Here is a 72,089-nt window from a genome sequence, read left to right on the forward strand (position 1 = left end):
GATTCTGGGGCGGAGGGCAACTTTATGTCTTCTGCCTTCGCCCAACGTCACGCAATACCCTTGGTTATGAATGCTCAACCAGTAACGGTGCGAGTGGTGAATGGGTCGACATTGCCCTCACAGATAACACACCAGACCATCCCTTTTACTCTGTCCATGTCGCCATCTCATGAGGAGATAATTTCTCTGCTCGTCATTCCGGAAGGAATTGATGAGATCCTGTTGGGAATACCTTGGCTACGGTACCACTCTCCTCATATCGAGTGGTCCTCAGGCAGAATTCTGGGTTGGGGTGAATCTTGTGGGGGTAGGTGTCAGAGGGAGTGCGTTCAGGTTGCTACTACTGAGGTATCCGCAGATCTATCCTCTCTCCCCAAGCAGTATTGGTCATATGCAGACGTATTCTCCAAAAAGGCGGCGGAGACCCTTCCGCCCCATCGCCCCTATGACTGTCCTATTGACCTCTTGCCTGGTGCTGAGCCTCCCCGGGGTCGAGTCTATCTGCTATCTCTCCCGGAGACGGAGGCAATGTCACAGTACATACAGGAAAATCTGGCAAGAGGGTTCATCAGGAAGTCAGTGTCACCTGCTGGGGCAGGATTCTTCTTCGTGCAGAAGAAGAGTGGGGAATTGCGTCCATGCATAGACTACAGGGGTCTTAACGCCATCACCGTTAAGAATAAATACCCTTTGCCTTTGATATCTGAACTGTTCGATAGGCTTCGGGGAGCAAGGGTATTTACTAAATTAGATCTGCGGGGTGCTTACAACCTGATTCGCATCCGTGAGGGGGATGAATGGAAGACGGCTTTTAACACCAGGGATGGGCACTATGAATATCTGGTGATGCCCTTTGGGCTCTGTAATGCCCCAGCCGTTTTCCAAGACTTTGTGAACGATATCTTCCGGGATATGCTTTCCACCTCGGTCGTAGTCTATCTGGATGATATTCTCATCTACTCTCCAGATATTGACTCCCACCGGAGAGATGTTTGCAAAGTCTTCGACCTCCTACGGGCAAACTCCCTCTATGCCAAGTTGGAGAAGTGCATGTTTGAGCAGGAGTCCTTACCTTTCCTAGGCTACATCATCTCAGCCCAGGGATTGGCTATGGATCCTGCCAAACTACAGGCTGTGATGGACTGGCAGGAACCTCATTCTCTTAAAGCGGTGCAGCGCTTTATGGGGTTCATCAATTATTATCGCCAGTTCATCCCGCATTTCTCCACTTTGGTAGCTCCCTTGGTTGCCCTCACCAAGAAGGGGGTAAATCCTAAATTGTGGTCTGAGGAGGTCTCCAAGGCCTTTATCTCTATAAAGTCACACTTCGCTAGCGCTCCCATACTTCATTGCCCCGATGTTGATAAGCCATTTATCATGGAGGTGGATGCCTCTTCTGTTGGTGCTGGAGCAGTCCTCTTCCAAAAGGATGCTCAAGGTCGGAAGCATCCTTGCTTCTTTTTCTCCAAGACCTTCGCACCAGCAGAGAGGAATTATTCCATCGGGGACAGGGAGTTGCTAGCCATGAAGTTGGCTTTCTCGGAGTGGAGACATCTCTTGGAGGGAGCACGTTTTCCCTTCCAAGTCTTCACAGATCACAAAAATTTGGTGTATCTGCAGACAGCTCAGCGGTTGAATTCTCGCCAGGCCAGATGGTCCTTGTTCTTCTCCCGGTTTCATTTCACCCTCCATTTCCTTTCTGGGGAGAAGAATATTCGGGCCGATGCTCTCTCTCGCTCCGTTGTGTCATCTGCGGAGGAGGAGGAGGAGCCTCGGCTTATTGTCCCCACCGAGAGTTTGAGAACCGTGGCCCCGGTTTCGCTGGAGTCTGTGCCCCCGGGCAAGACTTTTGTTCCATCTAGTTTGCGGCCGGAGGTTCTCTCTTGGGCGCACTCGTCCAGGGTGGGTGGACATTTTGGTACTAAAAGGACATCTGAGTTACTGGCGAGGACATACTGGTGGCCGCATATGGCTCGTGATGTCGCGGAGTACGTTCGGGCGTGTGTTTCTTGCGCCAGGAACAAGACTCCTCGGCAATGGCCAGCTGGTTTGCTTTACCCCCTGCCCCTGGCTGACAGGCCCTGGGAGATGGTCGGGATGGACTTTGTGGTGGGCTTACCCAAGTCTCGTAATTGCACCATTATCTGGGTGATCACCGACCATTTCTCCAAAATGGTGCATTTGGTGCCTCTTCCACGGCTACCATCTGCACGGGCGTTGGCTGTCTTGTTTATCAAGCATATCTTTCGCTTACACGGTATGCCAGACAAAATTGTTAGTGACCGGGGTCCCCAGTTTGCGTCTCGATTCTGGAGGGAGCTATGTCGTTTACTCAGTATTGAGTTAAATCTCTCTTCGGCATATCATCCCGAGACGAATGGGTTGGTAGAAAGGGCCAACCAGACCTTGGTCACATATCTGCGACATTTTGTTTCTGCCAGACAGGATGACTGGGCATCCTTGCTACCGTGGGCAGAGTTTGCACTTAACAATGCCGTAGCCGACTCCACCGGTCAGACTCCATTCCTCTTAAATTACGGCCAGCATCCGCGTGTTCCTGTGCCCATGCCTGTGTCTTCCGCTGATCCCAGGGTGGCAGACTGGGCTGTGGAGGCACGGTACATTTGGGATCGCACGCAGGATGCCATTCGGGCCTCCAAGGAGAGAATGAGGTCCTCCGCCGATGTTCATCGGCGCCCTGCTCCGACATTTGTCCCTGGCGACTTGGTGTGGCTCTCCGCCCGTAACATCAGGCTGCGAGTTGAGTCCACTATGTTTGCTCCTCGCTACTTGGGTCCCTTCAAGGTTCTCGAACAGGTTAATCCTGTGGTCTACCGCCTGGCTCTTCCTCCACGCTTGAGTATCACCGACACCTTTCATGTGTCCCTCTTGAAACCCGTATACATGTCCCGGTTTTCCGAGTCATCTGCCGGGACATCGGGATCGTCTACGGACGATTACGAGGTGAACGCTATTTTGGGGTGTAAGGTGGTACGCGGCAAAAAGTTCTATCTGGTGGATTGGAAGGGTTATGGTCCAGAGAACAGGTCATGGGAGCCTGCTGAAAACATTCGGGCCCCACAGCTCATTGCTGCCTTCGAACATAGCGAGGCCCAAGGAGGGGGGGGCCCTAGGAGGGAGGGTAATGTTAGGAGTCGAGTTTCCTCTGCTGCACAGGGGGAATCTCGATCCGTCTCCGCTGCGGTCTCCCATTCTCCTCCAGCCGCAGTGGAGCCTGCTCAGCAGGGACGTCGATCCCAGCGTCTCGCTCAGTCTGACTCTGTGAGAAGAGTTACTGCTGCTTCTCCAGCTTCTGCCTTTAAAGCCAATACTGGTCAGCAGCGAGTGGACTTCTCTGGGACTAAGTCCTTGTCTGCGCACACTGAGCATGCCCAGGGCAAGATCTCCCGTTGGAGATCGAGGGTCATGTGCTCAGACTCTGCAGCGCATTCTATTGGTCCTCTTGGCAGGTCTTGGAAGGGCAAAGTTTCTGTGGCCGCTTCCTGTCCTGCAGCTATATAAACTGCGCATGACCGCACGGCCATGCGCTAGTGTACAACTTTATACGTGTGTTTGTTGTGAGTGCAAGTCGTCCTTTAAATACCCCTACCCTACTGTATGATTGTTCGCGTATGGTGTATGGCTGCTATCTAGCGCCCGACTTAACACTCAACGTGTCACACACGTGTCAGCGTCCTCTGCTGTGAACGCCACGCGCCTGTGTGCGCTTCCTGACCCATGTCTGGGTACTTAGTGGTGCCTGCCAGCACGGCACAGTTTGCACTTCGGTGCCTCTATTGTATATACTTTTCACACCCAGTTGTGGTGTAGTGCCAGCAAGGGTCTAATCGGACTACTATCCCTGTTGGGGTCTAGTTCGCTGACCACTTGCTCGCGCTCTATGTGCGGTACCGCGATCCTGTGACGCAACAGGATCGCTTTCTTCACGCTGGGTGAGGTTTAACCCAGCGTGTATACTTATGAGTACCGCCATATCGTCTGTCATGTCCTAGCAGCAGGTTTCACCTGCACGGTGGACCCCGGACTGCGAACGCATCCATTACATCTCTCTTGGTGCGTTCCGCCAGTCCTAACAGGGTGTTAGGTGTCAAGTTCCTGCCGCTGCACAGGGGGAATCTCGAACCATGTCCGCTGCGGTCTCCCATTCTTCTCCAGCCACAGTGGAACCTGCTCAGCGGAGACGTCGGTCCCAGTGCCTGGCTCGGGCAGATACTGCATGTCTGGATACTGCTGCCCTTCCAGGTTCAGCCATTATAACCAGTACTGTTCTGCGGCATGTGGCGCTCATGGGACTAAGTACTGATTTTCTCCGAGCATGCCCAAGGAAGACCTCCCATTGGAGGTTGGGGGTCACACGCTCAAGTCTTGTTGCAGCCCCTATTGGTCCACTAGGAAGGTCCTGGAGAGCTACAACTATAAAAGTTTGCATGGCCGCACGGCCATGCGCTAGTATCATTTGTGTTTCGCTGTTGCCAGTGGATACTCTACCACTCAGTATATATGTGGTGTGAGTCTGTTTAGCTTTGGGGCTGTACACTCAGGCAAGCAGCTAGTGTCAGTGGTGGCAATTAGCCTTGGTTTAGCATCTGGTTCCTTCATGTGTGCGGTTAGCACAGGAGAGTTCCAGAGCAAGCACAACCCTAGTTGGGGTATTAGTTTTTGTGGACAGCGCAAATCTGTGAGTCAACAGAGGTCGCTTACATTTCACATAGGGTGAGGTTTAACCCACGTGTGAGCTCAGTGTCCATCCGCCATTACTTTGCAGCAGGTATCTCTGCACGGCGGACCCCGGGCTGTGAACGCACCTCGTATCAATCTCTATTACTTGGTGCGTTCCGCTAGCCCTAACAGGGGGGAATGGGCACATAGATTGCCCTGCTGGACCAGGCAGCTTAAATGCCACTTAGGTTTAACTATTACTGTCAGAGATTAGCAGCGTTAAAGGGTTTAAAGGGTTTACAGCAGTGATTGAAGCTTAGCTGTAATTGCTGATGCATCTGCAAGGTAGTTTGCTGGCTCAGGTTCTGAGTCTGCTCCATACTCCTGAACTTGATATGGGCGGTATATGTAAAAGGCAAATGTAAAGGCAGAGAATGCTTGTTGCAAAATAGTGAATTAGAAACACAGGGTATGTGACCCAGAAATTTCTGATGTTGCTCTTAATGCTAGATATAAGCTACCACACCTAAATGTTGTCCATTGGTCAGTCAGCTGTAAAAATGTAGAGGAAGCTCATAAACAAAGGACTAGACAGGGTGTTAAGTACCACTAAATATTGATCAGTTACAGTAAAACCTCTACAAAAGATTACACAATTATTTAGACTAGATTGTATATGAGCTGGGATTAGATCATATAATTTGCTCATCTTCTTTTGGCGCAAAAACCTATTAGAAGGTCATACATGTATTCCAATGTAATGTTAAGGTTTTCTCTAAGAAGTTTTACTGTAATTTTAATTGAGATACCTACAAATCTACGTACGAGAAACACTGAAAATATTAAAAAAGTAAAAACAGAAAAATACACCAAGAGCCTAAATCTACCTGGATTTACATTGTCATCAACACTAAAAAAATGGAATGTCTTGTTTTGTTCTACAATTAACAAATCAGCTGTGAAAAACATAAATCCTAAATACAAGTTACCCTATTTTAGCCAATGTGCCACTTCAAGCAGCCATTAAGAGGTTAACAGTTTTTATTTTTTATATCTGCTGGTAACCTTTAAAGAAATAAGCACAGTTCAAATTTAATAGACTTCAAAAAAGTCTTATCACTAGTAATTTAGAAAATTGCAGTTGCCATAGAAATCACAGTGTACTCTTCTGGTCTTCGCCAAAAGCTGAAATCACAAATCTTAAGAAAATTATAAAATACTATTTTTCAAAATAAATATATATATATTTTTTGTCTATTTGTGTATTAGCATTATGTGTTTTTATTTGTTTTCTTTACTTATCATTGCGTATTGTAAATGCTAAAATGTGCCTTCAGTTCTGGCTTATAATTATTTGACACATGAAATACCACCTTATTTATTTTAATAGCTTTATCAATTTTGTATCAATGAACTTTTATATGGTCTTTAGGCTACTCAGGCACATTTGAATATGAAAGACTATTTTACACGCTGCCGCATATTTTCCTTTAAAATTATGCCGTGGCATTAAATGCTCTGTTGGTTCGATGTTTTGTTCTATAAATGCAATTTGTATTGAAATTACATATTATTTGTGTAATATGGAAAATAAGATTTACTCCCCCAATCATTAGTAAAATGGCCAGTATTAAAAAATAGTTTGCAGTACATTATACTGGGTGTCTCTTTGTGATAAATGCTTACAAATTATTAGGCTTTCAATTAATTGTAAATTTATATATTGATTTATATTGACGCTATGCTTGGCACTCTGTACCACGGACACAGGCAGCGTATTGAGATTTGCTGATGAGAAAGGGACAGAATTGTAGCTGCATACTAGGACAGGATAGGGTGAATTGTACTTCCATTATGCTGCAGCCTGCAACTGATACCAAAACCCCTTCTCAGGGCTAATAATATTCTTTTTGTTCTTAATCCTGCAAATTGTTCTGAGCAGGGAAATATCATGCACTATTTTTACTGTGGCAGTTGTGCATCAAAAGCATACAGCCAGACTTGGTTGGATCTCAATAGCAATGCTACATAGATACTGCAGTCTTATACATCTGAGGTGGGCCCTTTCTGCTGGCATTGTAAAACTGCAATTTTTTTGAGCACTGAAATTGTATACGGCATTTCTCGTGCTAGAGTTCAGCCTCAAAATCCACCCAAAAAAGAAATTGCTAAAAAAAAATTGCTATATTTATAATACAGTCTCATAAGTCAATCTGAGGTGTGCACATTTGGCAGACATTGTAATACAGCCTTTTTCTGAGCTGTGCAATTTTTTACGGAATTTAGTGTGCTGCAGTTGGGTCTCAAACCCTCCCGAAAAAGATATTGTTGACATTATCACTATAATGGCCACTATAGACAATATTACTATAATGTCTTTCTAACTTTTGTGTTTGTCTAAGGGTACCGTCACACTATACGATTTACCTACGATCACGACCAGCGATATGACCTGGCCGTGATCGTAGGTAAATCGTAGTGTGGTCGCTGGGGAGCTGTCACACAGACAGCTCTCCAGCGACCAACGATGCCGAGGTCCCTGGGTAACCAGGGTAAACATCGGGTAACTAAGCGCAGGGCCGCGCTTAGTAACCCGATGTTTACCCTGGTTACAAGCGTAAAACTAAAAAAAAACAAACAGCGCATACTTACATTCTGGTGTCCCTTGCCGTCTGCTTCCCGCACTGTGACTGCCGGCCGTAAAGTGAAAGTGAAAGCACAGCCGCTGTGCTCTGCTTTCACTTTACGGCCGGCAGTCACAGTGCGGGAAGCAGACGGCAAGGGACCTGACGGACACCAGAATGTAAGTATGTGCTGTTTTTTTTTTTTTAGTTTTACGCTTGTAACCAGGGTAAACATCGGGTTACTAAGCGCAGCCCTGCGCTTAGTAACCCGATGTTTACCCTGGTTACAAGCGAACGCATCGCTGGATCGCATCGCTAGATCGGTGTCACACACACCGATCTAGCGATGACAGCGGGAGATCCAGCGATGAAAGAAAGTTCTAAATGATCTGCTACGACGTACGATTCTCAGCAGGATCCCTGATCGCTGCTGCGTGTCAGACACAGCGATATCGTAACGATATCACTGGAACGTCACGAATCGTACCGTCGTAGCGATCGAAATGGTATAGTGTGACGGTACCCTAAGGCAATGGATTCCTTTCTTGTTAGATTGTATCATTTGCTTGCTTCCAGTATCTGTTGATGTATGCAATTCCTTAAGCTCACTTTGCATAATTTCTTGGAATTGATTCATGGATTCTGTCCTGATTTGAACCGGAGAGGAACCCGGATTACTGACTTTAAAGGTGTGGGATAAGGTCACAGAGGATTCACTTTGGATGTCAGTTTATTGTAATTCTTGTAAGTTTATTTCAGCTGTTTGCTCTTGAAAATAGAATTGATGGTGTTCATAAGTTTGTTGTACATGGATGTTGGCCCCATCATCAGTGGAATCTTCCGAATAGAACTGTCTATGTCCAGAAGAGTATGAAATAGATTAAATTTTTTTTCCGGAACAAAATTGAGACCTGAGAAAGATTGAAAACATTATGCGTTTGCTGATTTGTTACAGAAATTTCCTGTGGTGAGTTGACATGCTTGGAGTGCTTGGCATGCTTGTATTCAGCTCGTTTAGTGCATTTTTTGCGCATTTTCTAACAGGATCCATTTCTGAACTGAAGCTAATGAGTCACCCGCCAGGGCCGTGGGGTACTCAGTCCTGTGTCCTACCTTCACAGGGGGATGTCACGGTGGCTGCGACCCGGTCCGTGACCCTGGGCGCCCATGTAAAAGGGGAAGGTCTTTAAAGGGAATAAAGTTTATGTTTGTGACGCCACCTGTGGTATTCGGGCAGTGGGCACTGACGTGCTTTAAGGGGTCCTCTGGGATGATGTTATCGCAGCTAAATGGTATAACTTCCCACAGGTGAAGTGTATCCCCAGGTCTCCCTGTGTGTAGATGGAAGATGGTGAATAGCGCAGTAAAGAACGAGGACACAGGTTTGCAGTCTCTTTACCTGGTTTACTGAATACTTCAGCAGCCACAGTCCAGGGCATCAGATCACAGGGCAGGCAGGGTCCGGCCAGTTTGGAAGCGAATCCAGAGTCCCCCATTACCAGGTGGGAATTAAAAGCCTTCCTCAAAGTGCGGTGGTGTTGTAGTCCCTTACTGCCTATGGCTTCACATAAGGTCCTCACAGATGTTCTCTCTCTGTCCCCTATATAGGATAGGACATAACCCGCATGACTGGTGGCTTGAGACGGTTTACAGGGACTCTAGCACGCCCCAGGCTCTATAGGTGTCACCGTGCCTTATGGGTATTAAGGTGGACAGGTAACTTGCAGTTCAGCTGTCCTGCCGGTCTCTGATATAAATCATGGAGTTCCTTACAATCCTCGGTGTCCCGGCTACCGGTTATCTGCGCCTCAGAGGGATGCAGCCTGCTCTTAGCTGGTCTCCCCTGATGTACTTCTCCTTTTGCTTTGCCCTCCTTCACTCTCACTGAACAATGCTCGGCTTTCTGTGTGTCTCTTTCCCGGAGCTGTGGTACTTCAGACCATACGGCCCCTTCAGACGTTCTGACCCTCTAGGTCCATCTGCTCTCTTCTGTCTCTCTGACAATCTCCCTGAAAACTGACTGACTTTCCCTCTAAACCACAATATATAAAGAGGAGTCACCTAGTAAAGAGGATCAAAAGCTCCCCCTTGTGGCCTGGAGTGTGAACATGTTGTGTGTATGGTGGTTACCTGATGAGAGTTATCTTTCATCACTTCCAAACGTAACATCATTCTCCCCGTGAGGAAAGCAATACTACTGTGACAACCAGGACCCAGGAGCGCCACACTAACATGAAGGTTATGAGGGGATTGGTTGTGAGGGGAGTGTTTTTTTAAGATGGATTTTGGGGTTCACAGTGATTTCTCCCACCTGCCTCACTCATAGACTTGATTAAGTGAATAGTCATTATAATCCCTCATGAATTTGTTTTTCTTTCTTGCAGTTATAATGTCCTCTAATTTAGACACATTTGTTTGTATTTGCATCAGATGTTGTGCTGAATTTCTCTATTAGGTTTTAATAGATACGATTTCATTGTTAACCCCTTACCGGCATCGGACGTACTATACCGTCCGATGCCGGCTCCCCTGCTTTGATGCAGGGCTCCGCGGTGAGCCCGCACCAAAGCCGGGACATGTCAGCTGTTTTGAACAGCTGACATGTGCCCGTAATAGGCGCGGGCAGAATCGCGATCTGCCCGCACCTATTAACTAGTTAAATGCCGCTGTCAAACGCAGACAGCGGCATTTAACTACCGCTTCCGGCCGGGCGGCCGGAAATGACGTCATCGCCGACCCCCGTCACATGTCCGGGGGTCGGCGATGCGTCTCCATTGTAGCCATAGAGGTCCTTGAGACCTCTATGGTTACTGATTGCCCGTCGCTGTGAGCGCCACCCTGTGGTCGGCGCTCACAGCACACGTGCAATTCTGCTACATAGCAGCGATCAGCAGATCGCTGCTATGTAGCAGAGCCGATCGGCTTGTGCCTGCTTCTAGCCTCTCATGGAGGCTATTGAAGCATGGCAAAAGTTAAAAAAAAAAGTTTAAAAAAATGTGAAAAAAATAAAAAAAACATAAAAGTTTAAATCACCCCCCTTTCGCCCCAATCAAAATAAATCAATAAAAAAAATATCAAATCTACGCATATTTGGTATCGCCGCGCTCAGAATTGCCCGATCTATCAAATAAAAAAAAGTATTAACCTGATCGCTAAACAGCGTAGCGGGAAAAAAACTCGAAACGCCAGAATTACGTTTTTTTGGTCGCCGCGACATTGCATTAAAATGCAATAACGGGCGATCAAAAGAACGTATCTGCACCGAAATGCTATCATTAAAAACGTCATCTCGGCACGCAAAAAATAAGCCCTCAACCGACCCCAGATCACGAAAAATGGAGACGCTACGAGTATCGGAAAATGGCGCAATTTTTTTTTTTTTTTTTTTAGCAAAGTTTGGAATTTTTTTTCACCACTTAGATAAAAAATAACCTAGTCATGTTTGGTGTCTATGAACTCGTAATGACCTGGAGAATCATAATGGCAGGTCATTTTTAGCATTTAGTGAACCTAGCAAAAAAGCCAAACAAAAAACCAATGTGGGATTGCACTTTTTTTGCAATTTCACCGCACTTGGAATTTTTTTCCCGTTTTCTAGTACACGACATGTTAAAACCAATGATGTCGTTCAAAAGTACAACTCGTCCCGCAAAAAATAAGCCCTCACATGGCCAAATTGACGGAAAAATAAAAAAGTTATGGCTCTGGGAAGGAGGGGAGCGAAAAACGAACACGGAAAAACGAAAAATCCCCTGGTCATGAAGGGGTTAAAGGAGGACAATTTTCTGTTCCTCTTCTTGATAATCAATTGCATCAATTCTGTGGAGCAATTTGACAATAGTTGGTTCCATTTAAAACAAACTTCAAAGACAAAGAAAGGAGACATACCAAAAACGGGGGAACACCCTGAATACATAAAATACGATTATGGAAATAATTTATTGAAGTCCAAACAGCACATACCACAAGAAAAATTGTTACATAAAAACATGAGCATTAAAAACAATGACAATAAAGACAACCCCAAAGAAAAAGGGGAGGTGAAACCCCCTAGCACCCTGAAACATGGGTTTGGTACCAATAATGAAGGTATTACACTATTATAATAAATATATCCAATGTATAATAAGAATTGTAGGACATGATGAAGAATGATAATCGCACTAGTGCGGACTGTAGATGTAATATGCCCACCAAATAGGTTACGTGGAGCAGCCTTACTAACAAAATACAACAAAATTTCAACAAACTTGGGGGAATAAATAGCTGTTGGTATTTTTTCATTCACAAGTCCCTTGGTATCATGTTTTTACTCATATAGCTTTCAAGTGTCTTATGATCCCACCATACCTTGGTTTCCATAATGGAAAGTTTTTCCAGTTTGTCATGATCTGCATACACTCTGTCTGCTATAGATTCAGACGTAGCATCAATGGAGAACACCTGTGCAGCTCTTCATACTCGGTCCTCCGTGGAATTTATAATGTCAGCAGCAAAAGGTTCGCTTTACTGACCCAATTATGCATTCATTTTTACTAGCAACCATAAGGGGATAAGTAGAAATGAGCGATCCTATCAAGGTTCGGTTCAGTTCAGATTCGCCGAATGGCCTGACGTTCATTAAACAGTTCGTAGAATAGTCCGTTGAACATATCCGAGCCAAAAAGCTGCCAAAACAGCTCAACCTAGGGGCAGACACCAGGAAAAGTGGCATCAATTAACCCAGAGTACAAAATAGTATTATTGTGCAGCATGAATACATGGGACAGGGCCTGGACCAGCATTTCTAGCTGAAATATTGATCAGTAACAGGTGGATGAGTGACAAGATGGGCTTAATAAATATATTGATCCCTGACTAATCTTCCTCTTTACTTCCAATTCGTTATCCATTAGAAATAGCATGTTTTAAGCCATAACTCCGAAGGAGTTGATCACAAGAAACTCAGGGTCGTCATTAGCATTATTTAGTGTAGATGCAGAGAAGAAAAACACAGAGCTGATACCTTCTGTGAGCTGATGTCTCTGATTGCCGAGTTAGTCAAGAGATTTCAACTTGAATTTTAAATTCTGATTAGCGGCATGTTTTAAACATTTTCTGGGAAAAATTCAGTAAATCATGAATATTTCATCTTTTTACAGTCTGAGCTTTTTTTTAAAGCGTTCTTTTCTTGGGTTTGCAAATTAGTAACATTTACCCAAATTTACATCTGAAAGTCTACAACTAGATATGTGGAACACTGGCAGGATATACATTCAACACTTCTCTATTAATTAGCATTCCATTTCAATCCAATAAAATAATAAATATCTTGTAATATTCAGGAAGAAGAGTGGTAGATATTTTGGTGATGTAGATGTAGATACAGAAACAGAAGAATGAGCCCAAGTTAAAGGGAGTCTATCAGCAGGTGTTTGCTACCTCATCATGATGTAGGCAAAGAGAAGCTGAATCCAATGATGTATCACTTAAATTACTAGGTGCAGCCGTTCTGATGCAATCAGAGCTTTTAGATTTAGAATGATGCAGAGCTGAGAAAGATAACCTCGACCATACCAGGCTCTCTGTGTACAAAGTCCATAGACAGTGAGGTGCTTAGTTTCTGGACCAACCCAACAATGTTAAACTCTTTAAATCCTTCACAGTCAGTAAACAACATCACTTTGACAAGTGACACATCCCTGAAATCTGTGTCTCAGTCTTTATCTCTTGCTTTTTTCAGTTAACATATCAAAAACCTGCTAACAGATTCCCTTTAAAAAGATTCCCTACATTTCTTAAAAGCCAATGGTACAGTTATCTGCTAACTGGACAGCTATTTTTATTTATAATCTTGTAGTCTGATATGAATATGAAAAAGTCTTGACTAGTGTTGAGCATTACGATACCGCAAGTATCGGGTATCGGCCGATATTTGCGGTATCGGAATTCCGATACCGAGTTCCGATATTTTTGTGATATTGGGAATTGGTATCGGGATTAAGATTCATGTGTAAAATAAAGAATAAAAATAAAAAATATTGATAAACTTACCCTCGGACTCGCCCTGGTTGTCACCGCTGCAACCGCCATGCTTCCGTTCCTAAGAATGAGCACGTTAAGGACCTTCGATGACGTTGCGGCTTGTGATTGGCCGCTCACGCGACCAATCACAAGCCGCGACGTCATCGAAGGTCATTAATGCGCTCATTCCTAAGAATTCCTAAGAATTCCATCGCTGCTTGTGATTGGTCACGTGAGCGGTCACATGACCGCTCAGCGACCAATCACAAGCCATGACATCATTGAAGGTCCTTAACGCGCTGATTTTTAGGAACGGAAGCATGGCGGTTGCAGCGGTGACAACCAGGGCGTGTCCGAGGGTAAGTATATCAATATTTTTTATTTGTATTCTTTATTTTACACATGAATATGGATCCCAGGGCCTGAAGGAGAGTTTCCTCTCCTTCAGACCCTGGGAACCATAGAGGATACCTTCCGATATTTGTGTCCCATTGACTTGTATTGGTATCGGATATCGGTATCGGCGATATCCGATATTTTTCGGATATCGGCCGATACCATCCGATACCGATACTTTCAAATATCGGACGGTATCGCTCAACACTAGTCTTGACCCAAAGTTATTTATTAGCGATGTAATAATTTTCACTCTTCTATGTGTCATACGAAAATATTATGTTGTCAAAAAATCTAAAAAAGATTTTGGGAATAGTCATTACAATATTTCCAGGATTATGGTTTACTTCATCAGAAGCCTTAATCTCTAGATATAAAATATCTGGCATATTGGTCAAATTGATGACTTCACAATGAAATGTAAAAAAAATTAGATTCATGCAAGTGGGACAAAAAGAAATATCAATTTTCATGTATGTTATACTTAAGCTTATTGAAATAATGCTCTATGGATAGATGAGTAAAACTTGGAATTTGATAGAAACATATATTCTAATACAGGATGATTTACTCGCTACTTTACCTGGAAAATTGCTATAACTTCTAAAAGTGATGACTAGTGTTGACTTGTTGAGCGATACCGTCCGATACTTGAAAGTATCGGTATCGGATAGTGTCGGCCGATACCTGAAAAGTATCGGATATCGCCGATACCGATACCCGATACCAATACAAGTCAATGGGACACCAAGTATCGGAAGGTATCCTGATGGTTCCCAGGGTCTGAAGGAGAGGAAACTCTCCTCCAGGCCCTGGCATCCATATTAATGTGTAAAATAAAGAATTAAAATAAAAAATATTGATATAATCACCTCTCCGGAGGCCCCTGGACATCACCGCTGGTAACCGGCAGGCATCTTTGTTTAAAATGAGCGCATTTAGGACCTGAGAATGACGTCGCGGCTTCTGATTGGTCGCGTGCCGCTCATGTGACCGCGACGCGACCAATCAGAAGACGCGACGTCATTCGCAGGTCCTAAATTCCTAGAATGAGGAGTTTAGGGCCTGAGAATGACGACGCGGCTTCTGATTGGTCGCGTGCCGCTCATGTGACCGCCACGCGACCAATCAGAAGCCGCGACGTCATTCTCAGGTCCTAAACTCCTCATTCTAGGAATTCAGAACCTGAGAATGACGTCGCGGCTTCTGATTGGTCGCGTGGCGGTCACATGAGCGGCACGCGACCAATCAGAAGCCGTGACGTCATGGAAGTCCCTAAACGCGCTCATTTTAAACAAAGAAGCCTGCCGGTTACCAGCGGTGATGTCCAGGGGACTCCGGAGAGGTGATTATATCAATATTTTTTATTTTAATTCTTTATTTTACACATTAATATGGATCCGATACCGATTCCCGATATCGCAAAAATACCGGAACTCGGTATCGGAATTCCGATACCGCAAATATCGGCCGATACACGATACTTGCAGAATCGGAATGCTCAACACTAGTGATGACCTATTGTACTGAAATTTAGACTGTACATACTTTATTTCATAAGAAACTGATATATTAAAGCAGGTGTTGAAAGTTTCTATTGTTCACATCCAAGCACGTTGCATATTACATATTGCTGAATGTATTCCTCAGGATGTCTGGGGTCATCATAGCCTGAATTTCTCACTGTATGTTCTCTCGGAGTGCCTGTAATGTTTGTGGATCGTTACTGTACATCCGACCTTTCAAATGGCCCCAAAAGAAGGCGTTAAATCAGGTGATCTTGGTGACTACAGTCCCTTGGAGATTACTCTGTCATCAAAGAAGGCTTCAAAGCACGGTTTGGACTTCGGATTTCGACTTCCAAACTTTTTTAGAAACACACTTTGACACCTCTTTAAGGGCTCAGTTTTACAATAAGTTTACACGCTTCTCTAAACTGTGTATGCACATTGTTAACAAATGAAGAAGTAATTCGGCAGTAGTGCAAGCAGCACACAAAAACTACCAGCGCACAGAAAGACATGCAGCAAATCTAACAGTGGAGATGACTGGTGAGGCGACAAGTCAGCGAGACCACTTGGTGCAAAGATGTTTCTCATCACTGTTGCTGAGGTTAATTGCACTCTCACTTCTTATAAACCAAAGTATGTACATTTCAAATTTAAGCGTGGTCGACCATCAACTTTCTGGGCAAAGCAGAGAGTGAATCACCCTGTACATGTTGCATGGTGCAAGTACAGTAACAAAAAGTGTACCAAAACAGCCAATCATGGCTTGTAAAAAACTATCCTGAGTATTCTTAAAGTTATTATCACTGAATCATTTGTACAGAAACCCTGATGTGGTGATATATGGGCAAACTAACTCTATGGAGCAGGCGCAAGAGCTGAGCGCGCTCCATACTCCACAAGTTTGGAAACCCAAGATTAACTTGGGCAGCACGGTGGTGCAGTGGTTAGCACTGCAACCTTGCAGCGCTGGAGTCCTGGGCTCTAATCCCCCCCAGGACAACATCTGCAAAGAGTTTGTATGTTCTCTCCGTGTTTGCGTGGGTTTCCTCTGGGTTCTCCGGTTTCCTCCCACATTCCAAAGACATACTGATAGGGAATTTAGATTGTGAGCCCCATCAGGGACAGTGATGATAATGTGTGCAAACTGTAAAGCGCTGCTGAATATGTTAGAGCTATATAAAAATAAAGATTATTTATTTATTATTATTAACTGCTGTGATAGAAGGTAGTTTCAATCAACAGTGCAACAGTCATTTCCTTTACCCATTGCTCAAATCTTGATGTGATTGCAAGTTGCTGATGGGACTAATAGCAATTGGGGGTCTACTGGAGGTCCTCGATGTCTGCCATGTTAATACAAATAGAAAGCCCAGCCACGACATTGAAACCCTCCATTTCCTGTAATGCTAATTTAAAAAATTTGAAAATGTGTTTGGTGTCACCTCATGTGTAATTGTAAAAAATAAAAAATATAAATTAATTATCTAATACAGTGAATACTTAAAAATAAGCTATGGTCGTTTGAATATGGCACCTGAAACTAACGGTAAACTTAGTATACTAAGGCAGTGATTTTCAACCGGTGTTCCGCGGTCGGGTGTGCCGCGGGGAACAGGAGTCAGCTGTTCTCTGTGCCGACTGTCAAGCTGACAGCCGGCACAGAGAAGCTGCAGCGCGCCGGCTCCCGGAGATCAATTGTACTCGCAGACATCTACCAGCTGCGAGTACAATTGAGGCTCTGACCGCTGGGTCAGAGCGACGCCAGCAGCGTGATCAAGTCATGTGATCACGCTGCTGGCGTCACTATCCGAGACAGAAGACACTTGGTGGTAAGTGCTCCTGTGGTTGTGGAGCAGAAGACACCGAAGATTCAGCGTGGGGCGGGTTTATGGGGAGTATGTATTCAGTGTTTGGGGGAGTCAGGATTTAATCAGTGTGTTGGGGGGGGGATTTATTAAGTGGGGGGATTTATTAAGTGTGTGTGGGGGTATTTATTAAGTGTGTGGGGGGGGATTTATTAAGTGTGTGTGGGGGGATTTATTCAGTGTGTGGGGGGATTTATTCAGTATGTGGGGGGGATTTATTCAGTGTGTGGGGGGATTTATTCAGTGTGTGGGGGGGATTTATTCAGTGTGTGTGGGGGATTTATTCAGTGTGTGGGGGGGATTTATTAAGTTTGTGGGGGGATTTATTCAGTGTGTGGGGGGATTTATTCAGTATGTGGGGGGGATTTATTCAGTGTGTGGGGGGATTTATTCAGTGTATGGGGGGGATTTATTCAGTGTGTGGGGGGATTTATTCAGTGTGTGGGGGGATTTATTCAGTATGTGGGGGGATTTATTCAGTGTGTGTGGGGGGATTTATTCAGTGTGTGGGGGGGATTTATTCAGTGTGTGGGGGTATTTATTAAGTGTGTGTGGGGGGATTTATTAAGTGTGTGTGGGGATTTATTCAGTGTGTGGGGGGATTTATTCAGTGTGTGTGGGGTATTTATTCAGTGTGTGGGATTTATTCAGTGGTACGTGGGGGGGCTGGAATTTATTTAGCATGTGTGGGGCAGGGTGCATTTATTCTGTGGAAGGGGATGGATTTATTCTATCGGAAGGGGAGTGGATATATTCTGTGGGGGTGAGTGGGGAGATGGGGTGGACACAGTAGCGAGGGGAAAAATGTGTGCTGACAGTACTGGGAGCAACGGTGATGGGATGTGTGAGGACAGTATGGGGAGTCGGGGGAATGTGTGAGTGGGGAATGTGCGAGGAGGAAATATGGAGAGAGCAAAGGGGTATGTTAGCAGGGGGGGATGTACATGAGGAGGCTATTAGAAATGTGTGCAGACAGTATGGGGGGATGAAAGTGTGAGTGGACACAGAATAGATACTGAGTAGTGTGAGGGTAACAGCCAGGAGGAGACAGTATGCCAAGAAGGAGGAGTGTAATGAAGGGGCACAGTAGAGAGACTGGGCTCTCTATGAGGGACACAGTATGAGAAGGCAGTGTGAAGTATAGAAAAGAGAGAGAGGGTAGTGTGGATGGCATGTACCATAAGAGGGATAGTGAGGGTTATATTATGTGCTGGGAATAAAGTGAGGGGCAATTATTTACTCAGGGGCTCAGCCTAGGGCAGATATTTTTATTCCGGAGCATTATAATAACACTGCTATCTTTAAGGGTGTTGTATCGGGATGTGCTGCAGAAGACAGGAGAAGATGGAAGTCTGCAGAAACGAGCTCTGCCGGTGGATGAGAAGAGTCATCATGGCATCTGGACAAGGTGAAGATGAAAAGAAAGAGGCGACTCCACAAACAACGTCATCTATCAGGTACCTGGATGTAAATGTGTTTTTTTTTGTGATACTAATTCTCATTTTTATTTGTAAGGAACATTAAAGGGGATGTCCAAGGTTGTGATGAGTCTGCAGTCATACTATGTGACTGCAGACTTCTGAATTCTCACAGTGCACACTGCTATCATAATTCTCTGATGTTGGTGATTTACATACATGTGGTCACATGCTGACTAGACATGTGTGCCCTCATTCAATGAAAATGAATTGACTGAGGCCGGACACGTCTAGTTAGAATGTGGCCAGAAGTATCCAAATCACATACTTGTGCTGTCATGACCGTCCACTCTGGCCACCGGCAAGGGAGAATCCTAAAAGTGTGCAGTGCTTGCGCTGTGAGAATTCAGAAGCCTGCAGTCACATAGAATGACTGCAGACTTTCATCTCAAACCTGGACGCACCATTTTGTGCCATTTTGGTTGGTGGTGTGCCTCGGGATTTTTTAAGTATAAAAAGTGTGCCGCGGCTCAAAAAAGGTTGAAAATCACTGTACTAAGGTACTTAGGTAAGCAGTAAGACAAATAAAACCTAATGTATATACTCTAGTATAAGCCGACCGAGTATAAGCTGAGACCCCTGTTGTGAATTCTGTTGTCGGGCTCCCTCCTGTGGTCATGAATGGTACTTCGGCTGGTTCTGTCCATGGACTTTCTCTGGTGGCTGTGGGTGTTTCTGAGTTTCCTTCCACAGGTGACGAGGTTAATTCGTTAGCTGGCTCCTCTATTTAACTCCACTTAGATCTTTGCTCCATGCCACCTGTCAATGTTCCAGTATTGGTCTAGTTCACTCCTGGATCGTTCTTGTGACCTGTCTTCCCAGCAGAAGCTAAGTGACTGCTTGTTTTTCTCTGGTTTGCTATTTTTCTGTCCAGCTTGCTATTTGGATTGTTGTCTTGCTTGCTGGAAGCTCTGACACGCAGAGGGAGCGCCTCCGCACCGTGAGTCGGTGCGGAGGGTCTTTTTGCGCCCTCTGCGTGGTCTTTTTGTAGGTTTTTGTGCTGACCGCAAAGCTACCTTTCCTATCCTCAGTCTGTTCAGTAAGTCGGGCCTCACTTTGCTTAATCTATTTCATCTCTGTGTTTGTATTTTCATCTTTACTCACAGTCATTATATGTGGGGGGCTGCCTTTTCCTTTGGGGAATTTCTCTGAGGCAAGGTAGGCTTTATTTTTCTATCTTTAGGGCTAGCTAGTTCCTTAGGCTGTGCCGAGTTGCATAGGGAGCGATAGGAGCAATCCACGGCTATTTCTAGTGTGGTTGATAGGATTAGGGATTGCGGTCAGCAGAGTTCCCACGTCCCAGAGCTCGTCCTATATTATCAGTAACTATCAGGTCATTCCGTGTGCTCTTAACCACCAGGTCCATTATTGTCCTGATCACCAGGTCATAACAGACCCCTAACTTTGCCACAAAAAACTGAGAAAACTTAATGACTCGAGTATAAGCCTAGAGTGGAAAATGCAGCAGCTACCGGTAATTTTCAAAAATAAAAATAGGTACCAATAAAAGTAAAATTAATTGAGATATCAGTAGGTTAAGTGTTTTTGAATATCCATATTGAATCAGGAGCCCCATATAATGCTCCATACAGTTCATGATGGGCCCCATAAGATGCTCCATACAAAATACATCCCATATAATGCTCCATAAAGCTTATGATGGGCCCCATAAGATACTCCATATTAAAATATGCCCCATATAATGCTGCACAAAGGTCAATAAGGGCCCCATAAGATGCTCCATAGAGACATTTGCCCCATATAATGCTGCACAAATGTTGATTATGGCCCCATAAGATGCTCCATAGATATATTTGCCCCATTAAATGCTGCACAAATGTTGATTATGGCCCCATGAGATGCTCGATAGAGATATTTGCCCCACATAATGCTGCACAAATGCTGATTATGGCCCCATAAGATGCTCCATAGAGATGTTTGCCACATATAATGCTGCACAAATGCTGATTATGGCCCCGCTATATGGTGGCACGATTCTAACGCATTGGGTATTCTAGAATATGCATGTAGTTTATTTACGAAGATTTAAGAATAATGCAATGACTACACAGGATTTTCCGTGTAAAATATATACATTATCATTAAATTTAATTTGGTCGCGCCCGCCGGCCGCGGCCAATCAGCGACATTGGTGTGGGATTTAAACACCACTTCACTGATTGGTCACGCCTGGCTGGTTGCAACCAATCAGCGATAGGCACAGTCGGGCCACGAATTGGCGTGGGATTTCAACCACGCTTCGCTGATTGGTTGTGCCCGGCGCATGAACTATGTCACACTGTGACTGACAGAAAGTGTTCATTAAATGTGACTGAACTACGTTGCACTGTGACTGACAGAACTTATTCAGTAAACATGAGTAAACTACGTCGCACTGTGTCAGTGGGGGTCAAATTGCGCGCCAATATCTCTGATTGGTCGCGACCAGCCAAGCACGACCAATCAGCGAAGTGTGGTTCAAATCCCACGCCAATTCACGGTCGGACTGGGCCTGTCGCTGATTGGTCACGGCCGGCCAGGCACAACCAATCAGTGAAGCATGGTTTAAATCCTGTGCCAATTTGCGGCCAAACTGTGCCTGTCGCTGATTGGTCGCGGCCGGCCAGGCAAGACCAATCAGTGAAGTGGTTATTAAATCTCACGCCAATGTCGCTGATTGGTCGTGGCCGGCCGGGCCGAGCGCGACCAATCAGCGAAGCGTGGTTCAAATCCCACGCCAATTCGCGGCCAGACTGCACCTGTCGCTGATAAGTCACAGCCGGCTGGGCACAACCAATCAGCGAAGCATGGTTTAAACCCCACACCAATTCGCAGCCAGACTGCGCCTGTCGCTGATTGGTCGCAGCCGGCCAGGCAAGACCAATCAGTGAAGCGTTGTTTAAATCCCGCGCCAATGTCGCTGATTGTTCGCGGACGGCTGAGCGTGACCAATCAGTAAAGCGGTGTTTAAATCCCATGCCAACTCGCGGCCAGACTGCGCCTGTCGCTGATTGGTTGCGGCCGGCAGGGCTCGACCAATCAGTGAAGCGGTAGGTTAGGGTTAGAGCAGCCCTTCTCGTCTGACAGCACTGCCGCCTACATTCTTGTGAGTGGCACCGGTGTCACCGCTGCCCATTGGCTGCCATGTTGGGGCAGTGGGGGGCGCTAGTCTCGCACAGTGGCTGCTCATCTGCTCGACCCAGTGGCGTAGGAAGGGGGGTGCGGGGTGGGCGGTCCGCCCCGGGCGGCACAATGCGGGGGGCGGCTGGCGCTGCAGGAGGAGAAAGGAAAAAAAAAAAAAAAAGACGCCCCTTTAAATCTTCGGGCGGTGCCGTCCGCCGCCACGACCAGGCTCCCCCCACCCCCGGGCCCCCGCCCCCCCCGCTCTAATACCCACCTCTCCTGGTTCCTGCGGCAGCTGTAGCGTCCTCTGACTCTGCGACGTCTCAGAACAGAGGGCGCAATGACGTCACTACTGTGCGCGCCGCTCAGCCTCTCTGTCCTGAGCGTCGCAGAGCCGGAGAGACGCTGACTGCACCGGACCTGCGCTAGGAACGGGAGAGGTGAGGATTTTACTTTTTTTTTTTTTCTTTATGTCTGACTCTGTCTGGGGGCAATGCTGGACACACTGGGGCAATACTGGAGACCATGGGGCAGATTGCTGGACACACTGGGGCAATACTGGAGACCATGGGGCAGAATGCTGGACACACTGGGGCAATACTGGAGACCATGGGGCAGATTGCTGGACACAATGGGGCAATACTGGAGACCATGGGGCAGATTGCTGGACACACTGGGGCAATACTTGAGACCATGGGGCAGATTGCTGGACACACTGGGGCAATACTGGAGACCATGGGGCAGATTGCTGGACACACTGGGGCAATACTGGAGACCATGGGGCAGATTGCTGGACACACTGGGGCAATACTGGAAACCATGGGGCAGATTGCTGGACACACTGGGGCAATACTGGAGACCATGGGGCAGATTGCTGGACACACTGGGGCAATACTGGAGACCATGGGGCAGAATGCTGGACACACTGGGGCAATACTGGAGACAATGGGGCAGATTGCTGGACACACTGGGGCAATACTGGAGACCATGGGGCATAATGCTGGACACACTGGGGCAATACTGGAGACCATGGGGCAGATTGCTGGACACACTGGGGCAATACTGGAGACCATGGGGCAGATTGCTGGACACACTGGGGCAATACTGGAGACCATGGGGCAGATTGCTGGACACACTGGGGCAATACTGGAGACCATGGGGCAGAATGCTGGACACACTGGGGCAATACTGGAGACCATGGGGCAGAATGCTGGACACACTGGGGCAATACTGGAGACCATGGGGCAGAATGCTGGACACACTGGGGCAATACTGGAGACCATGGGGCAGAATGCTGGACACACTGGGGCAATACTGGAGACCATGGGGCAGAATCCTGGACACACTGGGGCAATACAGGAGACCATGGGGCAGAATGCTGGACACACTGGGGCAATACAGGAGACCATGGGGCAGATTGCTGGACACACTGGGGCAATACTGGAGACCCTGGGGCAGATTTCTGAACACATTGAGGCAATGCTGGAGACCCTGGGGCAGACTTCTGGATACACTGGGGCAATGCTGGACACTGGGGCAGATTGCTGGACACACTGGGGGTAATATGCTGGACACACTGGGGCAATGCTGGACACTGGGGGTAATATGCTGGACACACTGGGGCAGACTGCTGGACACACTGGGGCAATGCTGGACACACTGGGGCAATGCTGGACACTGGGGCAGATTGCTGGACACACTGGGGGCAGTGCTGGACACACTGGGGGCAGTGCTGGACATACTGGGGCAGATTGCTGGACACACTGGGGGTAATATGCTGGACACACTGGGGCAGATTGCTGGACAACATGGGGGTAATATGCTGGACACACTGGGGGCAGGACTTGAGGCATGGGCAGAATGTAGATACGGGGCATGATTGGAGACACGGGGCAGGATTGGATCATGGGGCAGGACGGATACGATGGAGGCTGGTGGGGCAGGATGGGGAGATCATATGGGGTAGAATGGAAACTCATGAGGGCAGGATGCGAGAACATATGGCTGGAGCCAGGAATGAGATAAACGGGGCCAGGGTGGGGAATATTATTACCATAGGGGCTAATTAAGGGATATTATTACTGCAGTGATGTATTTATTTTATTTTTTGACTATACTGTTTTAAATGGGGGGTGGTCCTGTTACTGTGCAGAGTGACACTATATCACCTTTTCTTCTTCATGTGATGTAATGTAGAAGTTGTGAAAAATTAAGTAATGTGTTCTGCAAGCAGAGCTCGAGATAACTGTGTTATTTCCTGCAGAAACGAGTCCTGGCTGGAAGTAATGATGGTGGTCTGTGCTGGATGAAAGATGAAGGACTTCACCTAGAGACGTCACTGGTGAGTCAGTGTTACCTATACACTGACACTATACACTGTATACTATATACAGCGGTCCTGTGTACAATGTCACCAGTGATCACTGTATTATCTATACATTATATACAGAGTTCCTGTGTATAATACCACCAGTGATCTCTGTATTACCTCTACACAGACACTGCATACTAAGTACAGATCTCCTGTGAATACTGGCACTTATGGTGATAGTATTGTGTCTTTTTTTATTACTGATCAGTATTGTAGTATTCAGTCACTATGTGGTGGTAATATGTGGTCTGGAAATGGTGTTGTGGTATTTGTCCCTTGCATGTAGTATTATTCGGTCACTATGTGGCCTGGTCATGGTGTGCTGGTATTAAGTCACAGGTTTGGCATGTGGGGGTGACACCATTAGGCCCAGTTTAAGTTCTACAAAACAGGAAAACCATCTTTGGTAACCTTTGTGTGTATTGAGCCGGGGGGGGGGGAGGCGCCAAACTCGGGAACAGCCCCGGGCGGCAAAAGCTCTAGCTACGCCTCTGGCTCGACCTCTGCTGTCGGCCTCTCTCCGCCATGATCAGAAGGTCAGTATTGCGGCGCTGCTGCCGGGCCTCGCACACAGCAGGAGCAGCTTCTTTCCTCCCGCAGTGCTGCCGCCTACATCACATTATGACTGCGCCTGTCGTTGATTGGTCGTGGGTGGCTGGCATGACCAATCAACGACGTGGGATTTCTGTTACAGACAAACAGACAGAAATGGACCTTAGATATTTGCCCCATATAATGCTGCACAAATTCTGATTATGGCCCCATAAGATGCTCCATAGAGATATTTGTCCCATATGCTGTTGCTGCAATTTAAAAAAAAAATGACATACTCACCTCTCGTCGCTCAGGCCCCCAGCATTGCAATATTCACCTGTCCTCGTTGCACCGCCGAACAGGCAGAGGGCGTTGTGCACACTAAACACGTCTTCGCGCCCTCTGACCTGAGCATCACACCAGAGGATGCGGAAGACTGAGCCCAGTGGTGGAACGAGGACAGGTGAATATCGCGCAATGCTGCTCACCCTCCCCATTATGCTCATCTGCTCTCAGCGCGGTCCCTGGCAGCTTCCCTGATGGTCTTCTCCGGGTGCTGACAGCTTCTTCCAGCGTTGAGTGGTCACTGGTACCGCTCATTACAGTAATGATTATGCGGCTCCACACCTATGGGAGTGGAGTCACGTCCATATTCATTACTGTAATGAGCGGTACCATATGACAGCTCAATGCTGGAAGAAGCTGTCAGCTCCCGGAGACCATTGGAGATGCAGGGACCATGCCAGGAGCAGGTATGTCACAGCTGCCCCCTCCCCCGCCGACCCCCCTGGGACCATGACTTGAGTATAAGCCAAGAGGGGCACATTCAGCCTAAAAAAAAGGGCTGAAAATCTCGGCTTATACTCGAGTATGTACGGTATGTAAATTTGGTATCACCAAACTTATTCATAGAATAAATGTAGCAGATAGTTTTTACCACAAACAAAACCTGAAAAATAACTGCAATTTTTTTTTCAATTTCACCCTATGTGGAATTTTTTATCCCATTTCTCATTACAATGTATGGCAAAAATTAATGGATTTGTTCAAAACTACTACTTGTCCATAAAATAAACTTCCCATATGGTTATGTTGATGGAGAAATAAAAAATAAATGGCTCATGGAAGAAGGGGAAAAAAATGGAAGAATTTATAAAATCCAAAAGTTTTGCCATGTACTAGGAAAATTGTCAGGGATTCTTCAATCATTTCTGCATAGGCTAAAGCATCAACAATGTAACTGCCTTTTTATAAAACTTTTCACAAATTTAGATCAGTAGAAGTCCAGGTGCTGAGATCCACTGATGTCTAAATACAGAGAGCAGAAACGATCAGCCGACCACTGCTCTCCCTCGAGACTGAGAAGAGCTCACTAAGAGGAGGATAGAGCATTGCTCAAATACGCATTATACTCCTTTTTTATGGACAAATGATTGGACATTACCATTGTGATGAGACATAAAATAAACATTTTGGAATTGCCTTGTCAAAATCTAGACTTGAACCAATTAGAGGACACCTTGAATGAGAGCAAATACTTTTTCAAGTACAGTACATGCTAACATTTATAGGATGGAGTTATACTGTAATCTGCCTATGCTCTGCTGAACCATTAGTTAACCAATTTAATGTTCTTGCATATTATCCAGCCTTTGAATAAGCAAAAGTTGTATCAGTCAGGTGGCAATGTTCTATACTATCATCAGTGATCTAATGTCCGCAGCACTTACCTAATTTCAGATTTCAAATGATTATATTTAGAGCAAAAAAATAAAAAAGTCGACAATTTTTAAGAATAAAGCTTTCAAAAATTATAACAGTAAAAAATACTGATATTTCTTCTGCTCAAAGACATGTACAGTGTATAATCTCATTCAGAAATTTCAGAAGTTAATTAAATTGAAAATCATTATACACCGTCCTTTATCTCTAATACATGTGTCATAAAACTGAATTATCTACTTTCTATTGATCTGCATAGGTATAATCTCTAGATATAATTATTTCCCTTTATATATAGTACTGTATTCACTTACTGCTTTTGCGAAGAATTCTGATGAAAGTTGAGATGAATGAAGAATAAGACATGTTTCATCAGAATTTAATGAATAAATCATTCAGATTGTTCCTTTTCCTTCTTCTATCCAAGTCATTAGTGTTTTTCATGAACATGATATATACAAAATATAAAGTAACAGAAGAATAAGAGGGGGACAAGTATTAAAGAAATACAACTGAATGATGAAGCAGAGGAGAAAGAAAAAGAGGAAGAAGAATCTCCAAAAAGTAGAGCAAAAAGAATTGGAAGAGCAAGAAGATAATTAGATCATTGTATTTTTTAATGTTGTCTCTGTTCTTCACAGGTTTGAAGTAGCAACTAGGGTTGAGCGAAACGGATTGGTCAATTTTATAAGGCGCCGACTTTCAGCAAAGTCGGGTTTCATGAAACCCGACCAGATCCCAGTGTGGGATCGGCCATGCGGTACGCGATCTTCGCGCCAAAGTCGCGTTTCATATGACGCATTCAGCACCATTTCTCAGCCAATGAAGGTGGACGCAGAGTGTGGGCAGCGTGATGACATAGGTCTCAGTCCCCACCATCTTAGAGAAGGGCATTACAGTGATTGGCTTGCTTTCTGCAGCGTCACAGGGGCTATAAAGGGGCGTTCCCGCCGACCGCCATGTTACTTCTTCAATCTGAGCATAGGGAGAGGTTGCTGTAGCTTCGTCTGAAGCAGGGATATTGTTAGGGAGGAAAGCTTAACCCCAATTGTGCTGTAGCGATTTCCACTGTCCAACACCACCTTTTCTTTGCAGGGACAGTGGAGGCTAGATTTCTGTGCGTCAGCTCTGTAGCTTATAAGGCTCCCTGATAGCTGCATTGCTGTTTGTACGCCGCTGTGCAAACCAACTGCTTTTTTCAAAGCAATAATCCTGTTGCTCCTTCTTTTCTGCACAGTTCTCTTGTTTCTTTGTCCACACTCTTGTGTGCAGCAGTCCTTTTTATTGCTGGCATACTTGTCCTTTGATCATTGTAGGGAGATTGAAATTCTACTACAGCCCTTGTATTTTTTGATATATCTGCCAACCACTTTCTGCCACTCAAACTGTGTAGTGTAATACAGTGGGCCTGATTTTTTCCTGCATTCTCCCACACATAAAAACGGGAGATTTATATTGCCACTGAGTGCATCCGCGTCAGTCCTGTTTGTGGCATATCTGTCATACACTTTCTGCCACTCAAACTGTGTAGTCCGATACAGTGGGCTGTATATTACAGTAGTGTAATACAGTGGGCCTGATTTTCCCAGCAGTCTCACACACCTATAAAGGGAGATTTAAACTCACAACAAGTTTGCGTACACGTTCTAACTGGTTTTACAGTACCATATAACGTTTGTTAGTTTGGTTACATTTTTCCAAGAATGAGGAAGTCTGGTGGAAGAGGTTGTGGCCGTAGGCGCTCATTGCCAGCTGGTAATGATGGTAGTGGTGGTGGAGCATCAGGTGGTCGTGGGAAAAGCAATATAGCACCTAAGTCTCGAGTTGCTGAGCCAGCGTCATCGTCTGGCTACACAAGGCCTCGAACGCTCCCTTTTCTGGGAGTAGGAAAACCGCTTTTAAAGCCGGAGCAGCAGGAACAAGTTTTGGCTTTCCTTGCTGACTCTGCCTCTAGCTCTTTCGCCTCCTCTTCGGAAAGTGCAAAATTTAAAAGCAGCGCGTCGTCAGTGGATGCTCCCGGACAGGAACAAGTCGCTTCCTTGTGTCCTTCACCCAGAACAACAGAGAAGGATGCGTCAAGCGACACAACAGGTTACTCCATGGAGCTCTTTATACATACCGTGCCTGGGTTAGAAAGGAAAATTGTTAACAGGCCATGCCCATTACAAGATGAATCGGACATGGAGTGCACAGATTCACAGCCACAGCTAGATTATTATGCTGTTCCATTGACTCAGATCACAACATTGCCCTCGCAGTGTACTGAGCCAGAATTTGACCCTGATGAGACTATGGTGCCCCGTCCTGAACGCTATAGCAACGGCTTACACGGTGTCACAGAGGAAGGTGCACAGGACATAGAACAGGAGGTGATAGATGACCCAGTTGTTGACCCCGATTGGCAGCCATTGGGGGAACAGGGTGCCGCTGGCAGTAGCTCTGAAGCGGAGGAAGAGGAGCCGCAGCAGGCATCAACATCGCAACAGCTTTCATTTGCCAGGCCCGTATATGGCCAAAAACGTGTGTCAAAACCAAAAACAGTTGTAGGACAGCGTGGCCATCCGGTTACAGTAGCTCAGTGTGCAATGCCTGAAAAGGTATTCGATAGTAGGAAGAGTGAAGTCTGGCAATTTTTTAACCAAGATCCAAATGATCGGTGCAAAGTGATCTGTAAGAAATGCTCAAGGACCTTTAGCAGAGGTCAGAATGTCAAAAATTTAAATACAAGTTGCATGCGTAGACATTTAACCACCATGCACTTGCAAACCTGGACTAACTACCAAACGTCCCGTAAAGGTGTTGCACCCGCTCACAATGAAGCTAGTCAGCAACGCTACATTCCTTCCCTCACTGTAAGCCCACCGTTTACAACACCACCTGCAGCAAATGTGGAGGTATCGTTGCAAAGCCAAAGCTGTCAGGGAATCACCAGGTTCTTGGTAGGAAGCACTGTATGTAGGCCAACAGCAAGAATACCATCACCAACCCTCTCTCAGTCTGCCATGTCCACCACCACCCCCACTAGTTCCACCATATGCAGCTCTCCAGTCCAGCTCACCCTACAAGAGACTCTCCTTAGGAAAAGGATGTACTCATCCTCTCATCTCGTACACAGAGTTTGAACACCCACATTGCTAGACTAATCTTGCTAGAGATGATGCCCTACCGGTTGGTTGAAAGCGAAGCTTTCAAAGCCCTGATGGCCTACGCAGTACCACGCTATGACCTACCCAGTCGACACTTCTTTGCGAGAAAAGCCATCCCCGCCCTCCACCAGCATGTCAAAGACCGCATCGTCCATGCACTCAGGCAATCAGTCAGTAGAAAGGTGCACCTCACAACAGATGCATGGACCAGTAGGCATGGCCACGAATGTTACATGTCTATCATGGCGCACTGGGTTAATGTGGTGGATGTAGGGTACACAGGAGACAGCCATAGTGGCACAGTTCTGCCTAGCCCACGGTCTAGGAAACAGTTGGCTGTAGGCATTTGCCCCTCCTCCAGAAGCGAAAGCTCGTCTACAGAGCGCAGTCGCACAACCACTCCATCCGCAGCTGCCAGTGTTGCAACCGTCCCATTATGGAACAGTTTGTGGGAAGTGTCAGCAGGCTGTGTTGGAAATGAAGTGTTTGGGCGACAACAGACACACTGCGGAATTTCTGTCCGACTACTTGCAGCAAGAAACTAAGTCATGGCTGGGCAGTGTACATCTTGAGGCAGGCAAGGTAGTCAGTGATAACGGAAGGAATTTTATGGCTGCCATAGCCCTTTCACAACTGAAACACATTCCTTGCCTGGCTCACACCTTGAACCTGGTGATGCAGTGCATCCTGAAAAGTTATCCGGGGTTACCCGCCCTGCTCCTGAAGGTGCGAAGACTTTGCTCGCACATCCGCCGTTCGCCCGTACACTCCAGCCGTATGCAGAACCATCAGCGAAATTTGAATCTTCCCCAGCACCGCCTAATAATCGACGTTGCAACAAGGTGGAACTCCACACTGCACATGCTTCAGAGGCTGTGCGAACAGAGGCGTGCTGTTATGTCTTTGTGGGAAGATACACATACACGGGCAGGCAGTTGGATGGCAGACATGGAGTTGTCAGGTGTGCAGTGGTCGAAGCTACAAGATCTGTGTCAAGTCCTTCAGTATTTTTAGGAATGCACACGCCTGGTTAGTGCAGACGACGCCATAATAAGCATGAGCATCCTCCTAATGCGTCTGCTGATGCAAAGTTTGATGCACATAAAGGAGTAGGCGTCTGCAGCCGAGGACGAGGGTAGCCTTGATGACAGTCAGCCACTGTCTGCACAGGGAAGTCTCCTGGGCGAGGTGGCGGACGAAGAGGAGGAGGACGAGGAGGATGATGGGGATGAATATTTATGGGAGGAGGAAGCTTCTCAGGGGGCAATAGAAACTGGTGGCGTTGCAAGGTCAGGTACAGGGTTTTTGAGGGAGACAAGTGATGTTGATTTGCCAGAAAGTGCTCCTCAACCCAGCACAAGCATTGAATTGACACCTGGAACATTGGCCCACATGGTGGATTATGCCTTGCGTATCCTAAAAAGGGACCCCCGCATTATCAAAATGATGACCAATGACGATTACTGGTTGGCCTGCCTCCTGGATCCATGTTATAATGGGAAATTGCAAAATATCATGCCACATGTTTAGTCTGTGCAGTTAAATCCTTCAATGACACTGCCAATATCAATTTGTTGACATGTATGATGCTAGTAAAAATATTCAGGGGCCCTGTCCTACATTTACACCACTTAATACTTTGCGCCAAATACCACTGTCTGCAAGTCAGCAGAGGAGCCCACCCCTGTACCTAGGTATGCCACCTGTTTATTTGTGAAATTTTTTTTTTTTGCCAGATATTAACCTCACTTTATTATTTTGGCATACTAACTAACTCAGACACTCCTTCCAATTGTCCTCCGCTGACCACACCAATGCTGCCTGTGTACCCCTGTAACCTATTAAAACCTGCATCGAGCCTACTTTTTTTATTTTAGGCCTACTAATTCTGTCTGCGGTCCCTCCTTGCAATCGTCCTCCGCTGACCACACCAATGCTGCCCGTGTAACATAGTAACATAGTTAGTAAGGCCGAAAAAAGACATTTGTCCATCCAGTTCAGCCTATATTCCATCATAATAAATCCCCAGATCTACGTCCTTCTACAGAACCTAATTGTATGATACAATATTGTTCTGCTCCAGGAAGACATCCAGGCCTCTCTTGAACCCCTCGACTGAGTTCGCCATCACCACCTCCTCAGGCAAGCAATTCCAGATTCTCACTGCCCTAACAGTAAAGAATCCTCTTCTATGTTGGTGGAAAAACCTTCTCTCCTCCAGACGCAAAGAATGCCCCCTTGTGCCCGTCACCTTCCTTGGTATAAACAGATCCTCAGCGAGATATTTGTATTGTCCCCTTATATACTTATACATGGTTATTAGATCGCCCCTCAGTCGTCTTTTTTCTAGACTAAATAATCCTAATTTCGCTAATCTATCTGGGTATTGTAGTTCTCCCATCCCCTTTATTAATTTTGTTGCCCTCCTTTGTACTCTCTCTAGTTCCTTTATATCCTTCCTGAGCACCGGTGCCCAAAACTGGACACAGTACTCCATGTGCGGTCTAACTAGGGATTTGTACAGAGGCAGTATAATGCTCTCATCATGTGTATCCAGACCTCTTTTAATGCACCCCATGATCCTGTTTGCCTTGGCAGCTGCTGCCTGGCACTGGCTGCTCCAGGTAAGTTTATCATTAACTAGGATCCCCAAGTCCTTCTCCCTGTCAGATTTACCCAGTGGTTTCCCATTCAGTGTGTAATGGTGAAATTGATTCCTTCTTCCCATGTGTATAACCTTACATTTATCATTGTTAAACCTCATCTGCCACCTTTCAGCCCAAGTTTCCAACTTATCCAGATCCATCTGTAGCAGAATACTATCTTCTCTTGTATTAACTGTTTTACATAGTTTTGTATCATCTGCAAATATCGATATTTTACTGTGTAAACCTTCTATCAGATCATTAATAAATATGTTGAAGAGAACAGGTCCCAATACTGACCCCTGCGGTACCCCACTGGTCACAGCGACCCAGTTAGAGACTATACCATTTATAACCACCCTCTGCTTTCTATCACTAAGCCAGTTACTAACCCATTTACACACAATTTCCCCCAGACCAAGCATTCTCATTTTGTGTACCAACCTCTTGTGCGGCACGGTATCAAACGCTTTGGAAAAATCGAGATATACCACGTCCAATGACTCACCGTGGTCCAACCTATAGCTTACCTCTTCATAAAAACTGATTAGATTGGTTTGACAGGAGCGATTTCTCATAAACCCATGCTGATATGGAGTTAAACAGTTATTCTCATTGAGATAATCCAGAATAACATCCCTCAGAAACCCTTCAAATATTTTACCAACAATAGAGGTTAGACTTACTGGCCTATAATTTCCAGGTTCACTTTTAGAGCCCTTTTTGAATATTGGCACCACATTTGCTATGCGCCAATCCTGCGGAACAGACCCTGTCGCTATAGAGTCCCTAAAAATAAGAAATAATGGTTTATCTATTACATTACTTAGTTCTCTTAGTACTCGTGGGTGTATGCCATCCGGACCCGGAGATTTATCTATTTTAATCTTATTTAGCCGGTTTCGCACCTCTTCTTGGGTTAGATTGGTGACCCTTAATATAGGGTTTTCATTGTTTCTTGGGATTTCACCTAGCATTTCATTTTCCACCGTGAATACCGTGGAGAAGAAGGTGTTTAATATGTTAGCTTTTTCCTCGTCATCTACAACCATTCTTTCCTCACTATTTTTTAAGGGGCCTACATTTTCAGTTTTTATTCTTTTACTATTGATATAGTTGAAGAACAGTTTGGGATTAGTTTTACTCTCCTTAGCAATGTGCTTCTCTGTTTCCTTTTTGGCAGCTTTAATTAGTTTTTTAGATAAAGTATTTTTCTCCCTATAGTTTTTTAGAGCTTCAATGGTGCCATCCTGCTTTAGTAGTGCAAATGCTTTCTTTTTACTGTTAATTGCCTGTCTTACTTCTTTGTTTAGCCACATTGGGTTTTTCCTATTTCTAGTCCTTTTATTCCCACAAGGTATAAACCGCTTACACTGCCTATTTAGGATGTTCTTAAACATTTCCCATTTATTATCTGTATTCTTATTTCTGAGGATATTGTCCCAGTCTACAAGATTAAGGGCATCTCTAAGCTGGTCAAACTTTGCCTTCCTAAAGTTCAGTGTTTTTGTGACTCCCTGACAAGTCCCCCTAGTGAAAGACAGGTGAAACTGTACAATATTGTGGTCGCTATTTCCTAGATGCCCGACCACCTGCAGATTTGTTATTCTGTCAGGTCTATTAGATAGTATTAGGTCTAAAAGTGCTGCTCCTCTGGTTGGATTCTGCACCAATTGTGAAAGATAATTTTTCTTGGTTATTAGCAGAAACCTGTTGCCTTTATGGGTTTCACAGGTTTCTGTTTCCCAGTTAATATCCGGGTAGTTAAAGTCCCCCATAACCAGGACCTCATTATGGGTTGCAGCTTCATCTATCTGCTTTAGAAGTAGACTTTCCATGGTTTCTGTTATATTTGGGGGTTTGTAACAGACCCCAATGAGAATTTTGTTACCATTTTTCCCTCCATGAATTTCGACCCATATGGACTCGACATCCTCATTTCCTTCGCTAATATCCTCCCTTAAAGTGGACTTTAGACAAGACTTTACATAGAGACAAACCCCTCCTCCTCTCCGATTTTTACGATCCTTTCTAAACAGACTGTAACCCTGTAAGTTAACTGCCCAGTCATAGCTTTCATCTAACCATGTCTCGGTTATTCCCACTATGTCAAAGTTATCTGTAGATATTTCTGCTTCTTGTTCTTCCATCTTGTTTGTCAGGCTTCTGGCGTTTGCGAGCATGCAGTTTAGAGGATTTTGTTTTGTTCCAATCTCCTCGCTGTGGATTGTTTTAGAAATGTTCTTACCTCCCTTCTGAGTATGTTTTCCTGGATCTTCTTTGTTCGAGTCTAATGTTTTTCTTCCCGTCCCCTCTTCTTCTAGTTTAACGCCCTCCTGATGAGTGTAGCGAGTCTTCTGGCGAATGTGTGTTTCCCAGATTTGTTGAGGTGTAGTCCGTCTCTGGCGAGGAGTCCATCGTACAAGTAATTCACACCGTGGTCCAGGAATCCGAATCCTTGTTGTCTGCACCATCGTCTTAGCCAGTTGTTTGCATCAAAGATCCTGTTCCATCTCCTGGTGCCATGCCCGTCTACTGGAAGGATAGAAGAAAAAACTACCTGTGCATCCAGTTCCTTTACTTTCTTCCCCAACTCTTCAAAGTCTTTGCAGATTGTCGGTAGGTCCTTCCTTGCCGTGTCATTGGTGCCAACATGTATCAGAAGAAATGGGTGGACGTCCTTGGAGTTGAAGAGCTTTGGTATCCTATCGGTCACATCCTTGATCATCGCACCTGGAAGGCAGCATACTTCTCTTGCAGTTATGTCCGGTCTGCAGATGGCTGCTTCTGTGCCTCTCAGTAGTGAGTCTCCCACCACCACCACTCTTCGTTGCTTCTTGGCTGTACTTTTTGCTGTCACTTGTTGCTGTGTGCCCTTTTCTTTTTTGCTTGCTGGTATTGCTTCATCCTTAGGTGTGCCATCTTCATCCTCTACAAAGATTTGATATCGGTTCTTCAGTTGTGTGGTTGGTGATTTCTCCATGGTCATCTTGCTTCTTTTGGTCACATGCTTCCACTCATCTGCTTTTGGAGGTTCTCTGACACTTTTTTCACCTTCTGTGACCAGTAGAGATGCTTCTGTTCTGTCTAGAAAGTCTTCATTCTCTTTGATGAGTTTCAAAGTTGCTATTCTTTCTTCCAGACCCCGCACCTTTTCTTCTAAAAGGGCCACTAGTCTACACTTCTGACAGGTGAAATTTAATTCTTCTTCTGGTCGATCTGTGAACATGTAGCACATGCTGCAGCTCACCATGTAGGTTGTCACATCTGCCATGTTGCTCCTAGATCCTGCTGACTTGCTGTGTGTTTTCCTTCTTGTGTAATCTACTCAGCCAAGCTCTCTTGCAATAATGTCCTACAGGCAAAAATTCTGTACCCAACGATCTTCTTACTTAGGGAGACTCTTCGCTTTTCCCAGAAGGCACCTTGAACATGCAAATTATCCTCCTCAAGCTTGATTCCCTGGTTTGGTGATTCTTTCCAAGCAGCTGGTCCCGGCTGTACCCAACGATCTTCTAGCTTAGGGAGACTCTTCGCTTTTCCCAGAAGGCACCTGGAATATGCAAATTAGCCTCCTCAAGCTTGAATCCCTGGTTTGGTGATTCTTTCCAAGCAGCTGGTCCCGGCTGTACCCAACGAACTTCTAGCTTAGGGAGACTCTTCGCTTTTCCCAGAAGGCACCTGGAATATGCAAATTAGCCTCCTCAAGCTTGAATCCCTGGTTTGGTGATTCTTTCCAAGCAGCTGGTCCCGGCTGTACCCAACGATCTTATAGCCTAGCGAGACTCTTCGCTTTTCCCAGAAGGCACCTGGAATATGCAAATTAGCCTCCTCAAGCTTGAATCCCTGGTGTACCCTGTAACCTTTTTTAACCTGCATTGAGCCAACTTTTTAGTTTAAGGCCTACTACCTGTGTCTGTCTGCGCCACTCAATACAGCTGATATTTTTAATCTGAAACTGCATTTGGGCTACTAGTTTGGTTGGGGCCTACTATCGGTGTCTGCCGCTCCTAGGTGTTCTCCTGGTTTAATTTCCTGAGCTTCTATCTTCCGGCTTTCGGCTTATATTTTTAATATTAAACTGCATTTGGCCTACTAGTTTGGTTGGGGCCTACTAACGGTGTCTGCCGCTCCTAGGTGTTCTCCTAGTTTACTTTCCTGAGCTTCAATCTTCAGGCTTTCGGCCTATATTTTTAATATTAAACTGCATTTGGCCTACTAGTTTGGTTGGGGCCTACTAACGGTGTCTGCCGCTCCTTGCTGTTGTCCTCCAAGGAAAAAAGCTGAGCGTCAATCTTCAGGCTTTCGGCCTATATCAGATATTTAACTGCATTTGGCCTACTAGTTTGGTTGGGGCCTACTAACGGTGTCTGCAGCTCCTAGGTGTTCTCCTGGCTTATTTTCCTGAGCTTCTATCTTCAGGCTTTCAGCCTATATTTTTAATATTAAACTGCATTTGGATTACTAGTTTGGTTGGGGCCTACTAACGGTGTCTGCCGCTCCTAGGTGTTCTCCTTGTTTAATTTCCTGAGCTTCTATCTTCAGGCTTTCAGCCTATATTTTTAATATTAAACTGCATTTGGCCTACTAGTTTGGTTGGGGCCTACTAACGGTATCTGCCGCTCCTAGGTGTTCTCCTGGTTTACTTTCCTGAGCTTCAATCTTCAGGCTTTCGGCCTATATTTTTAATATTAAACTGCATTTGGCCTACTAGTTTGGTTGGGTGTTGTGAATTCTGTGGCAGAGCTCCCTCTTGTGGTCACAAGTGGTACTTCGGCTGATTCTCTCTGTGATCTTCCGTTGGTGGAGAAAAGTGGTACTGCGGCTTCTGAGTTTCCTTCCTCAGGTGATATGGTGAAGTCGTTAGGTGCTACCCTATTTAACTCCACCTGGTGCTTGGATCCTTGCTTCCAGTCAATGTTCTAGTGTTGGACCTGTTTCCTCCTGGAGTGTTCCTGTGGCCTGCTGATCTGCATAGCTAAGTTCCTCTTTGCTATTTGTTTGCTGTTTTTTCTCTTCCAGCTTGTCAATTTGTTTTTTCTGCTAGCTGGAAGCTCTGGGACGCAGAGGGTGTACCTCCGTGCCGTTAGTTCGGTACGGAGGGTCTTTTTGCCCCCTTTGCGTGGATTTTGTAGGGTTTTGTGTTGACCGCAAAGTTGCCTTTTCTATCCTCGCTCTGTTCAGGAAGTTGGGCCTCACTTTGCTAAATCTATTTAATCTCTACGTTTGTCTTTTCATTTTAACTCACAGTCATTATATGTGGGGGCTGCCTTTTCCTTTGGGGTATTTCTCTGAGGCAAGGTAGGCTTATTTTCCATCTTCAGGCTAGCTAGTTTCTCAGGCCGTGCCGAGTTGCATAGGCAGCGTTAGGCGCAATCCACGGCTGCCTCTAGTTGTGTTGGAGAGGATTAGGGATTGCGGTCAACAGAGTTCCCACGTCTCAGAGCTCGTTCTTATATACTGTATGTGCACTGACCTCTATGTCCATTGTGGTACTGAATTACCAGCCATAACAGTACTGGAAGCCACTTGTACTAATGATTCTCAATAGAGGGAAAAAAGAAGTTCTGAGACCATTTTTTTTTCTTTGCACTGTGTTTTTTTTTTTTTTTCCCCTAGACATTTGGGTGGTTCAGGACACAGGTGTAGCAATGGACATTAAAGGTCTGTCATCATGTCTGGATCAGCTCACTGCAAGAGTACAAAGTATTCAAGACTTTGTGGTTCAGAATTCTATGTTAGAACCGAAAATTCCTATTCCTGATTTGTTTTTTGGAGATAGAACCAAATTTCTGACTTTCAAAAATAATTGCAAACTATTTCTGGCTTTGAAACCTCGTTCCTCTGGTGACCCAGGTGAACAAGTTAGGATCGTTATTTCTTTTTTGCGTGGCGACCCTCAGGACTGGGCATTTTCTCTTGCGTCAGGAGATCCTGCATTAAGTAATATCGATGCATTTTTCCTGGCGCTCGGATTGCTGTACGATGAGCCTAATTCCGTGGATCAGGCAGAGAAGAATTTGCTGGCTCTGTGTCAGGGTCAGGATGAAATAGAGGTATACTGTCAGAAATTTGGAAAGTGGTCCGTACTCACTCAGTGGAATGAAGGTGCGCTCGCAGCTATTTTCAGAAAAGGTCTCTCTGAAGCCCTTAAGGATACATGGTGGGATTTCCTATGCCTGCTGGTCTGAATGAGTCTATGTCTTTGGCCATTCAGATCGGTCGACGCTTGCGCGAGCGTAAATCTGTGCACCATTTGGCGGTAGTACCTGAGCTTAGACCTGAGCCTATGCAGTGCGATAGGACTTTGACCAGAGTTGAACGGCAAGAACACAGACGTCTGAATGGGCTGTGTTTCTACTGTGGTGATTCCACTCATGCTATCTCTGATTGTCCTAAGCGCACTAAGCGGTTCGCTAGGTCTGCCACCATTGGTACGGTACAGTCAAAATTTCTTCTGTCCGTTACCTTGATCTGCTCTTTGTCATCGTATTCTGTCATGGCATTTGTGGACTCAGGCGCTGCTTTGAATTTGATGGACTTGGAGTATGCTAGGCGTTGTGGGTTTGTCTTGGAGCCCTTGCAGTGTCCTATTCCATTGAGAGGAGTTGATGCTACGCCTTTGGCCAAGAATAAGCCTCAGTACTGGACCCAGCTGACCATGTGCATGGCTCCTGCACATCAGGAGGTTATTCGCTTTCTGGTGTTGCATAATCTGCATGATGTGGTCGTGTTGGGGTTGCCATGGCTACAAGTCCATAATCCAGTATTAGATTGGAAATCCATGTCTGTGTCCAGCTGGGGTTGTCAGGGGGTACATGGTGATGTCCCATTTCTGACTATTTCGTCATCCACCCCTTCCGAGGTTCCTGAGTTTTTGTCTGATTACCGGGATCTATTTGATGAGCCCAAGTCCGATACCCTACCTCCACATAGGGATTGTGATTGTGCTATCGATTTGATTCCTGGTAGTAAATTCCCAAAAGGTCGACTGTTTAATTTATCTGTGCCTGAGCACGCCGCTATGCGGAGTTATGTGAAGGAGTCTTTGGAGAAGGGGCATATTCGCCCGTCATCGTCGCAATTGGGAGCAGGGTTCTTTTTTGTAGCCAAGAAGGATGGTTCACTGAGACGTTGTATAGATTACCGCCTTCTGAATAAGATCACAGTTAAATTTCAGTACCCCTTGCCATTGTTTTCTGATTTGTTTGCTCGGATTAAGGGGGCTAGTTGGTTCACCAAGATAGATCTTCGTGGTGCGTATAATCTTGTGCGTATTAAGCGAGGCGATGAGTGGAAAACTGCATTTAATACGCCCGAGGGCCATTTTGAGTATCTAGTAATGCCATTCGGACTTGCCAATGCTCCATCAGTGTTTCAGTCCTTTATGCATGACATCTTCCGAGAGTACCTGGATAAATTCCTGATTGTGTACTTAGATGACATTTTGATCTTCTCGGATGATTGGGAGTCTCATGTGAAGCAAGTCAGAACGGTGTTTCAGGTCCTGCGTGCTAATTCTTTGTTTGTAAAGGGATCAAAGTGTCTCTTTGGTGTTCAGAAGGTTTCATTTTTGGGGTTCATTTTTTCCCCTTCTACTATCGAGATGGACCCTGTTAAGGTCCAAGCCATCCATAATTGGACTCAGCCGACATCTCTGAAAAGTCTGCAAAAGTTCCTGGGCTTTGCTAATTTTTATCGTCGCTTCATCTGCAATTTTTCTAGTATTGCTAAACCATTGACCGATTTGACCAAGAAAGGTGCTGATGTGGTCAATTGGTCTTCTGCTGCTGTGGAAGCTTTTCAAGAGTTGAAGCGTCGTTTTTCTTCTGCCCCTGTGTTGTGTCAACCAGATGTTTCGCTTCCGTTCCAGGTCGAGGTTGATGCTTCTGAGACTGGAGCAGGGGCTGTTTTGTCGCAGAGAAGTTCTAATTGCTCGGTGATGAAACCATGTGCCTTCTTTTCCAGGAAGTTTTCGCCTGCTGAGCGAAATTATGATGTGGGCAATCGAGAGTTGCTGGCCATGAAGTGGGCATTCGAGGAGTGGCGTCATTGGCTTGAAGGAGCTAAGCATCGTGTGGTGGTCTTGACTGATCATAAGAACTTGACTTATCTCGAGTCCGCCAAGCGGTTGAATCCTAGACAAGCTTGTTGGTCGTTGTTTTTTGCCCGTTTTGACTTTGTTATTTCATACCTTCCGGGCTCTAAAAATGTGAAGGCGGATGCTCTGTCTAGGAGTTTTGTGCCCGACTCTCCGGGTGTATCTGAGCCGGCGGGTATCCTCAAAGAGGGAGTAATTGTGTCTGCCATCTCCCCTGATTTGCGGCGGGTGCTGCAGAAATTTCAGGCTAATAAACCTGATCGTTGCCCAGCGGAGAGACTGTTTGTCCCTGATAGGTGGACGAATAAAGTCATCTCTGAGGTTCATTGTTCGGTGTTGGCTGGTCATCCTGGAATCTTTGGTACCAGAGAGTTTGTGGCTAGATCCTTTTGGTGGCCATCTCTGTCGCGGGATGTGCGTACTTTTGTGCAGTCCTGTGGGATTTGTGCTCGGGCTAAGCCCTGCTGTTATCGTGCCAGTGGGTTGCTTTTGCCCTTGCCGGTCCCGAAGAGGCCTTGGACACATATCTCTATGGATTTTATTTCAGATCTTCCTGTCTCTCAAAAGATGTCAGTCATTTGGGTGGTCTGTGATCGCTTCTCTAAGATGGTCCATTTGGTACCTTTGTCTAAATTGCCTTCATCCTCTGATTTGGTGCCATTGTTTTTCCAGCATGTGGTTCGTTTACATGGCATTCCAGAGAATATCGTTTCTGACAGAGGTTCCCAGTTTGTTTCGAGGTTTTGGCGAGCCTTTTGTGGTAGGATGGGCATTGACTTGTCTTTTTCCTCGGCTTTCCATCCTCAGACTAATGGCCAGACCGAACGAACCAATCAGACCTTGGAGACATATCTGAGATGCTTTGTTTCTGCTGATCAGGATGACTGGGTGTCCTTTTTGCCTTTGGCTGAGTTCGCCCTTAATAATCGGGCCAGCTCGGCTACCTTGGTTTCACCGTTTTTCTGCAACTCTGGGTTCCATCCTCGTTTCTCTTCAGGGCAGGTTGAGTCTTCGGACTGTCCTGGTGTGGATACTGTGGTGGACAGGTTGCAGCAGATTTGGACTCATGTAGTGGACAATTTGACCTTGTCCCAGGAGAAGGCTCAACGTTTCGCTAATCGCAGACCCTGTGTGGGTCCCCGACTTCGGGTTGGGGACTTGGTTTGGTTATCTTCTCGTCATATTCCTATGAAGGTCTCCTCTCCTAAGTTTAAACCTCGATTTATTGGTCCGTATAGGATTTCTGAGTTCCTTAATCCTGTGTCTTTTCGTCTGACACTTCCAGATTCTTTTTCCATACATAACGTATTCCATAGGTCATTGTTGCGGAGATACGTGGCACCCGTGGTTCCATCTGTTGATCCTCCTGCCCCGGTTTTGGTGGAGGGGGAGTTGGAGTATATTGTGGAGAAGATTTTGGATTCTCGTGTTTCTACACGGAAACTCCAGTATCTGGTTAAGTGGAAGGGTTATGCTCAGAAAGATAATTCCTGGGTCTTTGCCTCTGATGTCCATGCTCCCGATCTTGTTCGTGCCTTTCATATGGCTCATCCTGGTCGTCCTGGGAGCTCTGGTGAGGGTTCGGTGACCCCTCCTCAAGGGGGGGGTACTGTTGTGAATTCTGTGGCAGAGCTCCCTCTTGTGGTCACAAGTGGTACTTCGGCTGATTCTCTCTGTGATCTTCCGTTGGTGGAGAAAAGTGGTACTGCGGCTTCTGAGTTTCCTTCCTCAGGTGATATGGTGAAGTCGTTAGGTGCTACCCTATTTAACTCCACCTGGTGCTTGGATCCTTGCTTCCAGTCAATGTTCTAGTGTTGGACCTGTTTCCTCCTGGAGTGTTCCTGTGGCCTGCTGATCTGCATAGCTAAGTTCCTCTTTGCTATTTGTTTGCTGTTTTTTCTATTCCAGCTTGTCAATTTGTTTTTTTCTGCTAGCTGGAAGCTCTGGGACGCAGAGGGTGTACCTCCGTGCCGTTAGTTCGGTACGGAGGGTCTTTTTGCCCCCTTTACGTGGATTTTGTAGGGTTTTGTGTTGACCGCAAAGTTGCCTTTTCTATCCTCGCTCTGTTCAGGAAGTTGGGCCTCACTTTGCTAAATCTATTTCATCTCTACGTTTGTCTTTTCATTTTAACTCACAGTCATTATATGTGGGGGCTGCCTTTTCCTTTGGGGTATTTCTCTGAGGCAAGGTAGGCTTATTTTCCATCTTCAGGCTAGCTAGTTTCTCAGGCCGTGCCGAGTTGCATAGGCAGCGTTAGGCGCAATCCACGGCTGCCTCTAGTTGTGTTGGAGAGGATTAGGGATTGCGGTCAACAGAGTTCCCACGTCTCAGAGCTCGTTCTTATTTTTTGGGTTATTGCCAGGTCACTGTATGTGCACTGACCTCTATGTCCATTGTGGTACTGAATTACCAGCCATAACAGTTGGGGCCTACTAACGGTGTCTGCCGCTCCTTGGTGTTCTCCTGGTTTGTTTTCCTGAGCTTCGATCTTCAGGCTTTCGGCCTATTTTAACAAATTGTTAACTGCATTTGGCCTACTAGTTTGGTTGGGCCTACTAACGGTGTATGCCGCTCATTGCTGTTCTCCTCCACTGAACAAAGCAGTGCCGCCTGTTTACTACTGTTACCAATTTTGAACTGCATTTAGCCTACTTAGTAGTTAGTAAAACACACTAATGTCAACAGGGTAAAGAAATGTGTAAAAATTACCAAAGATAAAAATGATTAATAGTCCATATAAATGTATACCCTGAGAACACCCAGTGTGCCAGTGGTGTAGTGAAACACTACTTTATTTAGAAGGAGGCATGCTCACACATAGAAAAAAACTGAACAAAGCAGTGACGCCTGTTTACTACTGTTACCAATTTTGAACTGCATTTAGCCTACTTACAGATTTGGGCCTACTCACTGTGTCAGCCTCTCATTACAGTTGTCCTCCACTGAACAAAGCAATGCTGCCTGGTTAGTCCTGTTACCAATTTTGAACTGCATTTAGCCCACTTTATTATTTGGGCCTACACCTGTGTTTCCTCCTCACCCTGCCCATTGCCCAGCCAGTGCTAGATGAGTCTGCTGGTACATTGACCCAGACCACTACATTCCCCTTGCATGCTACACAGCCAGAATCTGACCCTGCTGAAAGTCAGGTTCCCCTTCCCGCATACTATACCACCTTACACGGGGACAAAGAGGAAAGTGCAGATGCAAGTGCAGGTTCCTTCATCAGGTGGGGGGCATACTCGTTGGTGATGTCACTGGCACAGGGCCCCTCATAGTACGCAAAAGTGTCGCTGCCGGTGGGAGGCGCCCCCGCCGTGCAAACACACCGCCGTACTTTGAGGGGCCCTGTGCCAGTGCCAATGCAAACGAGTGGGCCCCCCCTGCTTGCTCAGGATCACAGCACTTGCAAAGTTGAAATTCTTACCTCTCCCTGCTCCACTGCCGTGACGTAGTCCACGTTTCCTGGGCCCACTAAAAACTTGAACCAGCCCTACCCCCCACAACTTTGACCAAATGACCCCCAATTTCCAATGCCTAACTATTATTATAAGGTAAATTAAGATTGACAAGCTTCAGTAACAAGAATGGATGTTTTTGCCATTAAAATGGGCACTGTATGTGTTTTCCTGGCCTCCACTCACTGCTGACTATGCTTCCCCATTGACTTGCATTGGGTTTCGTGTTTCGGTCGATCCCCGACTTTTCGCGATAATCGGCCGATGTCACTCGACCCGACTTTTGAGAAAGTCGGGTTCGGCGAAACCTGACTCAATCCTAAAAAAGTAAAAGTCGCTCAACCCTAGTAGCAACTCATTTTTTTTATCTAACCTCAATCACCAAGTCTTAGTAAATTCATAGATAGTCCATTTGAAATGTAATAAAAAAATGATCTTCTGAGTGTCATGCCTGAGGATTTAATCCGGCAGTCTTGTATTTGTCTGCAGGTGCCTCTATCCGCTGAGCCACTGGAGATCCAGTTGCTGTGTGAAAGCTGATTACCCTTTATCTTTTCGTCCACTCCTTTCTTACAGCAGGTATTTTCCATTTGATATTTGACCTATCCTATTACTTTGCAGGGGCTTCTGTTTAAACCTCACTGCTTCTTCTGTACCCTCCTGGTGATAGCTTACAACTACCCAGTTTGGTGGTGAAGGTGTAATCATTATTTATGTCAGTTAGTTGCTTTTAGCTCTACAAGTTATCAGCAAGGTTTTTGTTGTGTGTGTGTATTTCCTTATCCTTTCCCATTTGGTTGGTTGCTCCTACTATCCTGTTGTTTTCCACTTTGTTGTTTCATGTGCATTTTTGTATGATTGAAGTTTCCTTTCATCTCTTGTCTGTCTGGTTTGTGCTATTGTTTCATGTCAGACCCATATCTTCCTGGGTGAGGGAGGGAATAGTTTCAGTGTGCATTCAGAAGCATAGTAACATTGGACACCCAAGCCTCTCTATCTTCAAGAGTACCCCTGGGATAGGGATTGTGAGAGTCACAGCTCCATGGAAAGTTGCAGGCCCTCCTCTCCCTTACTTCATACCGGCAAATCGTGACATTATCACCAGCCCACTTCATTCGTTGCGTACTGAAAGGCCATCATGAACATAGTGGACGCACTTACTGCACAGTGACTGTCATAGTCTTTGGAGGGGGTGACATCAAACAGTATCAACAGCATCTGCTAACCACCGAAATGCAAGTTTTGCTAAATCTAAAAATCTAAAAGCAGCCAATTTTGCCAGCCAGGTATGTGATATTATGGTTTATAGTCCCTCCCCGTTGTCTCTGGGTGAGACCATATCCCTGGCTGTATGTTTAGACAGACGTTTTAAGGATACGAAAAGATTTGAGGATGTTTTTGTGACTTTATCCTTTTTTACTACTGAGACTGAAGAATCAATGCAGATTGGGGCCTGTAGAGCTTCCATGGAGGGAGGGAAATTAGAAACTCCTGCTCATTTTTGTCTGTACTGCGATTCAACAGGTCATGTGATGATGATTCAGTGTCTCAGATACAATGAAGAGTTTCTTAAGTCTAAAGGTACCGTCACACTCAGTGACACTGCAGTGATATAGACAACGAGCCGATCGCTGGAGCGTCGCTGTTTAGGTCGCTGTAGAGACGTCAAACACGGCAACACCAGAACGATGCAGGAGCGATCCAGTGACGTAACGGCGACTCACTTATCGTTCTCGCTGGTTGTTAGCTCCATGTAAAAACATTGCTGGCACCATTGCTTGTGCTGTCAAACATGACGAATCACGCCGACCTGACGACCAAATAAAGTTCTGGACTTCTAGCTATGACCAGCGATGTCACAGCGGGATCCTGATCGCTGCTGCGTGTCAAACACAATGAGATCACTATCCAGGACATTGCAACGTCACGGATCACTGTCGTTCTCGTTCTAAAGTTGCTCAGTGTGAAGGTACCTTAAGGAGAGTGAAGAAAAAGAGTCATTAGTTTGTTAGACCACTATTTCTGGAGGTTTGAGGCTGTCTCACATGCAGACTACAGGTTGTTTTTTTACAGGTGTCTTTGGCTACCAATTGTGGAGTCATAGTTAACTGGATTTGTTGACTGAGGTTCCGCCTTAGATGTTATTGACAGTGAATTTGCTGGCAAGTGGGGGTATACGAGTGCAGCTCTTGGTCATCCTGTTCAAGTAGCTGCAATTGATAGTTCACCCCTTATCCAGATTCATGTTACTTCTATGGTTGAGAATGTATGTATGAATGTAGGTGTGCTTCACACAGAAAAAAATCATATATAGAAAAGAAATACCAAAAAAAATTTGATAAATACCAATTAGTTAATACTACCAATAAATATATACCCCCAAAAATATTTACTAAATACATGAATCAATCAATTCAATCATATTATTTTATTAATATAAAAGGTGATATGACACAATAATACAATTAAAAATTAGTATTTTATTAAAATAACAAATAAATAAGTTCAGTATGTGGGGGTGGGGCACGTCAGGCTAATTGGTAAAAAAAAATAATGAAAATAAAAAAATATGTAAAAAATATATGTAACATAGTAAAGTATATAAAATAGTATATAATATAATCAAATTCAAAAAAATATAATATACATATCACATGACTGGAATGAGTAGGGAAATTAATAAATAACAAAATCTTCTCAGTATTTCATATGCAATGGCAATAATGTAGATGGAAATATATATTAGCAGCCATATACAATATTTAATAAAAATCAAACCATATAGAGTGCAATAATAAATATATAACCAAAACAAAACACATAACACTGTGCAAAAAAATTATTATTATTGATACTGTGCCAAAAAATATATACGGTATATAACGTGCAATTGCAATAATGTGATAAAAAAATATTTTAACAACCAAATACATACAGTGATGAAATCCAATCTAAAAAGTGCAATAGTGCTATTAAAAACCAAAAGTAATGACCAAAAATAAACAGAAATGATCAATTAATACTGTGCGCATATATATATATATATATATACACGAGTATATATATATATATATATATATATATATATATATATATAATGTGTGTGTGTAACAAAGAGATTTTGTATATACAGTTAGGTCCATATATATTTGGACAGAGACAACATTTTTCTAATTTTGGTTATAGACATTACCACAATGAATTTTAAACAAAACAATTCAGATGCAGTTGAAGTTCAGACTTTCACCTTTCATTTGAGGGTATCCACATTAAAATTGGACGAAGGGTTTAGAAGTTTCAGCTCCTTAACATGTGCCACCCTGGTTAAAAAGGGACCAAAAGTAATTGGACAATTGACTCCAAGGCTATTTCATGGGCAGGTGTGGGCAATCCCTTTGTTATGTCATTCTCAATTAAGCAGATAAAAGGCCTGGAGTTGATTTGAGGTGTGGTGCTTGCATTTGGAATGTTTTGCTGTGGAGTCAACATGCGGTCAAAGGAGCTCTCCATGCAGGTGAAACGAGCCATCCTGGGCGCCCATGGAATACAACAGAGGTGGATGATCGCACAATAATCTCCGTAGTGAAGAGAAACCCCTTTATAACAGCCAACCAAGTGAACAACACTCTCCAGGAGGTAGGCATATCAATATCCAAATCTACCATAAAGAGAAGACTGCATGAAAGTAAATACAGAGGGTTCACTGCACGGTACAAGCCACTCATAAGCATCAAGAATAAAAAGACTAGACTGGACTTTGCTAAAAAACATCAAAAAAAGCCAGCACAGTTCTGGAAGAACATTCTTTGGACAGATGAAACCAAGATCAACCTCTACCAGAATGATGGAAAGAGGAAAGTATGGCGAAGGCGTGGTACAGCTCATGATCCAAAGCGTGCCCCATCATCTGTAAAACACGGCGGAGGCAGTGTGATGGCTTGGGCATGCATGGCTGCCAGTGGCCCTGGGTCACTAGTGTTTATTGATGATGTGACACAGGACAGAAGCAGCCTAATTAATTCTGAGGTATTCAGAGCCATACTGTGTGCTCAGATCCAGCCAAATGCAGCCAAACTGATTGGTTGTCGTTTCATACTACAGATGGACAATGACCAAAAACATAAAGCCAAAGCAACCCAGGAGTTTATTAAAGCAAAGAAGTGGAATATTCTTGAATGGCCAAGTCAGTCACCTGATCTGAACCCAATTGAGCATGCATTTCACTTGTTAAAGACTAAACTTCAGACAGAAAGGCCCACAAACAAACAGCAACTGAAAACCACCGCAGTGAAGGCCTGGCAGAGCATCAAAAAGGAGGAAACACAGCGTCTGGTGATGTCCATGAGCTCAAGACTTCAGGCAGTCATTGACAACAAAGGGTTTTCAAACAAGCACTAAAAATGAACATTTTATTTAAAATTATTTAATCTGTCCAATTACTTTTGGTCCCTTTAAAAACAGGGTGACGCATATTAAGGAGATGAAACTCCTAAACTCTTCATCCAATTTTAATGTGGATACCCTCAAATGAAAGCTGAAAGTCTGAACTTCAACTGCATCTCAATTGTTTTGTTTAAAATTCATTGTGGTAATGTCTATAACCAAAATTAGAAAAATGTTGTCTCTGTCCAAATATATATGGACCTAACTATATATATATATATATATATATATATATATATATATATATATTGGTTTTAAATTAAATCCATGCAATGGCCACTAAATATATTAAATAAAATACTAGGAAATAATAAATGGATATACATTAATTTCAAAGTGCACAGTTTTGGGAAAATCAATAATAAAATATGGCTTGAAAATAGGCATCTTTATACTGAAACCATATGAGTGCCAAGAGGAAGAGAAAAATAAATCAATTAGAAATAATTAAATAAACCAGTCATGTGTACCAACCAAAATGACGTGTCACAGCCCCCGCACACACCACTCCAATGCTCGTTTCGCAACCGCTTCGACAGGAAGTTATGAATGTAGGTGTGCTTCACACAGAATCTAGTTCATTTATGGTTCTACCTTCCTTGTGTTGGGCATGCTTTGGTTGCTTAAACACAATCTTACTATCAATTGAGAGAATTGCAAAGTTAAGTCTTGGAGGAATAACTGTTTTTCAATTATTTATCTAAATCCCTGTCATCTTTGAGATCTCTTCCTCTTTCCAATTCGGTGACTGAGGGTGAAGTTCCTTCCTCACATAGGTCTTTTGATGGTGCTCAAATGCACCCCGCCAAGGTACAGGCCGTCCTGGATTGGGTGCAACCAACTAACCGTAGAGCCTTACAGAGGTTCTTAGGAGTTATCATTTTCTATCGTAAGATCATTAAGGAGTTTTCGATTATAGTCAAACCTCTTACTGATATGACCAAGAAAGGAACTGATTTTTTCTCTTGGTCTGTGGAGGCATTGGATGCTTTTGCTACCCTCAAAACAGCTTTTTCAAAAGCCCTTATCCTCAGTCAACCCCATGTTGATTTTTCGGTGACATATCTCCTGGATACTAAGAATGATGGGGAGAAGAATAGTTAGGGGGAGCAGGTGATGGACTTCAGATGTGTCAGACGTCAATGGCAACATCACATATTGCTGGAGTTGATATAAAAGATTTGTATGTGGGATGCCTATGTGGGGTTTCTGTCAGAGGCATCAGCGGTTTGGGATTTCTTCGGGTCCAGTGGCCCCTCATAGATGGGGGTTAATATCATGTCTCAGTATTCGATCCAGTAGTCTTGTAATTGTCTGCCGGCATCACTATCCACTGAGTAATTGGAGATCCAGTCTCTGTCAGAGTGCTAATTACTTTGTCTTTTCGTCCAGTTCTTTCTTAGAGCCGGTGTTTTCCATTTGCTATTTGGCCTATCCTATCACTCTGCAGTGGCTTCTATTTAAACCTCACTGATTCCTCTGTCCCCTGCTGGTGATAGCTGACAACTGCCTAATTTGGTGGGGAAGGAGTAGTCCTCTGTGTCAGTTAGTTGGTGTTAACTCTAGGAGTTATCAGTGTGGTTTTGGTTGTGTGTGTGTATTTCCATATCCCTTTTCCCATTTGGTTGGTTGCTCCTGCTACTTACTACTACCTACTACTTCATGTGCATTTTTGTATGATTGCAGTTTCCTTTGATCCCATGTCTGCCTGTCTGGTTTGTGCTATCCATTTCACATCAGTCACATACCTCCATGGGTGGGGGAGGGAATAGTTTCAGTGTGCCTTTTTGGAAACTAAGGAAGCTTGGCCAAGACTGTACTAAAATATCTGCAGCAATAGTGACCAATTGCTGCCAGTCCTCCTTTCTACTACTAATAGTCACAAGTAACATTTATTAGGCCTGCAGATTGCTTTACCTAAAATCTACCCAAAGACTAATGTAACAAGCGGTTGGACAGGCTCCTTTTTCCTATGGCTGAATTTCTCATTGAACTCCTTTGACATCATCTCTCTAGGACTTTTATGACTAGTTTTAGCAGAAATCAGTTGCTTGGGTTCAGCATTGTCTCCTCTGCTACTTTTTACTTCCATATTAGAATCAGCATTAATTCCAAGCTCAATCTACTTTATTAGGTGGTGTCAACCCTAATCTCTCAGCAGGGAAGTTTCCGTCTCCTCATAACTATTATTATCAGTACTATTCACACCTGGCCTCGGCAATCAAAGTAATGCGTCTTTTCAAGCATGTCACCAGTTTGTATTTACTTCTCTGTTACATAACTGCTATGAGCCATTGCCCTGCTGGAAAATACTACACAGCAGTTACAGTATTTGTTACACTGCCAATTTTGCACGTTTTCCCACCTACAAAGCATGGAGAGGTCTGTAAATTTTATCGTAGGTACACTTTAACTGTGAGAGACATAATCTTTTAAAAAAATGCAGAAAATCACTTTGTATGATTTGTACATAATTAATTTGCATTTTATTGCATGAAATAAGTATTTGATACAATGTAAAACAGAACTTAATATTTAGCACAGAAACCTTTGTTTGCAATTATAGAGGTCAGACGTTTCCTATAGTTCTTGACCAAGTTTGCACAATCTACAACATGGTTGTTTGGCCCACTCATCCATACATATCTCCAGATCTTTCTGGTTTCTGGGCTGACACTGGGCAACATTGAGTTTCAGCTCCCTCTTTATGATTGGTGGTAAAATCATCACAGACAGACATTTATTTAAATAATTTAAAAAATCTGCGTGGGGACCCCTCTATTCTTCATAACCAACCTTGCTGAAGCTGACAGCTGAGGGTTGCAGCCCTCAACTATGAATTTTGCCTGGCTGGTTAGCAAAAGTACAGGTGAAACCACGCTGATTTTTAAATTTTAATTATTTATTTATAGCATAGGCACCAACTGATGAATACTTCCATCAGCTGCAGCCTGCTCTCGTTGTTATTACAGCAGCAGGTGTTCACTGATAGGAGCAGTAGTCCCATCGTCTGACACCAGTGACAGTAAACTTTATACCTTCGATCACAGCAGCACACTCACGCTGTCTTTTTACAGCATGGGAACCGCGGCTGACTGACCGACAGTGATGATTTTACCACCCTTCAGAAGCTATGTTTGCCACGCTGTCGTGCACATGACAGCGTGGCAAACACTGGATGTTTAGGTCCCTCATTCCAGTGAATGGGGTTCTGGTTCACGTCAAAGTACTGTTCTGGTACTCGAACCCAAACTTTTTGTAACAGTTCGGACGAACCAGCAGGACCTGAATATCCAGGTGTCCGCCCATCTCTACTAGTGACCCCATCACAGCATGAGTCTCCAAATGTAATCCCCACATAGTCTCCATAGAGTATAATGGCCAAAAACATATTCCAAACAGTATAGTGGGACCCAAATAGTTCTCCATACAGTATAACGGGGCCCTGCATTGCCTTCCATACAGTATAATGGGCCCCACAAAGTGCTCCATACACTATAATGGCCTCACAAAAGGTGGTCCATACAGTATAATGACCCCACACAAATTTCTGCATACAGTATAATGGCCACAAAAAAGTGCTCCTCACAGTATGATGGCCCCACATAGTGCTCCATACAGTATAATGTGCCTCATGAAACTTGTATGTAGCCTCTAGTCGGCCACACCCACTGGAAGGACAAGTCACTAGTCAGGACACAGCCTCGCTCCATACAAGTGTATGGAGCGAGGCCACACCCACTAATCAAGCTCTGTTCAGGAGTATGTATAACTCATACATACCTTACTGTCCCGGCTCAGAAACCAGAGAATCCATGCAGCATACAATGCATGTGCTGGGGGTATTCATAAGTCTGCAGTCACACAAAGTGACTGCAGACTTATCAATTTGGACAAGACAGCCCCTTTAAACCATAAACACACACATATACAGGTGCTTCTTACAAAATTAGTTGTTAGTGCCCACTGAGATGTTTCACCTCCACCCCCTGTGCTGAGCCCCTTGCTAAACCTCTGTTTAGGTGCTTTCAATGGTACTACTTTGCATTTGTTTTGTGGTTTGCTTCTCTAAAGGTACCGTCACATTAAGCGACGTTGCAGCGATATAGACAACGAGCCGATCGCTGCAGCGTCGCTGTTAGGTCGCTAGGAGACGTCAAACACCGGCAACAGCTGAACGATGCAGGAGCGATCCAGTGACGTACTTATCGTTCTCGCTGGTTGTTCGCTCCATGGAAAACCATTGCAGGCATCGTTGCTTTTGCTGTCAAACATGACGATACACGCGGACCTGACGACTAGTGTTGAGCATTCCGATACCGCAAGTATCGGGTATCGGCCGATACTTGCGGTATCGGAATTCCGATACCGAGATCCGATACTTTTGTGGTATCGGGTATCGGTATCGGATACATAGAGATGTGTAAAATAAAGAATTAAAATAAAAAATATTGATATATTTACCTCTCCGGCGGCCCCTGGACTCAGCGCGGGTAACCGGCAGGCTTCGTTGTTCAAAATCAGCGCTTTTAGGACCTGAGAATCACGTCCCGGCTTCTGATTGGTCGCGGGCCGCCCATGTGACCGCCACGCGACCAATCACAAGCCGCTACGTCTTTGAAAGTCATTACCGCGCTCATTTTTAAAAAATGAGCGCGTTAAGGACCTGCAAATGACGTCACGGCTTGTGATTGGTCGCGTGGCGGTCACATGGGCGGCCCGCGACCAATCAGAAGCCGGGACGTGATTCTCAGGTCCTAAAAGCGCTGATTTTGAACAAAGAAGCCTGCCGGTTACCCGCGCTGAGTTCAGGGGCCGCCGGAGAGGTAAATATATCAATATTTTTTATTTTAATTCTTTATTTTACACATCCCTATGGATCCCAGGGCCTGAAGGAGAGTTTCCTCTCCTTCAGACCCTGGGAACCATGAGAATACCTTCCGATACTTGATGTCCCATTGACTTGTATTGGTATCGGATATCGGTATCGGCGATATCCGATATTTTTCGGGTATCGGCCGATACTATCCGATACCGATACTTTCAAGTATCGGACGGTATCGCTCAACACTACTGACGACCAAATAAAGTTCCGGACTTCTAGCTACGACCAGCGATGGCACAGCGGGATCCAGATCGCTGCTGCGTGTCAAACACAACGGGATCGTTATCCAGGACGCTGCAACGTCACGGATCGTTGTCGTTCTCGTTGGTAAGTTGCTTAGTGTGAAGGTACCTTTAGAGTGATTGCACCTCGGTGCAGTGATCAATGAGATGTTATCAACGTTTAATAGCTTCTTATGGTAAAGATAAGTAACTACCAATAAGGCCTTTACCAGCTGTCAGTTTCAGAGTGGAAAAAACCTATTTTGTTTTGCTTCAAACATGCTGCTTGATTTTCATGGCAGATTTCTCCCACTTCAATGCTTTGTAGCACAATAGGGTGAAAATGGCAACAAAATCTACAAGTAACACATGCGGCTTTCAGTGCTCATTTTTTGCTCATTTGAGACCATATCCATAGTGAAAATTTTCTGCAACGTGTGAACATAACCTTAAAGTTTTACATGTGTATCTAAAATATTGTGTAAAACCGTATTTGCCTATCAGAAAAGTTCCCTAAAACAAAATGTGTTTTTTTTTCAAAGGAAAACAGTTTTCAGGGAACTTACAGCATAAAAATATTGCATCGTTTTTAGAACTTACAAAAAAATACTTTTGTATGCCGAGACCAGATTATTGTTGTAGATGTAATAAAAGTGCATTGATTAAAAGAAATTGGCTCTATTGCTCATAATAGAATCTCATTGATTGAAAAGCATTGCCTGTAATGGTTTCCTTCAAGGTAGCATCTGTTATGCATTAACCTTTCAGCCTGCAGAATCATCAGGATAGGGATTTCTTGCTCAAACTACTGGTCAGATGACCCATCCATGACATTTAATAAATTGTACCTTCTGCACACAGATTCAGAATTTCACATAAATAGAAAAATGCATTATAAAAAAAAAATCTGCAATAGCGCTAGATATACTGTAACACAACAATGTTTTAGCGATGTACGTGAAAATATCATAAAAAGCAGTTTATGAAAGGATGGCCTTTCCACGTGAACAGTGTTGCCACTTTTCTGTTTTTAATCTGGCAATGCTGATTATTATGTAGCATTGTGTGACAGCATAGCATTAAATGCAAATATGACTTGATATACTGCAGTAACGGGCTAACAATTAAAAAATTAAATAATGAAAATAGTCAAGTGGCATTACATTTATTTCTAAAATAATAGAAATGGAGTCTTTTCTGGAAGAGGAATCATATATCATTTACCCCTTCAGGCAATTTTTATTTCTTTTATTCCCCCCCTCTTCTTCCAAAAGATATAACTTTTTTATTTTTCCATCTACGTAATAATTTGAAGACTTGTTTATTGTATGGCAAATTGTACTTTTGATATACACCATTCATTTTGCCACACAATGTACTAAAAACATGAAAAAATTATCCCAAATGTGGGATAATTTCGTTATTGTTTTTTATTATTATTATTTGTTTTTACATCGGTCAGTTAAGAATTCTCTGGCACCATGATAGTAAAATAATGTAGATACCAAATTTTTCTGAAAAACTAAAAATTAGAAAATTGTCAAATGAAAAAAATAAAAAAAAACAAAATTGGTCTGTTAAAGCAATTTTTCAAGAACCAAAAAGTGTTTTATTTTTCTGTCAAATGTAGCTGAGTGTTTGTTTTTTCTTTGGCGAGTTGTTGTTTTTATTGATACCAATTTTGGGAGCATATGAGATATCGAACAATTTTGATTGCTATTTTTTAGGTAGGTTTAACGGCCTTGACTAACTGGTTCATGAAACTGTTATATACATACTATATATACTCCAACAAGATAAGGAACTCTCCAAGAAAATGTAGTAAAAAATATACCTCATTTCTCAACTCTATGGCCGCCCCACTGTTCCCTACCCACTGTCCAGTCCTCCACTCCTCTCTTGCAACACAACTTTGAATCAATGTTCATGCTAGGCTGGCCTTGAGTGAACAACAGGCACGAGATGACAGAAGTGCAGCGATGGCCAGAAAAGTGAGCAGTGAGGTAGGTATGCTTTTTTATTTCTTTTTAATCTCTCTGGCTGCTCCCTGCCAAGTGTCAGTTCCTCCGTACCCCCATAGCACTGTATTTCTGACCTGGTGTTAGCTTTAGGCTCGAGCTTTGGGAGCCTCTTGCCGCGAGCAGGAGCTTACTAGCGGATAGAAGGACAGGACAGCAGGCAGTGAGCGGAGCGAGTTGAGCGGTAAAGTTAGAGTATTTTTTTAATTTTATATCCTGTGTTTATAGTGCTACGGGTTGGAGAGACCCTTGAACATAATAGGGGACATTAAATTGTGGAGAATAACTTCTCTACAAATAGAATTTCCCAGTAAAATCCAAGTGAACAAGCGAATTTGAAAGTGTCTCATATGCTCATCTCTACTTACAAGGTATCAACCTCCATATGGTGACACTAGAAAGATAATTTTCCTTCATTCTGGATGAGAGCTAATTTCCATGTTTTTTTTCCAAGGATCATTGCCCTTTAACAAATTCAGTCTCGGTAAGAAAAGCAAGTTTCTGTCCAAAGGAACCTAAGAGGTAGACAAGTAAACAGAGTCATTTTGAACACTGTGAATGTGTTGCGAAATTGCCAATAAAAGAACGGATGTACAGTTGTGCAGGGCCAAAGATCAAGAGCAAAAGCATATAATGTCAGACACATTCAGAACTGACTTTAACATCGTACAAACTGCACACTTTACCAAAAAAAAAAAAAAAATCATTCATAAGGGGATAAAATAAAATGATGAAATTCTAGCAGAAAAAGTAAAACTACAACTTTGTAATGGTTTATATGGAAACCAAATTCCAATTTACTGTGTAGTATCAAGAATTAATACATTCTCTGTGATGGAACTAAGATAAGTGAAGAAGTGTCCAATAGAAAATGCAGCTTGGCTAAGTCATTTAGGTGAATATCATTGCGAGCTGCAGAACGGTCATCATAGCTGGATGAATATTATCCAAAATAGCCACAAGGCACCAGCATCTTCTCCATTTACATAGCGGTAGAAAGTGTAGTAAATTAGCATATTTAGTGGTTACAAATGCCATCATGTTAAAAGGGTGACTCGGGGACAATAATATCAAACAGATCATGTGTCAAATATGATAGAGACATAAATTTGTTTACACATGAAAATAATTATTTACGCAAAATGCGAGTTAGTGTACTTTAACCATTTTCTTACATAGATTACTCTTTTTAATTTAATGTACTCTGTAAATCTGTATTTAAAATCTGATAGTCGTAAAAAAAAATTTTGCATTTTGATTTTTTTGTATACATATACTGTATACAGTGAAGAAAATAATTATTTGATCACTTGCTGATTTTGTAAGCTTGCTGTCACAATCCATTTTTGGATTTGTGGCAGATCTGGTTTCCCTCAGATTAAAACTTTTTTACTTTCAGGTCATCGGGGGTTAATGCAGTTTCCCCGGAGGCCTGCTGGTGTAATTGCATTGCTGCTGAGTCAGCTGATGTGGGTGGCGTCCACTCCCATCATCATTCAAGAGGTCACCTGATGCATCAACTGACTGTCGGTGCTAGAGTTCATTCTGCAGCGACCAAGCTGGGAAAAGGAGCTTCCTGGGAGCAGTTGTTAGTTCAGCTAAGTCTGTTTTTTCATTCCTGCTGTGCTTTGCAGCAGTGAGTTAAGTGTTGTTTTTCCTTTACCTTGTCTGTCATACCTTCCCTTTGTGTTGTTTTAGCGCAGCGGTGGGACCAGTGTCCTCACTTGCCAATTCCCTACTTAGGTGCAGGGCAAGCAAGGGCTAAGGTATCCTGCTTGGCAGCCGGTTGAAAAAACCCGTATAGCGACGTCAGGTGTTATGAAAGGTAATTCAGTACCACAATGGATATAGAGGTCAGCGCACATACAGTGACCTGGCAATAACCCAAAAAACAAGAACGAGCTCTGAGACGTGGGAACTCTGTTGACCGCAATCCCTAATCCTCTCCAACCACACTAAAGGCAGCCGTGGATTGCGCCTAACGCTGCCTATGCAACTCGGCACGGCCTGAGAAACTAGCTAGCCTGAAGATAGAAAATAAGCCTACCTTGCCTCAGAGAAATACCCCAAAGGAAAAGGCAGCCCCCACATATAATGACTGTGAGTTAAGATGAAAAGACAAACGTAGAGATGAAATAGATTTAGCAAAGTGAGGCCCAACTTTCTGAACAGAGCGAGGATAGGAAAGGTAACTTTGCGGTCAACACAAAACCCTACAAAAACCACGCAAAGGGGGCAAAAAGACCCTCCGTACCGAACTAACGGCACGGAGGTACACCCTCTGTGTCCCAGAGCTTCCAGCAAGCAGAAAAAAACAAATTGACAAGCTGGACAGAAAAAAACAGCAAACAAATAGCAAAGAGGAACCTAGCTATGCAGAGCAGCAGGCCACAGGAACGATCCAGGAGGAAACAGGTCCAATACTAGAACATAGACTGGAGGCCAGGATCAAAGCACTAGGTGGAGTTAAATAGAGAAGCACCTAACGACTTCACCACATTACCTGAGGAAGGAAACTCAGAAGCCGCAGCTCACAGAGAGAACCAGCCGAAGTACCACTTGTGACCACAGGAGGGAGCTCTGCCACAGAATTCACAACAGTCAGGTGTCCATCTCCCCGTTCCCTATCGCAGGGCCCACCATTGTAATTGTGTCCCCAGTGTTCCCTTGCTTGTTGAGCTGTTGGTGACCGACCTACGGTTAGGTCTTGTCACACCGCTTCGGTCACATCGTGACATTAACACACATTTTTTCTGGTGATCCATGGCTCAAATGCAGGCCTTTGCCCAACTGCTCCAGACTATCACCACTGAGCTTAAGGAGCTGTGGAGCACCCTACCAGGGCCGTGGGGTGCTCGGTACTGATGTCACAGTGGCTGCGACCTGCTCCGTGGCCCTAAGCGCCCAATTAAAGGGAAAGGTCTTTAAGGGGATTTGTGAATAAAGTCTGTTGTTAGTGACGCCACCTGTGGTGTTCAGTCAGTGGGGACCGACGCTGCTTAACCCCTTTACCTCCAAGGGTGGTTTGTACGTTAATGACCAGGCCAATTTTTACAATTCTGACCACTGTCCCTTTATGAGGTTATAACTATGGAACGCTTTAACGGATCCCAGTGACTCTGAAAATGTTTTCTCATGACATATTGTCCTTCATGATAGTGGTAAAATTTCTTTGATATTACCTGCACCTATTTGTGAAAAAAACAGAAATTTTGCAAAAATTTTGCAAATTTTGGCAATTTTCCAACTTTGAATTTTTATGCGACTAAATCACAGAAATATGTCACATAAAATCCTTAATAAGTAACATTTCCCACATGTCTACTTTACATCAGAACAATTTTGGAACCATATTTTTTTTTTGATAGTGAGTTATAAGGGTTAAAAGTTGACCAGCAATTTCTCATTTTTACAACACCATTTTTTTTAGGGACCATATCTCATTTGAAGTCATTTTGAGGGGTCTATATGATAGAAAATAACCAAGTGTGACACCATTCTAAAAACTGGACATCTCAAGGTGCTCAAAACCCCATTCAAGAAGTTTATTAACCCTTCAGGTGTTACACAGGAATTTTTGGAATGTTTAAATAAAAATGAACATTTAACTTTTTTTCACAAAAAATTTATTCAGCTCCCATTTGTTTTATTTTACCAAGAGTAACAGGAGAAAATGGATGCCAAAAGTTGTTGTACAATTTGTCCTGAGTATGCTGATACCCCAAATGTGGGGGTAAACCACTATTTGGGCTAAAGGGAAAGCTTGGAAGGGAAGGAGCGCTGTTTGACTTTTCAATGCAAAATTGACAGGAATTGAGATGGGACGCCATGTTGCGTTTGGAGAGCTACTGATGTGCCTAAACATTAAAATCCCCCACAATTGACACCATTTTGGAAAGTAGACCCACTAAGGAACTTAACTAGATGTGTGGTGAGCACTTTGACCCACCAAGTGCTTCACAGAAGTTTATAATGCAGAGCCGTAAAAATAAAAAATCATATTTTTTCACAAAAATGATATTTTCGCCCCCAATGTTTTATTTTCCCAAGAATAAGAGAAGAAATTGGACCCCAAACGTTATTGTACAATTTGTTCTGAGTATGCTGCTACCCCATATGTGGGGGTAAACCACTGTTTGGGCGCATGGCAGAGCTCGGAAGGGAAGGAGCGCCATTTGACTTTTCAATGCAAAATTGACTGGAATTGAGATGGGACACCATGTTGCGTTTGGAGAGCCCCTGATTTGCCTAAACATTAAAACCCCCCACAAGTGACACCATTTTGGAAAGTAGACCCCCCTAAGGAACTCATCTAGATGTGTTGTAAGAGCTTTGAACCCCCAAGTGTTTCACTACAGTTTATAACGTAGAGCCATGAAAATAAAAATTCTTTTTTCTCCCACAAAAATTATCTTTAGCCCCCAGTTTTGTATTTTTCCAATGATAACAGTTGAAATTGGACATCAAATGTTGTTGTCCAATTTGTCCTGAGTATGCTGATATCCCATATGTGGGGGGAACCACCGTTTGAGTGCATGCGAGAGCTCGGAAGGGAAGGAGCGCCATTTGGAATGCAGACTTAGATAGAATGGTCTGCAGGTGTCACGTTGCATTTGCAGAGCCCCTAATGTACCTAAACAGTAAGAACCCCCCACAAGTGACCCCATATTGGAAACTAGACCCCCCAAGGAACTTATCTAGATGTGTTGTGAGAAGTTTGAACCCACAAGTGTTTCACTACAGTTTATAATGCAGAGACGTGAAAATAAAAAATCGTTTTGTACCACAAAAATTAATTTTTAGCCCCCAGTTTTGTATTTTCCCAAGGGTAACAGGAGAAATTGGACCCCAAAAGTTGTTGTCCAATTTATCCAGAGTACGCTGATACCCCATATGTTGGGGTAAACCCCTGTTTGGGCGCACAGGAGAGCCCGGAAGGGAATGAGCACTGTTATACTTTTTCAATGCAGAATTGGCTGGAATTGAGATCGGATGCCATGTCGCATTTGGAGAGCCCTAGCCCTAACCCTAGCCCTAATGGGAAAATGGAAATAAATACATTTTTTTTATTTTTCCCTAACTAAGGGGGTGATGAAGGGGGGTTTGATTTACTATTTATAGCAGGTTTTTTAGCGGATTGTTATGATTGGCAGCCGTCACACACTAAAAGACACTTTTTATTTCAAAAAATATTTTTTGCGTTACCACATTTTGAGAGCTATAATTTTTCCATATTTTGGTCCACAGAGTCATGTGAGGTCTTGCTTTTTTGCGGGACGAGTTGACGTTTTTATTGGTAACATTTTCGGGCACGTGACATTTTTTGATCACTTTTTATTCCGATTTTTGTGAGGCAGTATGACCAAAAACCAGCTATTCATGAATTTCTTTTGGGGGAGGCGTTTATACCGTTCCACGTTTGGTAAAATGGATAAAGCAGTTTTATTCTTCGGGTCAGTACGATTACAGCGATATCTCATTTATATAATTTTTTTATGTTTTGGCGCTTTTATACGATAAAAACTATTTTATAGAAAAAATAATTATTTTTGCATCGCTTTATTCTGAGGACTATAACTCTTTCATTTTTTCGCTATATGCTGTATGGTGGCTCGTTTTTTGCGGGACAAGATGCCATTTTCAGCGTTATCATGGTTTTTTATATCCGTGTTTTTGATCACATGTTATTCTGCTTTTTGTTCGGCAGTATGATAATAAAGCGTTGTTTTTTGCCTCGTTTTTTTTTTTTTTACGGTTTTCACTGAAGGGGTTAACTAGTGGGACAGTTTTATAGGTCGGGTCATTATGGACGCGGCGATACTAATTATGTGTACTTTTATTGTTTTTTTTATTTAGATAAAGGACTGTATTTATTGGAACAATATTATTTTTTATTATTATTATTTATTTAGGAATTATTTTTTTTTACACATGTAAATTTTTTTTAACTTTTTTTCTTTTCCCCAGGGGGGACATCACAGTAAAGTGACAGATCGCTGATCCTCTGAGCAGGCTTTGGTAAGCCACCTCCCTGCAGGACCCAGATGCATCCCCGCAGCAATTTTGGATCCGGGCCTGCAGGGAGGAGGAGGTAAGAGACCCTCGCAGCAACGTGATCACATCACATTGCACCGAGGGTCTCAGGGAAGCACGCATGGAGCCCCCTCCCTGAGCGATGCTTCCCTATACCGCTGGAACACTGCAATAATGTTTGTTCGCAGTGTGCCAGGGGTTAATGTGCCGGGAGCGGTCCGTGACCGCTCCTGGCACATAGTGCCGGATGTCAGCTGCGATAGTCAGCTGACACCTGGCCGCGATCGGCCACGCTCCCCCCGTGAGCGCGGCCGATCGCGCTGGACATACTATTCCATCCTTGGGAAGTAGGGCCCACCCCACATGGACGGAATAGTACATCCAATGGTAGAAAGGGGTTAAAGGGGTCCTCTGGGGTGATGGTATTCAGCAAGATGGTGACGCTTCCCACAGGTGAAGCGAGGTACCCAAGGCTTCCCAAGTGTAGGGCACCGATGGTGTGGTGGATGGTATAGCAAAGAACGAGGACACAGGTTTGTAGTCTTTACCTGGTTTACTGATGGTAGTAGTAGTCCTCAGTCCAGGGTACCAAGTGCAGGGTAGCTGTGGTCTGGCGGGCTTGGAGGCAATAGGAGATCCCACTCCCAGGTGACGTCCGTAAGCCTTTCCCACTTGCGTTATTTAGTTGATTAGGTCCCTGCTGCTTGAAGCTTATTGCAAGTCCCCTCTCTCCTGTCCTAAGACAGATGTCTGTAGGATAGGCAGTTCGAACCTGTTTATAGGGTCTCTATCATGACCCAGGCTCTCAGGTTACAGCTTCACCTCAGACTTGATGCAGGCAATTGACATACAGTCCTATGCCCTCCGGTTCTGCCATGCGTCCTGGAGAACAACACGAACTCGGGCTCCCGGTACCCGGCTTCTGCGCTCTGGCTCCTAGGATGTCCTTCTGCTGTTCCTCTCCTGAGCCTCTTCCTTCTCTGTGCTTCTTCCCTCTAAGTTCCTCCACAATTCAACTCCCCTTCATATTCTCCCTCTTTCCAGGGGTAGCAGCTCCCTCGTGGCTGCTCGGCCCTTACGTCTGCACCAGACGTCCTTCTACTCTCCTCTCCTCTCTCAGACTGACTGGCTCCTCCTCCAGACCAGGAAACATAAAGTGTAAGGAAGCTCCCCTGAATCTGGATCCTGAGCTCCCCCTCCTGGCCTAGATTCAGATGTGTTGAATGTGAGTGCCTTACCTGATAGAGAGAATCTCCCTTGCCTCCAAGTGAGACATCACCCTCCTGGAAAGGAAGGCAACATCACTGCAACAACAGGTTACCTGGGGTGTTGCAGCTGCATGGTGAGGTGGTGCATAAGCTGCAGCAGTTGTTGGGGTTCTGGGACTCGGCTCAGGTACAAGCTCAATTAGAATTCAAGATATCTCTCCCTGATAGGTACTCTGGAGGGAGAGCTACATTTTTGGTTTTTAAGGAGGCCTGCAAGTTATATTTCAGGCTCCGCCCTCATTCATCAGGGAGTCTGGAACAACGGGTGGGAATCATCGTTTCTGTTATTAAGGGTGATCCCCAATCCTGGGTTCTCTTCCTGCAGGCTGGTTCTCCATCTCTATGGTCAGTGGATACGTTTTTTGTGGCTCTGGCGCTGGTAAATGGTGATCCAGATGGTGTTTCCCTGGCGGAATCCTGACTCCGTAAGATCAAGCAGGGGGGTCGGCCAGCTGAGGAGCACTGCTCGGAGTTCAGGAGGTGGGCCACTGACACTCAGTGGAATGACCTTGCCCTTAGGAGCTATTTTTTGCAGGGTCTGTCTCAAAGGTTGCAGGATACTCTTGTGCAGTACGCCACCCCCAGGTCATTGGAGGCAGGCCACCATGTCCCTTGCAATCTGGATGGAAAGATGCTTGAGGGAGAGGCATACACCAAATGTTCCCCTCCATAGTCCTTGCTAGGGAGGAGGACACACCTAAGCAGGCGGACGAACCCATGCAGGTGGGAGGAGTCGGTTCCCAAAATGGGTTGCCTGCGGATCGCCATGGAGTGGGGGCATGTTTTTACTGTGGGCAAACCGGTCATTTTATCAGTCATCTAAGGACTGCTGCCCGGGTACTACAATCTCTGCTGCTTTTCTACAACTTACCCCTTCTTCTCCAGTGGGTGCAGCAGAGGTGCTGCCAGGGAGTGGGGGCAAGACTCTACCCTAACTGCATGCTAACCCGGTGAGTCAGAGACCTCTTAGGAGGAGGGGTCAGAGGAGGGTGGTAGTTCCCTCTGTGGATAGTGGGGGTGTGAGTTTGGTGACACAGGGGGATGCCTCTGTTGTCAGTTCTGCAAAGAGTTCACCATCTTGTGGCAGAGGCATGCATGAAAATAAACGTTCAGGTCTGGAACTGTGTGTAAATAAATATGTATGGGTGCCCACCAAAAACATCAGGTGGAAGTGTGATACTGGAATCTGGAGTTCGAGGGTAATCAGGCCATATTGGTTGTCAGCCATTCTCAACCCGGGGACTTACCAGCTTGAGTTACCCCCAGTAGTGCCTGTACACAACTCATTCCACAGGTCGGCGCTCTGGAGATTTGTGCCGTCTACATTGTTATCTCCATCGTACTGCGTTTGCCATAAACCTGAGGGTCAGGTCACTGCCGAGGTGAACTCTGGTGAATCGAGACATCCGCACTGTAGGTTGTTTATTGGTGAGGTCCAGTGTTGAGGGTCCAGAGGCCCCTCATTGAAAGTGGGGTACTGTCACGATCAATTTCTGGATTTGTGGCAGATCTGGCTTTCCTTATATTAAAATTTTTTTCCTTTCAGGTCATCGGGGGTTAATGCAGTTTCCTCCGGGGGCCTTCTGGTGTAATTGCATTGCTGCTGGGTCAGCTGATGTGGGTGGCGTTCACTCCCACCATCCTTCAAGAGGTCACCTGATGCATTAACTGACTGTCGGTGTTAGAGTTCATTCTGCATCGAACAAGCTGGGAAAAGGAGCTTGCAGGGAGCAAGTGTTCGTTTAGCTGCATCTGGTGTTTCATTTCTGCTGTGCTTTGCAGCAGTGAGTTAAGTGTTGTTTTTCCTTTACTGTGTCTGTCATACCTTCCCTTTGTGTTGTTTTAGTGCAGCGTTGGGAACTGTGTATGCACTTGCCAATTCCCTACTTAGGGATAGGTGCAGGGCAAGCGAGGGCTAAGGTATCCTGCTCAGCGACAGGTTGAAAAAACCTGTATAGGAACGTCAGGGAGATCAGGGTACATCCTTATGAAAGTCCAGGAGGTGTCCATCTCCCCGTTCCCTATCGCAGGGCCCACCGTTGTAATTGTGTTCCCGGTGTTCCCTTGTTTGTTGAGCTGTACGGTTAGGTCATGTCACACCGCTTCGGTCATATCGTGACACTTGCCCACTGACAAAGACATGAACAGTCTATCATTTTAAGGGTAGGTTAATTTTAACATTGAGAGGTAGAATATCAAAAATAAAATCCAGAAAATCACATTGTATAAATTATATAAATTTTGCATTTTGCAGTGAGAAATAAGTAATTGATCCCCTTACCAATCATTAAGAGTTCTGGCTCCTACAGACCAGTTAGATGCTCCTAATCAACTCACTGCAAAATGCAAATACATTTATATAATTTATACAATGTGATTTTCTTGATTTTATTTTTGATATTCTATCTCTCAATGTTAAACTTAACCTACCCTTAAAATAATAGACTGTTCACGTCTCTGTCAGTGGGCAAACTTACAAAATCAGCAAGGAATCAAATAATTATTTCCTGCACTGTACTGTATATATATATATATATATATATATATATATATATATATATATATATATATATATATATAAATATATATATATATATATATATATATATATATATATATATATAGATATATGAACAACTAGAGGACATGGAGTATAATGAACACCAATCAATTAGAAAGATAAAAAACAATCCTTTTATTGGTACATCTTAAAATCTATAACACAAGCCCAATCATAGGGCAAAATACAAAGAGGAAAAGATCCAAGGAACCTGCTAGTACAGCAGGTTATCGGGACCGATAATATAACATATACTGTATGTAGATAAGTATGGCAAATCCTAGACCAAAAAAGGGGGGAGGGAAAAGAGAATGATCCTAAATGCTCCAACATCCGGGTTCTATACAAAAGACTCCTGCAGACGCTGCCATAAACAATAGGATCCCAAAACCACCCCTATAGATCCCAATGGAGTGCCATCACTCACCCATGATAATCGGTATTCAAGGTCCTCCTGCTGACCCCTCTCAGCCCAGATATTCTGTTATATTTGTTTTGATTTCTGTTCTATATATAGATATATGTATATACACTGCTCGAAAAAATAAAGGGAACACTAAAATCCCACATCCTATATATCACTGAATTAAATATTCCAGTTGCAAATCTGTATTCATTACATAGTGGAATGAGTTGAGAAGAATAAAACATAAAAATGATCAATCTAATTCAAAACTAATATCCCATGGAGGTCTGAATTTGGAATGATACTCAAAATCAAAGTGGAAAATCAAATTACAGGCTGATCCAACTTCAGTGGAAATGCCTCAAGACAAGGAAATGATGCTCAGTAGTGTGTGTGGCCACCAAGTGCCTGTATGACCTCCCTACAATGCCTGAGCATGATCCTGATGAGGCGTCGAATGGTCTCCTGAGGAATCTCCTCCTGGGCAGTCTGTGGTGCAATGTGATGTTGGTGGATGGTGCGAGACATGATGTCCCAGATGTGTTCAATCAGATTCAGGTCTGGGGAATGGGCATGCAACTCCTGTTGTGAATTCTGTTGTCAAGCTCCCTCCTGTGGTCATGAATGGTACTTCGGCTGGTTCTGTCCATGGGCTTCCTCTGGTGGTGGTGAGTGGGGCTGCGGCTTCTGAGGTTCCTTCCACAGGTGACGAGGTTAATTCGTTAGCTGGCTGCTCTATTTAACTCCACCTAGATCATTGCTCCATGCCACGTGTCAATGTTCCAGTATTGGTCTAGTTCACTCCTGAATCGTTCTTGTGACCTGTCTTCCCAGCAGAAGCTAAGTTCCTGCTTGTTTTTCTCTGGTTTGCTATTTTTCTGTCCAGATTGCTATTTTGATTGTTGTCTTGCTTGCTGGAAGCTCTGGGACGCAGAGGGAGCGCCTCCGCACCGTGAGTCGGTGTGGAGGGTCTTTTTGCGCCCTCTGCGTGGTCTTTTTGTAGTTTTTTGTGCTGACCGCAAAGCTACCTTTCCTATCCTCTGTCTGTTCAGTAAGTCGGGCCTCACTTTGCTAAATCGATTTCATCTCTGTGTTTGTAATTTTCATCTTTACTCACAGTCATTATATGTGGGGGGCTGCCTTTTCCTTTGGGGAATTTCTCTGAGGCAAGGTAGGCTTTATTTTTCTATCTTTAGGGCTAGCTAGTTCCTTAGGCTGTGACGAGGCGCCTAGGGAGCGTCAGGAGCGCTCCACGGCTATTTCTAGTGTGTGTGATAGGTTTAGGGATTGCGGTCAGCAGAGTTCCCACGTCTCAGAGCTCGTCCTATATTATCAGTAACTATCAGGTCATTCCGTGTGCTCTTAACCACCAGGTCCATTATTGTCCTGACCACCAGGTCATAACAGTACAGGTGGCCCAAAGTACTAATGCATCTCAATAGAGGGATAAGAGAAGTTCTGAGACCATTTTTTTTTCTTTGCAGTGTGTTTTGTCTCTCTTTTCCCCTTTACCTCTGGGTGGTTCAGGATACAGGTGTAGATATGGACATTCAAGGTCTGTCCTCTTGTATGGATAATCTCACTGCAAGGGTACAAAACATTCAAGATTTTGTGGTTCAGAATCCAATGTTAGAGCCTAGGATTCCTATTCCTGATTTGTTTTTTGGGGATAGATCTAAGTTTCTGAATTTCAAAAATAATTGTAAATTGTTTCTTGCTTTGAAACCTCGCTCCTCAGGTGACCCTGTTCAACAAGTGAAAATCATTATTTCTTTGTTGCGTGGTGACCCTCAAGACTGGGCATTTTCCCTTGCGCCAGGAGATCCGGCATTGCGTGATGTTGATGCGTTTTTTCTGGCGCTTGGATTGCTTTATGATGAACCTAATTCAGTGGATCAGGCAGAGAAAATCTTGCAGGCTCTGTGTCAGGGTCAGGATGAGGTAGAGATATATTGTCAGAAATTTAGGAAGTGGTCTGTACTCACTCAGTGGAATGAATGTGACCTGGCAGCAATTTTCAGAAAGGGTCTCTCTGAAGCCCTTAAGGATGTCATGGTGGGATTTCCCATGTCTGCTGGTCTGAATGAGTCTATGTCTTTGGCCATTCAGATCGATCGATGCTTACGTGAGCGTAAAGCTGTGCACCATTTGGCGGTATTATCTGAGCATAGACCAGAGCCTATGCAATGTGATAGGACTTTGACCAAAGCTGAACGGCAAGAACACAGACGTCGGAATGGGCTGTGTTTTTACTGTGGTGATTCCACTCATGCTATCTCCGATTGTCCTAAGTGCACTAAGCGTTTCGCTAGGTCTGCCACCATTGGTACGGTACAGTCGAAATTTCTTTTGTCCGTTACTCTGATCTGCTCTTTGTCATCCTATTCTGTTATGGCATTTGTGGATTCAGGCGCTGCCCTGAATTTGATGGACTTGGAGTTTGCTAGGCGCTGTGGTTTTTTCTTGGAGCCCTTGCAGTATCCTATTCCATTGAGAGGAATTGATGCTACGCCTTTGGCCAAGAATAAGCCTCAGTACTGGACCCAATTGAACACGTGCATGGCTCCTGCACATCAGGAAGATATTCGCTTTTTGGTGTTGCATAATCTGCATGATGTGGTCGTTTTGGCGTTGCCATGGCTACAGGTCCATAATCCAGTATTGGATTGGAAATCTATGTCTGTGTCCAGCTGGGGTTGTCAGGGAGTACATGGTGATGTTCCATTTTTGTCTATTTCGTCATCCACCCCTTCTGAAGTCCCAGAGTTTTTGTCGGATTACCGAGATGTATTTGATGAGCCCAAATTCAGTGCCCTACCTCCTCATAGGGATTGCGATTGTGCTATCAATTTAATTCCTGGTAGTAAGTTTCCTAAGGGCTGACTGTTCAATTTATCTGTGCCAGAGCACGCCGCTATGCGGAGTTATGTAAAGGAATCCTTGGAGAAGGGTCATATTCGCCCGTCGTCGTCACCATTGGGAGCAGGGTTCTTTTTTGTGGCCAAGAAGGATGGTTCTTTGAGACCTTGTATTGATTACCGCCTTCTTAATAAGATCACAGTCAAATTTCAGTACCCTTTGCCGCTGCTGTCTGATTTATTTGCTCAGATTAAGGGGGCTAGTTGGTTCACCAAGATAGATCTTCGTGGTGCGTATAATCTTGTGCGTATTAAACAGGGCGATGAATGGAAAACAGCATTTAATACGCCCGAGGGCCATTTTGAGTACCTGGTTATGCCATTCGGGCTTTCCAATGCTCCATCAGTATTTCAGTCCTTTATGCATGACATCTTCCGAGAGTACCTGGATAAATTCCTGATTGTATATTTGGATGATATTTTGGTCTTCTCGGATGATTGGGAGTCTCACGTGAAGCAGGTCAGAATGGTGTTCCAGGTCCTTCGTGCAAGTTCTTTGTTTGTGAAGGGGTCAAAGTGTCTCTTTGGAGTTCAGAAGGTTTCATTTTTGGGTTTCATTTTTTCCCCTTCTACTATCGAGATGGACCCTGTTAAAGTTCAGGCCATTTATGATTGGACTCAGCCGACATCTGTGAAGAGTCTGCAAAAGTTCCTGGGCTTTGCTAATTTTTATCGTCGCTTCATCAGTAATTTTTCTAGTGTTGCTAAACCGTTGACTGATTTGACCAAGAAGGGTGCTGATGTGGTCAATTGCTCTTCTGCGGCTGTGGAAGCTTTTCAGGAGTTGAAGCGTCGTTTTTCTTCTGCACCTGTGTTGTGCCAGCCAGATGTTTCGCTTCCGTTTCAGGTCGAGGTTGATGCTTCTGAGATTGGAGCAGGGGCTGTTTTGTCGCAAAGAAGTTCTGATGGCTCAGTGATGAAACCATGTGCCTTCTTTTCTAGAAAGTTTTCGCCTGCTTAGCGCAATTATGATGTTGGCAATTGAGAGTTGTTGGCCATGAAGTGGGCATTCGAGGAGTGGCGTCATTAGCTTGAAGGAGCCAAGCATCGCGTGGTGGTCTTGACGGATCACAAGAATTTGACTTATCTCGAGTCTGCCAAACGGTTGAATCCTAGACAGGCTCGTTGGTCGCTATTTTTCTCCCGTTTTGATTTTGTGGTTTCGTACCTTCCAGGCTCTAAGAATGTGAAGGCTGATGCCCTGTCAAGGAGTTTTGTGCCCGACTCTCCGGGTGTTCCTGAGCCGGCGGGTATTCTCAAAGAGGGGGTAATTTTGTCTGCCATCTCCCCTGATTTGCGGCGGGTGCTGCAAAAATTTCAGGCTGATAGACCTGACCGTTGCCCAGCAGAGAAACTGTTTGTCCCTGATAAATGGACTAGTAGAGTTATCTCTGAGGTTCATTGTTCGGTGTTGGCTGGTCATCCGGGAATCTTTGGTACCAGAGATTTGGTGGCTAGATCCTTTTGGTGGCCGTCTTTGTCGCGGGATGTGCGTTCTTTTGTGCAGTCCTGTGGGACTTGTGCTCGGGCTAAGCCCTGCTGTTCTCGTGCCAGTGGGTTGCTTTTGCCCTTGCCGGTCCCGAAGAGGCCCTGGACGCATATCTCTATGGATTTTATTTCGGATCTCCCTGTCTCTCAAAAGATGTCGGTCATTTGGGTGGTTTGTGATCGTTTCTCTAAGATGGTCCATTTGGTACCCTTGTCTAAATTGCCTTCCTCCTCTGATTTGGTGCCATTGTTTTTCCAGCATGTGGTTCGTTTACATGGCATTCCGGAGAACATCGTTTCGGACAGAGGTTCCCAGTTTGTTTCGAGGTTTTGGCGAGCCTTTTGTGCTAGGATGGGCATTGATTTGTCTTTTTCCTCGGCTTTCCATCCTCAGACAAATGGCCAAACCGAACAAACTAATCAGACTTTGGAAACATATCTGAGATGCTTTGTTTCTGCTGATCAGGATGATTGGGTGTCCTTTTTGCCTTTGGCTGAGTTCGCCCTTAATAATCGGGCCAGCTCGGCTACTTTGGTTTCGCCTTTTTTCTGCAATTCTGGTTTCCATCCTCGTTTCTCTTCAGGGCAGGTTGAGTCTTCGGACTGTCCTGGTGTAGATACTGTGGTGGATAGGTTGCAGCAGATTTGGACTCATGTGGTGGACAATTTGACATTGTCCCAGGAGAAGGCTCAACGTTTTGCTAACCGCCGGCGCTGTGTGGGTCCCCGACTTCGTGTTGGGGATTTGGTTTGGTTGTCGTCTCGTTATGTTCCTATGAAGGTTTCCTCTCCTAAATTTAAGCCTCGTTTCATTGGTCCGTATAAGATTTCTGAGGTTCTCAATCCTGTGTCGTTTCGTTTGACCCTTCCAGCTTCTTTTGCCATCCATAATGTATTCCATAGGTCATTGTTGCGGAGATACGTGGCGCCTGTGGTTCCATCCGTTGATCCTCCTGCCCCGGTGTTGGTTGAGGGGGAGTTGGAGTATGTGGTGGAGAAGATTTTGGATTCTCGTATTTCGAGACGGAAACTCCAGTACCTGGTCAAATGGAAGGGTTATGGTCAGGAAGATAATTCCTGGGTCTTTGCCTCCGATGTTCATGCTGCCGATCTGGTTCGTGCCTTTCATTTGGCTCGTCCTGGTCGGCCTGGGGGCTCTGGTGAGGGTTTGGTGACCCCTCCTCAAGGGGGGGGTACTGTTGTGAATTCTGTTGTCAAGCTCCCTCCTGTGGTCATGAATGGTACTTCGGCTGGTTCTGTCCATGGGCTTCCTCTGGTGGTGGTGAGTGGGGCTGCGGCTTCTGAGGTTCCTTTCACAGGTGACGAGGTTAATTCGTTAGCTGGCTGCTCTATTTAACTCCACCTAGATCATTGCTCCATGCCACCTGTCAATGTTCCAGTATTGGTCTAGTTCACTCCTGGATCGTTCTTGTGACCTGTCTTCCCAGCAGAAGCTAAGTTCCTGCTTGTTTTTCTCTGGTTTGCTATTTTTCTGTCCAGATTGCTATTTTGATTGTTGTCTTGCTTGCTGGAAGCTCTGGGACGCAGAGGGAGCGCCTCCGCACCGTGAGTCGGTGCGGAGGGTCTTTTTGCGCCCTCTGCGTGGTCTTTTTGTAGTTTTTTGTGCTGACCACAAAGCTACCTTTCCTATCCTCTGTCTGATTAGTAAGTCAGGCCTCACTTTGCTAGATCTATTTCATCTCTGTGTTTGTAATTTTCATCTTTACTCACAGTCATTATATGTGTGGGGCTGCCTTTTCCTTTGGGGAATTTCTCTGAGGCAAGGTAGGCTTTATTTTTCTATCTTTAGGGCTAGCTAGTTCCTTAGGCTGTGACGAGGCGCCTAGGGAGCGTCAGGAGCGCTCCACGGCTATTTCTAGTGTATGTGATAGGTTTAGGGATTGCCGTCAGCAGAGTTCCCACGTCTCAGAGCTCGTCCTATATTATCAGTAACTATCAGGTCATTCCGTGTGCTCTTAACCACCAGGTCCATTATTGTCCTGACCACCAGGTCATAACAAACTCCATAGCTTCAATTCCTTCATCTTGCAGGAACTGCTGACAGACTCCGGTTTGGCATTGTACTGCATTAGGAGGAATCAAGGGCCAACCATACTAGCATATGGCCTCACAAGGGGTCTGAGGATCTCATCTCAGTACCTAGTGGCAGTCAGGCTACCTCTGGCGAGCTC

The sequence above is a fragment of the Ranitomeya imitator genome, chromosome 6 (assembly GCF_032444005.1).
Source record: "Ranitomeya imitator isolate aRanImi1 chromosome 6, aRanImi1.pri, whole genome shotgun sequence".
Classification (NCBI taxonomy): Eukaryota; Metazoa; Chordata; class Amphibia; order Anura; family Dendrobatidae; genus Ranitomeya; species Ranitomeya imitator.